Here is a 68,886-nt window from a genome sequence, read left to right as displayed (position 1 = left end):
CGTTTGGTGGCAGCAGTGCTGCAAGTGAGATTGTGGTGGAGCTCTAGGTGCAGTGGTGCTGGTGGAGCTCTGGGTGAAATTCTGGTGGAGCTGCAGGTGCAGTGGTGCTGGTGGAGCTCTGGGTGCAATGCTGCTGCTGCAGATAAAATGCTGGAGCTGCAGGTGCAGTGGTGCTGATGGAGCTCCAGGCACAGTGGTGGTGGAGCTCTGGGTGAAATTCTGGTGGAGCTCCAGGTGCAGTTGTGCTTATGGAGCTGCAGGTACAATGGTGTTGCTGCAGCTGAAATGCAGCTCCAGGTGCAGTGGTGGTGCAGCTGCAGTGCTGGAGCTGCAGATGCTATGTTGCTACTGCAGCTAAAATGCTGCTTCAGGTGCAGTGCTGGTGCAGCTCCAGGTGCTATGTTGCTGCTGCAGCTAAAATGCAGCTCCAGGTGCAGTGCTCCAGGTGCAGTGGTGGTGCAGCTGCAGGTGCAGTGCTGGAGCTGCAGGTGGTGCCTGGCAGCTCCGTGTGGCCCCCAGGTGACCCTGGCAGGTGACAGCAGTTGTGTTGCAGCATCGAGCGCATCATCACGCCCCGCCTGGCGCTGACCACGGCCGAGTTCCTGGCCTACCAGTGTGAGAAGCACGTGCTGGTCATCCTGACAGACATGAGCTCCTACGCCGAGGCTCTCAGAGAGGTGGGTGGGCCTTGAGGTGTTAATTAAATTAGTGTGTGTGTGTTGGCAGAAAGGGGTGCTGTCAAGTGAGGAGCCAAGCTGCTGCTCGAGCTGTTGGAGTTAATACTCGTTGGGATGGTTGGGAGCAGCCAGGGAGGATTTTAGCTGATCCTTGGTTGGCTGGGGTTTATTTCACTGGTGGAAATTCCACCCCTGGAAGTGTCCAAGGCCAGTTTGGACAGAGCTTGGAACAACCTGGGGCAGTGGGAGGTGTTCCTGCCATGGCAGGGGTGGGTCTGGATGATATTTAAGTTTCTTTCCACCCCATAACTCCATGAATCAGCAGTTTGATACCCTGATTCTGGAATTGCCTTGCTCTGTCACACAAGGCTGTGCTGCCAAACACCTGAGGGGGTTTGTGTGGCTGCACATGCCCTAAGCCCGGGCAGACAGCAGCTCCCTGGGCTGGGTGTGGCTCCTTGAGGACGTTTTGTGGCTGCCCCAGGTGTCAGCAGCTCGGGAGGAGGTGCCTGGGCGCCGTGGCTTCCCTGGCTACATGTACACTGACCTGGCCACCATCTACGAGCGCGCGGGGCGCGTGGAGGGCAGGAACGGCTCCATCACCCAGATCCCCATCCTCACCATGCCCAACGACGGTGAGTCACAGCCAGGGCCTGCCAGGGGCTGCCCTGGGGGCACCCAGCAGCACAGGAGTGCTCTGGCCTTTAGGTTTCCTTCTTATTGGCTGCTTTCTGATAAAAATGCTTTGCCCTTTGAGGGCTCAGCCTTCAAGAGCACTTGGGATTTGTGGAGGGAATAATTGCTGAAGTCACCTGGCAACAAAAAGCTGCAGCTCAGTGCTAAAATTGATATAAAAGGGCAGAAAAATTTCAAAACTTTTTTTTTTTCACAGATATTACTCATCCCATCCCTGACTTGACTGGATACATCACTGAGGGACAGATCTACGTGGACAGGCAGCTGCACAACAGGCAGGTGTGTGCCTCAGCTCTCACGAGGTGCTTAGGGTTGTTCTGATTTTTAAGGATTCCTGTTAATTCTGGGTGTTTCCCCCCAGATTTACCCCCCCATCAACGTCCTGCCCTCCCTGTCCCGGCTGATGAAGTCGGCCATCGGCGAGGGGATGACCAGGAAGGACCACGCAGATGTGTCCAACCAGCTGGTGGGTACAAAACCCCTCTGGGAACAGGGGCTGCCCAGCCTGGATCAGCCAGGATCCAGAACATTCCTGAGCCTGTTTTAATGCCTTGAGTGTTCAGTGGGAGGTTTTGAGTTGGACGAGGATTGTGGATGATTAGAGAGGAGGGAGCAGCTGAGCTGTGGGTGTTCACCTGGAGAGACCTCAGGGCCACTTCCAGGGCCTGAAGGGAGTCCAGGAGAGCTGAAAAAGGATTTGGGAAGAGGGGTGGAGGGACAGAACACAGGGAATGGCTTTCCACAGCCAGAGGACAGGGACGGATGGGCTATTGGGAAGGAATTCCCAGAGGAGCTGTGGCCGCCCCTGGATCCCTGCAGTGCCCAAGGCCAGGTTGGGCTAAGCTGGGACAGTGAGAGGTGTCCCTGCCGTGGCAGGGGTGATGTTTGAGGCCCTGTCAGCCCTGCCAGGACCCCTGAGCCCTGTTCCCCTCCCAGTATGCCTGCTATGCCATCGGCAAGGACGTGCAGGCCATGAAGGCCGTGGTGGGGGAGGAAGCCCTGACCTCGGACGATCTCCTGTACCTGGAGTTCCTGCAGAAGTTTGAGAAGAACTTCATTGCTCAGGGTAAGGCTGGCAGCAGCTCCCAGCGGGGCAGGGCTCGTGCCAGGGCGTTCCCTGTGGCACTCCCTGCCCCACGTGCCCCCGGGCTGTCCCTGCAGGGCCCTACGAGAACCGCACGGTGTTCGAGACCCTGGACATCGGCTGGCAGCTGCTCAGGATCTTCCCCAAGGAGATGCTCAAGAGGATCCCCCAGAGCACGCTGGCCGAGTTCTACCCTCGGGATGCCAAGCACTAGCCTGGCTCCCCGTGCCCCTGCTCCGTGGTTTGGTTTCCTTTTCCATGTGTTGGTGTTTCCCTGTCGCCCTCCCAGCTCCACCCAGCAGCAGGTGAAACTTGTGGCAGTGTTCCCACTGAGAGCAGTTTGGAAAATATCCCTTCTCCCACAGCCTGCATCTCCAGGAGGATGCTCTGAAAACGTGCAATAGCCACCACGAGGTTTGGGCTTTGAAATGAGCCTTTTGTGGGGTTCTCAAGGCTGAGCATGGCCAGAAATTGCAAACCTTCACTTTGAAACCATGGGGTAGAAAACATGAGAGAGGAAATGTGACTTGCAGGACAACAGTCCTTGGTGAAAAATGCAGGTTTTTAACCAGGGCTGCACATTTTGAAAGGTTTGTGTGAACTGAGGATGTGGAGGTGACACTGGGGACTTCCCCACCTGCAAAGGTGGAAAAGTCCTTGTCCTTTCAGAGGACAAAGGCCAGTGAGGTGCTGCCTGAAAGCAGCAGGATGAAGTTCAATTATTGAGTTGCAGGTTTTAAATTGAAGTTTGCAGGGTAACTTTCCTCCTTCCCCTTTTTCTGGTTGGATTCTGGAGATGCCAGACAGAACCAGCAGCTCAGTCTGGGCTCAGGAGTGTCACCACAGCTGTTGGTGGTTCAAGGCTTTGTGCTGCTGCTGAGGGGATCCTGAGAGGTGAAAACCAACCTAAAACCTGGCCTAGGTCTGCTGCTGTGAGCTCAGCTTTTAAACCATGGCCTGTACACACAAAGCAACAGGAGTTAATAATAAAAAGGCAGCTTTTAGTGTGAGAGGATATTTCCAACCTGCTCCAGGTGTGCTGGGCCCATGCCCTGGCTGGAGCTGTTGTGGTTTGCACTCCAGGCACAGATTTGCCTCAGCCCTGAGCTCAGCATTCCCAAACTCTGCAATCCTGGCTGGGCAATTCCGTGTTGTTCCTTTTCCAGCGGGTTCAGCTGAGGCTCTGGGCCCACTGCTGCTGCTGCTGGCACAATTCCATGCTTTTTCCAGGCTTTCCTGTAGTCTGAGCTCTGGGCTGGCTCAGCAGGGCATGTTGCACCTCCCTGCACGTCTGGGAAGGTGCTAACATGACTGGAATGTGCTAATTCCAGCTTTCCCTGACGTGTCCATGTGCAGTTCTCTGGTTTGTTCCGTGTTCTCTGTGGCTGCAGCAGCGATTTTCTTCCAGTGCATTCCACCCAAAGCTGTGTCCAGTCTCTTTTTCCCGAGGTCAGGATGGGAGGGCAGAAGCGTTGGCATGAAAACACTTCAATGTAGAAAAATCTCTAAATAAATTAAATATGGAAGGTGTTGAAAAACAGGAGCTTTTCTGGGGGTGGAAATTCACTCGGGCTGTTCAGCAGGGTGTTCCTGTCCCTGGGCATGGAGCAGCTTCAGTGTGGATTAAGGGTCACTGGAGCCTCCCCCACATTGTCCTTGGAGCCTGAGGAGGAGGAGGGTCTGACCTTCAGCCTCAGTCACGGGGAAAGGCTTTGCAGGAATGTGCAGGGAATGTGATCCCTGTGTCCTCACCTCCCTCCCTCTGTTCCTGGGGGAGGCTTGGAAACCTTAAACTGCTGGAAAAGGAGCTTCAGGCCCCCCTCTGGCTGGGATTTTGGGAGTGATCAGCAGTGGGGTGGGGGTCAGTCAGTGACCCCAGCCCCGAGGCTCTGGGCCCACTGCTGCTGCTGGCACAATTCCATGCTTTTTCCAGGCTTTCCTGTAGTCTGAGCTCTGGGCTGGCTCAGCAGGGCATGTTGCACCTCCCTGCACGTCTGGGAAGGTGCTAACATGACTGGAATGTGCTAATTCCAGCTTTCCCTGACGTGTCCATGTGCAGTTCTCTGGTTTGTTCCGTGTTCTCTGTGGCTGCAGCAGCGATTTTCTTCCAGTGCATTCCACCCAAAGCTGTGTCCAGTCTCTTTTTCCCGAGGTCAGGATGGGAGGGCAGAAGCGTTGGCATGAAAACACTTCAATGTAGAAAAATCTCTAAATAAATTAAATATGGAAGGTGTTGAAAAACAGGAGCTTTTCTGGGGGTGGAAATTCACTCGGGCTGTTCAGCAGGGTGTTCCTGTCCCTGGGAATGGAGCAGCTTCAGTGTGGATTAAGGGTCACTGGAGCCTCCCCCACATTGTCCTTGGAGCCTGAGGAGGAGGAGGGTCTGACCTTCAGCCTCAGTCACGGGGAAAGGCTTTGCAGGAATGTGCAGGGAATGTGATCCCTGTGTCCTCACCTCCCTCCCTCTGTTCCTGGGGGAGGCTTGGAAACCTTAAACTGCTGGAAAAGGAGCTTCAGGCCCCACTCTGGCTGGGATTTTGGGTGTGATCAGCAGTGGGGTGGGGGTCAGTCAGTGACCCCAGCCCCTTCATCACCCCTGGGCAGCTTCCAGGCTGAGGTGAGGATGGACCCTGGCCCAGCTGGGGACAGCCTGAGCCTGCACAGGGCCCTGGAGAACCTGCAGTGGGCAAACCAAAGCCAGGAATGCCCAAGTCAAACCTGGAAATGAACAAACCAAACCTAGGCATGGCCTAAGCAAAAGCAGGAATGAGTAAACCAGGAATGACCAAACCAAACTCAGGAATGGCAAATGTGGGAATGGGCAAACCCAGGAATGACCAAATCAAACCCAGGAATGACCAAACTAAACCCAGGAATAGCAAGCCCAGGAATGACTAAGTCAAACCTGGGAATGCCCAAATCAGGAATGAACAAATCAAACCCAGGAATGACCAAACCAAACTCAGGAATGGCAAATGTGGGAATGAGCAAAGCTGGGAATGGGCAAACCGAGGAATGACCAAACTAAGCCCAGGAATGACTAAGTCAAACCTGGGAATGCCCAAATCAGGAATGAACAAATCAAACCCAGGAATGGAAAACGTGGAAATGAACAAACCCAGGAATGGGCAAACCCGGGAATGATCAAACCAAACCTGGGAATGATCAAGCCAAGCCTGGGAATGCCCAAACCAAACCGGGGAATGCCCAAACCAAGCCCGGGAATGATCAAACCAAACCCAGAAATGGAAACCCGGGAACCGGGGACTGCCCAAACCAAGCCCGGGAATGGTCAAGCCAAGCCTGGGCATGATCAAACCAAACCTGGGAATGATCAAACCAATCCCGGGAATGATCAAACCAAACCCAGGAATGCCCAAACCAAGCCCGGGAATGATCAAACCAAGCCTGGGAATGATCAAGCCAAGCCCGGGAATGCCCAAACCAAACCCGGGACTGCCCAAACCAAGCCCGGGAATGATCAAACCAAGCCTGGGAATGATCAAGCCAAGCCCGGGAATGCCCAAACCAAACCCGGGACTGCCCAAACCAAGCCCGGGAATGATCAAACCAAACCCAGAAATGGAAACCCGGGAACCAACACCCCAAACCCCGCTTTGGTTCCTCTCCCCGCAGCCCCTGGGGCTCAGCACGGCGATTCCCCCGCGCTGCTCGGTGCTGCGGGCTGAACAAAGGCTCTGTGGCTGTCCGTCTGTCCCTGGCAGTGCCGTGACAGCTCCTGGCACGGCTGTGTCGCGGCTGGGGCCGGGGGACAGCAGGTACCGGCTCAAAGGGCCGTGCTGCTCTCGCAGCTGCCGCGCCTTTCCAGGCCGGCTGCTTTTTTAAATTCAGATTTTTGATCCCATAATGAGTAACGAGCAGCGCCCGGGGGCTCAGCCCCTCGCCGAGGGATGGCAGCCGGTCCCTGCCACGGGCACACGCCAGCTGTCCCCTGGCTGGGACGGGAGGGGAGGGGACAGCCCGGGCGGGTCCCGCCTGCCCCGGGGGTGGCAGATGCGAGGCAGGGCCAGCACCGGGCTGGTGGCACAGCGGCCGGGGCTCATTTGCACATCAAAAGCGGCTTTTTGCTCCCCAAAGCCGCCCTGCGAGCGCGAGGTGGCTCCGGACAGTTCCCGGTCCCAGGCAGCGCCGCGGAGGAGGATTCGGGTTCGGTTTTGGGTTTGGGTTCGGTTTTAGTTTGGGTTTGGGGCTGCCTCTGTCCCGCACACAGCCAGACACGCGTGCGGTGCCGCGTTTAAAGGAGATGCAAATCGGCTTTTCTCCGCTCCGGGCTGATTTGCATGCGCTCATTACGCTCATTAGCGCAACGATCGCGCTGCTCCCGCGGCAGCTGGAGCGGAGCAGGGACCCCCGGGCCGGGCCGTGCTCCGGCTGGGCTCTTTCTCCCGTTTGCCCCCCAAAACCAGCCTGGCTGCCTCAGCCTGGTCGTGCTGAGCCTGTCCCCGAGGGTGCTTTGGCTCCAAAAAATGATTTTCTCCTGGGATTATCCGGCCTTGCTGCTCCTTCCTGCTCTGTCTCCTGCAGGAGCAGGGTCCCAGCTGTCCTGGGGATCTCCCAGGACAGGAGCAGCTCACACCCTGGTGCTCTCCAAGGAGCATTTCACATCCTGGGGCCGGGGATCTCCCAGAAGGAGCAGCTCAAATCCAAGGAGCATTTCACATCCTGGGGCTCTCCCAGGACAGGAGCAGCTCACACCCTGGTGCTCTCCAAGGAGCATTTCACATCCTGGGGCTCTCCCAGGACAGGAGCAGCTCACATCCTGGTGCTGTCCCCTGCCAGGTTTGTGCCAAGGCTGGCACAGCTCAGCCACAGCTTCAGGAGGGGTTTGCTGGAAAATGGGCAGGATCATCACCCGCTTTTGGGAGAAGCAGCCCAGAGCCCTCAGGGCTGGGATTTTGTGTCGCCAGTGAAGAGGTTTTGGCACTCCTAAGAATTCCCTGGGCTGTTTGTGCCCTCGGGGGTGCTGCTGTCCCTGCTGGCCCTGGCCTGGCTCCTCCTGGCCCTGCTGAGCTGGGCTGTGACCTCTGAGGGACAGAGATGTCCCCTGGCAGTTCTCCCGGGCAGAGCTGGGGGCTCAGGGCTCTCCTTGCTGCTGCCTTGCCTGGATTCCCGGGAAGGAAGGGCTGGGAAGGGCTGGGCTGGCTGTGACAGGAGGGACCCTCAGGCACAGAGCCCTCATGGGGGGCAATTCCTGTCCCCTCCTCCCCAGCAGTTCCAAAACAAACTAAAAATCAATAAACTCTAAAAATCACTTTCCCTCACTCCTGGGGCAGCAGGAGCACAGCCAAATTTCCCTGGAAAGCAGCAGCAGGTGCCAGGTGCCTTTTTGGGGTGCCCAGATCCACCCCCTGCAGGCAGAATGAGCTGAGTTTCCTGAAATTGGAGAGTTTTCCCCATTTTCTGCTGCCCAAACCTCCCCCTTCACCTCCCCCCACGCTGTTTTTTCGCAGAGTTGATTTGGTTTGGAGCAAAACAGCTGAAACAGTCAAAATACGAGCTCGGGTTTGTTCCAGCAGCCACGCTCCAGCTCCCCCTCGGGAATTGTTTTCCCTGGATCTCCTCGGGGTCGGGCCCTGCCTGCTCAGGGATGCTGGGGTGAAATCCAGGCCCACCTGCAGGGTGGATTATCCCACCCTCCCTGATCCACCCGAGCCCAATCCCTGCTTCTCCCTGCTCGGGTTATCCCAGCTGCAGAGCAGAGATAACTCTGGAAAAAGCAGGGCAGGTGCAAGGATGTCCCCAGAGGGGACCCTGGTGGGCTGTGATAAATTCTGGTGGCTCAGGCACGGAAAATCCTCAAATCGCCACCGAGCACCCGCAGAGAGAGGCTGGGGAAGTTTTAAAAAATTTATTTATAAATAAAACCATAAAATTAACCAGTAGTTTACATCAGTCACCAGAAAGAACATCCAAAAAAAAAAAAATAAACGAAACCAAAAAAAATAAAAAGAAAACCTGCAGAAAAATAATTCTCTGTCCAGGCCGGGGCCTGGAGCGACACACCTGGAATGCGACGGGCACACACAGCGCGGTTGTGCAAAGGCAGCACGGCGAGGCCTCTGGAGATCACATCACAGAGCTGGGGGACCGAGGGACACGCCTGGGGACAGGGACGGGGACAGGGCCGGTGCCACCGGGTCAGGAGTGGGGAATTGCCGCGGTGGGGCGAGGTCGGGTCGGGCTCTGCTCCCTCGGCTCCGGGCGCAGAGCGCCGGGCGGGGCTGTGCCGGCATCGGGGGTGCACGAAATCCCTCCTGGCATCGGGGGGTGCACGAAATCTCTCCCGGCTTTGGGGGGTGCAAGAAATCCCTGCCGGCTTTGGGGGGTGCACGAAATCCCTGCCAGTTTTGGGGGGTGCACGAAATCCCTGCCGGCTTTGGGGGGTGCAAGAAATCCCTCCCGGTTTTGGGGGGGGTGCACAAAATCCCTCCCGGGATCGGGGGGTGCACGAAATCTCTCCTGGCCTCGCCATCCCCAATCCTTCAGCTTTCCGAACATCCTTTGGCAGGGGAGGGCTGGGCTGGGCAGGGCTGGGCTGGGCTGGGCAGGGCAGGGACTGGGACTGGGACTGGCACCGGGGGCATCCGCAGGAGCCTCAGGTTGGCTTTTCCAGCGGGCTGGGGGTGAGCATCGCTTGTGCCGGTGCCAGGAATGGTTGGGCAGTGCCAGCAGTGGCTGGGCAGTGCCAGGACTGGCTGGGCAGTGCCAGGACTGGATGGGCAGTGTCAGAACCAGCTGGGCAGTGCCAGACCTGACTAGGCAGTGCCAGGAGTGGCCAGGCAGTGCCAGTCCCAGCTGGGCAGTACCAGGACTGTCCAGGCACTGCCAGGACTGGATGGGCAGTGCCAGGACCAGCTGGGCAGTGCCAGGAGTGGCCAGGCAGTGCCAGGACTGGCTGGGCAGTGCCAGACCCAGCCAGGAGAGCTGGGGCAGTGGTTTGGGGTGCTCAGGGCCGGGCGCAGAAGGCACAGACTGGTTGGTTCCTGTGTGTCACATTTCCAGGCTGGAGTGGCACGAGGGACTCGGAATTTTGCACAGCTCAGAGCCCATGGCCAAATTGGCAGTGTTGGGACTGTGCAAGAAACCCTCCCAAGAGCCCTGGGATGGGGCAGTGGGTAAATAATTGCAGCAAAAATATCATTGCACTGGCACAGAGGGGTCCCCTGGAGCCCCCACCCCACAAACGGGGTCCTGCTGGTTCCCTCCCCAGCCAGGGGGACACGAGGGTCACCAGCAGCGCCACCTCATTATCTGTGGAGCCACTCGCTGGTGGCAGGAGGAACTTTTAAGAGCTGGGGTAGAAATTAAGGTGGAAGTGGTTGGTTTGGGGTGTTTAACAGCTCCCCTTGGCCGGATCCCTGGGATCAGGGCACAGGAGGAGATAAGGCAGCCAGGGACAGCCCTAGCGAGTGCAGGGGTGAACACAAACCCCCTTCCTTGGTCACACCGTGGCTGGGACATTTGGGAATCCTTGGATGCAGCTGCTGGCTGGCAGCCGGGAGCAGGGACAGAGTCCTTGGGGGAGCTGGGAATGCTGGGCACAGGGAGGGCTGTGGGTGCGGTGCAGGGGGGCTGTGCTCGGGCTGAGGGGGATCTCGGGGTGATTTCGGGGTGATTTCGGGGTGATTTCAGGGTGATGGTGCAGGGGGGCTGTGCTCGGGCTGAACGGGGATCTCAGGGTGATTTCGGGGTGATTTCGGGGTGATTTCAGGGTGATTTCAGGGTGATTTCATGGAGTTGGGCTGTACCAGGGGGGTGTGAGCAGCTGGGGACCTTCCTGAGGCCCTCGGGGCTGGCAGGGGTGGATGTGGCAGTGGCAGGAGGTGGCTCTGTGCTCCCACAGCGCCCTGGGATTGGCATTGACAGAGGGTGAGGAGGAGTGGGAGCTTCCTCCAGGAAATTGGGGCTGATTCCTGCCACCATCAGTGGGCAGGAGTGTGCTGTGCCATCCCTGGAGCTGGGCACACACTGGGGCTGATTCCTGTCACCATCAGCGGGCAGGAATGTGCTGTGCCATCTCTGGAGCTGGGCACACACTGGGGCTGATTCCTGCCATCACCAGCGGGCAGGACTGTGTGCCATCCTTGGAGCTGTGCCATCCTTGGAGCTGTGCCACCCCCGGAGCTGGGCACACACTGGGGCTGATTCCTGTCACCATCAGCGGGCAGGACTGTGCTGTGCCATCCTTGGAGCTGTGCCATCCTCGGATCTGTGCCATCCCTGGAGCTGTGCCACCCCCAGAGCGGGGCCAGGCCGGGTTCCCCAAGCCTGGAGCAGAGCATCCCCTGGGCGCTGGGCACGGATGGCAGAGAATTCCCTGGAGTCCTGATCCCTGCCCGGGGGCAGAGGGGGCAGTGCCGGGGCGGTGCCGGGGCGGGGGAGCTGCGGGCACGTCACCATTGGCACGAGTGGCTTGGTCACCTCTGGAACACGACGGAGGGACGGGGGGGACACGGCTCGGCTCGGCTGCGGGGCGGGGACGGCGGCTCAGATCTCGGTGGCGATGATGTCCTCGTAGGGGACGTCGGCGCCGGGGATCTCCAGCTCGATGGGCTCCTTGCCGTCCTCGCCCGCCGCCAGCTGCTGCAGCATCTTCTCCAGGCTCTGGTTCCTCTTGTACATGTGCAGGTAGCTCTGCTGCAGCTGCTTCTGGTAGTGGATCACCTTCTCCTTCTCCTCCTTCCACGTCTGCCGCTCGTGCTGGAAGCTGCAGCTCATCTGCTCGTTGTTGTCGCGTTCCGCCTTCAGCTCGGCCCGCAGCCTCTCCAGCTGCCCCTGCAGGGCCTGGGCATCGTCCCCGCCCGGCCGGGGCCCCTCGCGGGCCTCGCTGAGCTGCTGGCGGAGCGCGGCCAGCTCGGAGCGCAGCTCCAGGATCTCCTGCTCCAGCAGGTTCACCTTCTCCCGCAGCAGCTCCGACTCGTTCTTCTTGCGCTGCAGCTCGTTCTCGCACACCTCCAGCTCCATGGCCTTGGTGCGCAGCGACGCCTCCAGCTCCTGGCTCTTCATCTCCAGCCCCTCCATCTTCAGCCTCACCTCCTTCAGCTGCGCCTTCAGGCTCAGGATCTCCGTGGTCTTGGTGGTGAGCTCGGTCTGCGACTCCTTCAGCTGCTGCTTCAGCAGCGAGATCTCCCCGGATTTCTGGCACACCTGGGGGGGAGAACACCTGAGTGAGGGCTGGACCGTGGGGAAGGGCAGGGTACCCCCGTGAGCCGGGCACAGCTGGGTGCAGCACGTGGAGACCCCGAATTTACCTTCCTTACCATTATTTTTTTAAATTATGGACCCTGAATTTCACTTCCTTACCATTATTTCTTAAAATTATGTACCCTGAATTTAACTTTCTTACCCTTAATTTTTAAAATTATGGACCTGAATTTCACTTCCTTTACCATTATTTTTTTAATTATGGACCCTGAATTTAATTTCCTTACCATTATTTTTTAAAATTATGGACCCCGAATTTAACTTTCTTACCACTAATTTTTAGAATTATGGACCCTGAATTTAACTTTTTAACCACTACTTTTTAGAATTATAATTTAATTACAAGTATTATTTATAATTAATATTACATTAAATAACATTACATATTATATTTTTTTTATTATTACTATTAATTTGTAATTAATATTCCTCTTCCTAAACGTTGGAATTTCCAGCAGATTAACAGTGTTTGCTCAGCAGTACCAAGGAGTGAGTAAATTAACATTAAGCAGAGAGTGGAAGGTTTTACTGCTCCCTAACAAATGGCCGTGGCAAGCCCAAGGAATTCCCATTTCCTTAAGGGAAGGCAGCTTTGCAGCTCCTGTGGGGCAGGAAAACCCGAGCTGGAGGCCAGGAATGCTGAGTTATTTTAACGCCTGAGGGGTTTGTGCTGTGCTTGTTCCCCTGGGTGAGGGGAGGGGTTCAGGGGGGCAGTGAGAGCCTCAATCCCACTCCCCTGGGGCTCTGCTGGGATTTCACATCCATTTCCTACAGCCTGGGATGGGATGGGATGGGATGGGATGGGATGGGATGGGATGGGATGGGAAGGGCTGGGGGGTTTGAGCTCTCCCCCTCCACGCCCCCCTTGCTCCTTGCTCCCCCTTTTGCCTCTCACCTCCCACTGCGTCTCCTCCAGCGCCGGGGCAAAGCTGGTCTTCTCCTTCTCGTAGGACCTCAGCTTGGTCTCCAGCAGGTTCTGCTCCTTCATGAGTTTCTCCAGCTCCTCCCGCAGCTGCTGCTTCTCCTGCTGCAGCTGGAACACCTGCAGGTGCAGCACCTGCTGCGTCCGCTGCGTCTTCTGCGAGGTTTGCTTGAGTTTGCTGTTGCACTTCTGCTTCAGCCCCTCCAGCTCCTCCTTGCAGCGCCGCTGCTTCTCCTCGTAGGCCTGGCAGGAGCTGATTTCCTTCTCCTCGAAGCTCGACTGCAGCTCCTGCAGCTCGCCCTCCCTCTCCAGCAGCTTCTGCTCCAGCTCCTGGATGGTGGATTCATCCGTGGCGATGGGCGAGCGCACGCAGACGCTCTTCTCGGCGGCGGCGCGGTGCTGGGGGGCCTTGCCGGGGTTCAGGATCTTGTTGCCGCCGTCGGAGAAGGACATGGCCTTGAGGCTCATCATGTTGCTGTCCTGGATGATGGCGCACTGCAGGATGTTGTGGGCAGAGCCCCCGAAGCGGCTGATGGGGCCCATGGGGGTGACCAGGGGCTCCAGCTGGTAGCTGCTGCTGGTGCTGTGCGTGGGCAGGCTGGACATGGAGTTGCGGCCGGAGTCGGACAGGCCCCCCGAGCACGGCAGCGGCCGCAGCTCCTGCTCCTTGCCCTTCTCCGGGGGGTGCAGCTGCTGGCCCAGGGGCCCCCCGCTCTCGGGGGATGAGTGCAGGATGGCCCCCGAGCGCGGCAGCACCGGCTTGAAGGCCGTGGGGCGAGGCAGCGGCTTGTCCCCACCCTGCTGGGGAGAGCAGAGCCCGTCAGCACCGAGCGAGCTCTGAGTGTCCTCCCGCCCCTTCTGCCCCCCGGGATGGCACCCCTGCAGTGGGACAGTCCCCTCGGGGCTCGGGGGAAGCTGCAGGCTAAAACTGGGTTTGGAAATTAAAGGATCCAAACCGGCTCCTGTTGCCGATCCAAACTCCCGACAGCAGAGGTGGCAGAGTGCCCCCAGCTGCCCCTGCTCTCCCCGAGCTTCCTCAGGCACCACAACCAACACAACAACCCCGTGGTGGCACCTGCAGACACTTTGGGGACAGCGGCACATCCCCCCCGCTTCCAGGGCCGCTTTTCCACACTCACCACTTCCAGCTGGCCGGGGAAGGGCATCAGCTTCTGCGGCGTGGGCGTCCCGAAGTCCAGCCCGCTGGTCCCGGCGGGCACACCCAGCTCCCGCTGCGAGCCGTGCGCCTTCTGGCTGACCTTGATGTAAAAGAAATCCTCATTCTTGCTGCTCTTGGAGCCGGACTTGTGGCCGGAGTCCTGCGAGAAGCCGAAGCGGAGCAGCCCGTCCGAGTAGCGGTTGAGCTTCTTCAGGTGCGAGGACTTGCGCAGCTTGTACTGCGAGGCGCGGCAGTGCTTGCTGTGGAAGCTGTGGCCGGAGATGAGGCTGCTGACGCTGCCCATGCTGCTCCCGGCGCCGCCAGATCATAGCAGAGCCCTCCGTGCGGCCGGGAGCGGCGAGCCTGGGGACACGGGGACACGGCGTGAGCGGGAGAGGCCACCCGAGGGTGGCAGAGAAGCCGGGCCGGGGGTGTGACCGGGCTCTGTGTGACAGGGACAGTGGCACGGTGATGTCTTTATGAAAAATCCCTTCGCCAGGATTTTAATCCTGAGGAGCCTCAGAAAAGAGATGTTAGCAATGGACATTTTTTTTTTTCATGGGTTTTTTGCATTTTCTTATATTGTAAGCTTTGTTTTAGGGATATGGTAGGGTTTGATGCTCTACAGGTGAAGAATCTCCTTGATCATTCCACATCAGCACTTGACTGAGGTTTTGATTGGCAACAGATAAACCTCTTGAGATGTTTGCTCTCTCTTCTGCAAGGGCCAAGCAGAAGGGTTACAAACACAATTAAAAAAAAATTTTAATTGTATGAAAAGGCTGAACTGTCACTGTGATATTTTTATGAAAAATCCCTTTGCCAGGATTTTTCTCCTGAGAAGATGAGAAGCCTCAGAAAATAAAAGTAAATAACAACTCTCTGCTGCTGTGGAATGGGGTCTGGAGGTTGTTTACCAACAGGTGCACCTTTGATCGCTCTCATGTGAATTGTTTTTGCTTAATGACCAATCACAGCTGTGTCAGACTCGCTGAGTCTGTCACGGGTTTTTATTTTCACTCCTTTCCCAGTCCTCTGATGTATTCCTTTCTCCCTATAGTTCAGCATAGCACTTTTAAAATATAACATAATAAATATAATATAATAAATATAATATAATAAATATAATATAATATAATATAATATAATATAATATAATATAATATAATATAATATAATATAATATCTATTATATATTCTATATTATAGAATATAGGGTATATAATTATATCTATACTATAACAAATAACATTTATAAACAGAAAAATAAATAATAAATAAATGAAATAATATGGCACTTCTGGCCATATGCTGTTAAAGCCTATCCCATTCCAGCCCCCTGCCATGGCAGGGACACCTCCCACTCTCCCAGGTTGCTCCAAGCCCCATCCAGTATGGAGTCAGATTCATCTCTTCCCTCATCCTGGGACCCTCAAACACATGGACAGGACAGCACCCAGAGCGCTGTGCCAGGAAGGCACATCCCATTCCCACATTCCCCATTGCCACATTCCCCATTCCCACATTCCCCATTCCCACATTCCCCATTCCCACATTCCCACACATCCAGCTGGGCATCAGGGAAAGGCTCTTCTTTCCCCAGAGGGTGGTCGGGCACTGGCTGTGCTTGGGACCACCTGGGATAAAGCCAGGAAATGGCTTGAAATGGCTTTAATGTATTATTAATTTACATGGCTTTTATGGAATATTTCATTAATCTCAGTGGATTTTTATCCATCCTGGATAAAGCCAGGAAAGTTCTCTAAAAACGCCCGGAGGAGGAAAAGGGATCTGTGGCGATTTTTAGGTGTGATCCCAACAGGAGCCCGCATCTCCCGCTTTTTCCTGGACAGATCCCGGCTCCACAGCCTCTCCCGCATCCCTCCCCACTTCCCAGCGCTCCTCTTAACTGCCTGAGAAGGGGCTCCGCGAGGCTTAATTAGCGCTAATGGGGGACGAGAGGCCCTGCGAGCGCTGAGTGCTGCCATCAGAGGTACGCGGGGCTCCCCCGCTTTGTTGTGAGGGGAAAATATAAATAAAATAAAGCCCCAGCTCCTGGTGGCCTCCGCCACGCTCGGCTCTAATGGGGACCAGATCCATCTCGGTAATTAGCGATGAGGAGGAGGAAGGCACGGAAATAAAATGAGCTGGGTCCTGTTTGCGCTGGAGGAGGAGGAGGAGGGAGGGAAGGTTTCTGCTCCGTGCTGTGCTTGGAGCAGCTCAGAGCTCCCACTGGGTGCTCCAGAGCTCCCCAGGCCCAGTTCCGGTGGTCCAAGCGGGAATTTGGGGGTTAAACTGGGGATGGGAGAGGGCTGGATGGTGGAGGGGTGCAGGAACGCTGTGCAGCACTCCCTCACTGCCCTGTCCTCAGTCACAGAGGCAGGCCTCTCTTTTCCCACCCCTCTCTTCCCACTCCTCTCTTTCCCATTCCTCTCTTTGCCCACTCCTCTCTTTTCCCACTCGTCTTTTCCTATCCTCATTTTCCAATCCTCTTTGCCCCCTTCTCTCTTTTCCCCATTTCTCTTTTCCCATTCCTCTCTTTTCCCACTCGTTTTTCCCACTCCTCTTTTCTCACTCCTCTTTCCCCACTCCCCTCTTTCCCCATTTTCTTTTCCCATTCCTCTCTTTTCCCACTCCTCTTTTCTCACTCCTCTTTCCCCACTCCTCTTTTCTCACTCCTCTCTTTCCCGCCTCCTTTCTTTCCCATTCCTCTCTTTTCCCACTCCCCTTCCCCATTCCTGGCTGCTCCCAGCCCCACCTGCTCTCATCCCTCCCTTTATTTGTTTTCCTCTCCCCGTGCCCGAGGAGCGCGATGGATGAAGGGCGGGGGGAGGACAGATCGCCAGCCTAATCCCCAAATCCCCAAATCCATTTTTGGGAGATTAAGAGAAGCGAGAAAGGCCAGAGACGGCACAAGGAGGAGAGGGATGGCTGCGGGCGATACGACAATTGTCCCCGGAATTGTCCCGAAAATGGCGGCTGCCGGGAAGCTGCTGATACCGCACAAGGAGGAGAGGGATGGCTGCGGGCGATACGACAATTGTCCCCGGAATTGTCCCGAAAATGGTCCCGAGAATTGTCCCCGCAATGGTCCTGTCCGGAGAATTGTCCCCACCATTGTCCCCACAACTGTCCCCACAATCGTTCCCAGAATTGTCCCCACAATTTTCCCCACAATTATCCCCACCATTGTCCCCACAATTATCCCCACAATTATCCCCACCATTGTCCCCACAGTTGTACGACAATTGTCCCCGGAATTGTCCCGAAAATGGTCCCGAGAATTGTCCCCGCAATGGTCCTGTCCGGAGAATTGTCCCCACCATTATCCCCACCATTGTCCCCACAATTGTTCCCAGAATTGACCCCACAATTATCCCCACAATTATCCCCATCACTGTTCCCACAATTATCCCCAACATTGTCCCCACAACTGTCCTCACAATCATTCCCAGAATTGTCCCCACAATTTTCCCCACAATTATCCCCACCATTGTCCCCACAATTATCCCCACAATTATCCCCACCATTGTCCCCACATTGTCCCCACCATTATCCCCACCGTTGTCCCCAGTATTGTCCCCACAACTGTCCCCACAATTTCCCCCACAATTATCCCCACCATTGTCCCCACATTGTTCTCACCACTGTCCCCACCGTTGTCCCCAGTATTGTCCCCACAACTGTCCCCACAATTTCCCCCACAATTATCCCCACCATTGTCCCCACAGTTGTCTCACCACTGTCCCCACAATTGTCTCCATGATTGTCCCACGACTGTCCCCACCATTATCCCCACCGTTGTCCCCACCATTATCGCCACAACTGTCCCCACCATTGTCCTCACAATTGTCCCCAGAACTGTCCCCGCACAGCCCGTGCCGGCGCCTGCGGGGGTGGAAGGCGCTGTGACAACGACACAGGTGACAATGACACAGGTGACAATGACACAGGTGCCACCTGTGGTCACAGCATCCCCGGCAGCGCTCTACGCTCAGCCCATCCCATCCCCGGGCTGTGACACTTCCTGATACATTTATTTTCCCCCAGTGGGGTTTACACGCACCCACAGCCATCCCTGTACATTTATTTTCCCCCAGTGGGGTTTACACGCACCCAGGGGGGTTTGAGCCCCTGAAGAGGTCGGAGCTACTCGCTGCCCCTCGGGCAGACGTGCCCGTGGATTTTTGGGTGCCCGTGGGAGATGGAGGAGCGGGGAGGCAGCGCTGGGACTTTCCAGCCTCTTGGCAGGAGGCGTTTCCATCAACCCCAGCCCTCCCACGCACGCCCGAGAGGGTTGGGCACGTTTTTCTTCTCCTTCCCTCTTAAAATGAACACTTGGAAAGCAGTGGGGGAGTTGGAATTCACGGGCAACGGCGGCAAAAAGAGGAGCCAGCCGAGCTGGGAGGGCACAGGACCCCGAGAGGGGTCGGAGCTGTCCCCTTTGCTGTTCAACACCTTCCCTGGGTGCCACGCGGGGATGCTGAGGCGTTTGCTGGGCCACCAAACCCTGTCACTGTGGACATCCACACACGAGAGCCGCGTGGATATATCGGGGCTGGGTGTTTCAGGGGAGTTTGGCTGGGTCAGAGCAGGCGTCTTGTGAAGGCAAAAAATAAATGTGAATGATACTGAGAGCGCAGGGAGGGAAAGTGGGGGTGTCCCGTGGGCAGCTGTGGGTGCACAGCTGGAGAGCACTGCTCAGAGGTCACAAAAGTACAGGAAAAAAAAAAAAGACCTTTGAGATCGAGTCCAACCTGTGAGCTGACAGTGAGAGGGGTGACTGGACCTGCGGGTGGGGTCACGGTGTCCTCGGTGTGGCCTGGCTGTCCCCAGAGCCCCTGGAGGTGATTACCCCGATCAATTAGCGAGCACAGAGAGCCACAGAAGACAGAGGTGTCCCTGTCGCTCTGTGCCTGCAGCAAACCAGCCTTCCAAGGGTCTTTTGTGGGCATGAGCCCTGTGTCCCCTCCCCGAGTGGATCTGTGACCCTTCCAGGGGCTTCCAGCTCCCCCTGGATCAGGGAATCCCGGAATGGCCACAGTGGCATCACCCAGAGCAGCGCCTGGCAGCGCGGGGGGTCCTGGGGGGCAGATCCCGACAAACAGCACGGGCTGAACCCCGGGATGGGGGAGAACACGTGGATTCACCCACTCGGGCTTGTGCAGGGAGAGGGGGGAAAAAAATGAATGGCATCTCGTCAGCGCAGTCATGCCTACCCCGCACGTGGGAGCGCCGCTCTCCCCTGCCTCCTTCCCCCCGGAATTCACTCTTATCTCCCTCAGTCTTATCTCCCCCAGCCTTTGAAGCGTTCCCCCTCGCCCGCTGCAGCAGCAGCAGCGTTCCCTGCGCCTCCCCGAGCAGGTTGCCCTGGCAGGAGCCGCGGTTTCCTCGCGGTGCCGCTCCGCTCCCTGCCGATCCTGTTCTTCCCCCCCTTCTCTGGAATGCCAGCGCTTCCTTCTTCCCCGCGAGCTCTCGCCCCCGCCTTTTCCCTCCTGGATTATTATTCATCCTCGCCGTGCAGATGCTCCCACACATTTGGGTGTTTGTTGGGAGATGCTGGGAGCAGCTGCCAGGAGCCCGGCTCGGGGCTCAGCCTCAGCCTTCCCCTTCCCCTGGAGCGCTGTGTCCCTGTCCCACCCGGCCATCGGGCCTTGGGGACACCGGGGATGTGGCCCTGGGGGGGAAAAGTGGGGATTTCCATGGTGGAAAGTGCGACCTGGAGCATGTGAGCTGGGCTTAGTGAAGGGAACGGCTCAGTGCAGAGCTTGGGAGCTGCACTAAACCCAGACTGAGCGTCCAGGACCCCCAAACGCCGCTGAACCCCCCGGGCTGAGGTGACAAAGCCACCCTGGGGTGTGTGAGAGCATCTGCCCGGCTCTGCTCCAGCTCCTGCTTCTCTCCCTGTCCCCAGCTGGGCCCGGGCTCCCCGAACCCTGATCTTTTAGCTTTCCAAACCCTGTTCTTTTTACTCTCCAGACCCTCCTCTTTTTGCTCCCCAAGCCCTGCTGGTTTTACTCTCCAAACCGTGCTCTTTTCACTCTCCAAACCTCCAAACCCTGCTGGTTTTACACTCCAAACCTCCAAACCCTGCTCTTTTTGCCCTCCAAACTCTGCTCTTTTTTCTCTCTAAACCCTGCTCTTTTTACCCTCTAAACGCTGCTTGTTTTCACTCTCCAAACCCTGTCCTTTTTACTCTCCAAACCCTGCTGGTTTTACTCCCCAAACCCTTCTCTTTTTACTTTCCAAACCCTGATTTTCACTCACCAAACCCTGCTCTTTTTGCCCTCCAAACCCTGCTCTTTTTTCTCTCCAAACCCCACTATTTTCACTCCCCAAACGCTGCTCCTTTTTCTCTCCAAACCCTGCCCTTTTTTCTCCCCAAACCCTGTTCTTTTTACTTTCCAAACCCTGATTTTCACTCACCAAACCCTGCTCTTTTTGCCCTCCAAACCCTGCTCTTTTTTCTCCCCAAACCCTGCTCTTTTCACTCTCCAAACGCTGCTCTTTTTGCTCCCCAAACCCTGCTCTTTTTTCTCTCCAAACCATGCTCCTTTTTCTCTCCAAACCCCGCTATTTTCACTCCCCAAACCCCTCTCTTTTCGCTCCCCAAACCAGCAGCATCCCGCAGCGCCTGGCGAGCCCCGTGCCCAGCCGAGCTCGCCCCCAGCCCGTGCCCGAGCCCCTCCCGGCGCTGCCCGGGCAGGCTTTGTGCCTCGGGGCCCCACAGCACGCCTTTCATTCACTGCCACCATTGTCCCCGCTCATTCAGCGACATCCACCGGGCCGGGTTTGATCGCGGCCCGGCACAAAGCGCTCTCCATGTGTTCCGCCCCGATTTGCCATTAGCGAAGGGGGGGACACTCGTGGAGAAGAATAAGCCGCCTCGGTGACACGTTCCAGGCACTCGAGTGGCCCCGGAGTCCATCACACTTCGTGTTCGGTCAATGAGCAGCGGGAGAATTCGCAGCTCGTTAAGGGGAGACTCTGCCAGGGGCTGGGTGGGCTCCGTGCCAGAGTGGCTGTGCCACCGTGCCCTGGCAGCTGGGCACCACGCTGCAGGCCGGCGGGTGAAGGGGCGATTGCTCAATAGCAAAAAAACACAAAACCTAAAAACCCCCCCCAAAAAACTAAAAAAAACCTAAAAAAAAACCCTAAAAAAAAAAAAAAAGGAAAAAAAGAAAAAAGAAAAAAAAGACGGCCCTGCCCGGGACGATTGCTCAACCCGCAGGAAATCGGTGTCAGCAGCGAGCCGTGATCCCCGCGGAGAGTTTGCTCCCTGCAGCCTCAGCCCAGAGAATCCCCGGCCTAGGGAGGGGATCTGTCCCTCTCCTCTCTGCCCCGCAGCCCCCGGGGACGTGGGGGTGACACAAACCCTGAGAGGCCCCAGCCAGAACCAGAATCCCCTGGGATGGAAGCCCTGGGATGGATCCCCTGGGATGGAATCCCCTGGGATGGATCCCCTGGGATGGATCCCTGGGATGGATCTCCTGGGATGGATCCCTGGGATGGATCCCCTGGGATGGAATCTCCTGGGATGGAAACCCCTGGGATGGATCTCCTGGGATGGATCTCCTGGGATGGATCTCCTGGGATGGACCCCTGGGATGGAAACCCCTGGGATGGACCCCTGGGATGGATCCCTGGGATGGATCCCTGGGATGGACCCCTGGGATGGATCCCCTGGGATGGATCCCTGGGATGGAAACCCCTAGGATGGAGCCCCTGGGATGGAGCCCCTGGGATGGATCCCCTGGGATGGAGCCCCTGGGATCCTGCAGGGTCACAGCCCCTGGGAAAGCCAGGCTGAGGTGAGGGCAGGGCTGGAAAAGGGTGGTGGGCACTGCCCAGGGAATGGGCACGGCCCCGGAGCTCCTGGGATGGGATTGCTGGGGGTCTGTGCAGGGCCAGGGCTGGAACTCTGATCCCTGCGTGCCCCTCCCAGCTCAGCACATCCTGTGATCCCAGAATCAACTGGGATGCCACCAGATGGTGATGATGAGGGACTGATCATCTTCGCCTCCTCCCTGCCAGCCCTGTCGTCCCCAAAAGTCACTTTGGGAATCTGCTGCTCCCAGGCCAGCCCTGGGGCTGCCCTGTGTGCAATTCCCTGAGCGAGGAGGGATTCCTGGAGGCCAAACCCCTCAGCTCTCCCCACACAGCTGCAGTTTGAGAGCTGCAGAGCCCAGAAAATCGGGCTGGACACATCCCCGGCCCCTCCTGCCGCCCCTGTCCCCGCCTGAGCCCGGCCAGGGGCTGCTCCCAGCCGGCCCCACGGATGGGTGCTCCCTCCCAGACCCAGGGCAGCCTGGGAACATCCCAGGAGCTTGGGGATCCCTGCTCCACCCTCCTCGGCTCGGCCCCCAGCTCTCCCTGAGTCCAGCTGGGGCCAGGCTCCCCAAACCCTGCCCTTTTTGCTCCCCAAACCCTGCCCTTTTTGCCCTCCAAACCCTGCAATTTTTTCTCCCCAAACCCTGCCCTTTTAGCTCCCCAAACCCTGCAATGTTTTCTCCCCAAACCCCGCTCTTTTTGCCCTCCAAACCCTGCTCCTTTTGCCCTCCAAATTCTGCTTTTGGGTCTCCAAACCCTGCTGGTTTTTCCCTCCAAACCCTGTTCTTTTCTTTTCTTTTGCCCTCCAAACCCTGTCCTTTCCATCCTCCCAACACCAACATCTGCGTGAACAACCCCCAGCCCTTCCCGCGAGAGCAGAACCCGAATTTTTCCTCCCTCTTTTTTTGGGTTAAATCCACTCCAGCTCCCCCCAGCTGGCACCACGTGCCAGAGCCTCCCAGTGCCACCCGGAGCCCCCCGGCTCTGTCCCCGCTGCTGTCGCCGGGCCTGGGGAGCTCGGTGATTCACGGAGCACCCACACGAGCCACATCAGTCATGCTCGGCTACAGAGGGAACGCGTGTGAGACACCGTTAAATATTCCTGGGGCGGAGAGAAAGATCCTTTCAGCTCCTCTTAATTCCTCCCAGCATCTGGCTTTTCGCGCTAATGAGCGACTGAGACGGCAATTAGAGCCCTGCTAATTGGCAAGGCAGGAACGCCGCTCGCTGCTTTGGTTTGGGGACACCTGAAGGGTGGCAGTGGCACCAGCCTGGGGGGTTCACCCCCCTCCATCAGTGGGGAGCAGCCACAGAGCCAAATCTGGGGACAATTTGGCCTCCTGGGGATGCTGTGGGGGACACCTCGCTGGAGGTGAGGAGCGGCCCCTCCTGCCCGGCCCCGCCGCACTTTTATTTGGGATATTTTGGAATATTTTGGGATATTTTGGGAGCCGTCTGGGGCTGGCAGGTGGTGCCGGGGTGGTGGCAGCTGAGCCCGGCTTTCACTCGGGAGCCGCCAGGCCCCTGCTCACACTTCCCTTCCCGACCCTGCCCCGCACAATCTGCCGCGCTGCCGGCTCCAATTCCCGGCTCCGGGGGCTGCTTTGCCCCGGGCACCTCCGGGAGGGTTCGGGGATGGATCCCCAAATTCCTGCCTGGGCAAAAACGACCCCGGCGGGGCTGGGGGTCCCGCAGCCTCCCACGCGCTGGCCCCGGGCTCTGCCTGGTGGGAAAGCTTTGTCTGTCCTGCTAAAAATAGCAGGAACTCGCTGTAACTCGGCATGAGCCCGAAATACTTCTCCTCCCAGCTTGCGCTGCTCACGTGGCTTCGGCCCTGAATTATGGATGAAACCGGGATGGGGACAGCAAACCCCTTCGCTGGTGGCACCCAGGGCTCCTTCCACGAGGCAGCCAGCTGCCCAAAAGCCGCAGGAAATACCTGGGCCAGGATCTCGGTGCTGCACAACTCCCCCGGGCACAGGAGGGGAGCAGCATCCTCTCCACGTACAGGCAAAATTTAGCAGCGGTGCTCAGGCTGCCATGGAGACCGGGCTGTGTTTGCAATCCCCGCGCCTTTTATTGTCTCTCCCCACTCTCCCGAGCGGCTGAAAAGCAGCCGGGAGCAGCGGGGCTGGCATTGCCCGGCTGGCATTGCCCCCCTGGCACTGCCCCCTCTGCTCCTGGTGGCCACAGCAGCCAGCCCACCCCCCCTGGGTGCCCTCTCTGCTCCTTCACCCCCTCTCAGGGCCACTTTGGGCACCATAAAGCAAATTTGGGCTTGCTGGGCTCGGGTGGGCACTGTGAGGGGCGCGGGGCCACCCTCTGCTGTCCCCTGCTAGCTGCGCCCTGGGGACGGCCAGGAAGGGGACAAGGGCTGGAATTGGGCTGGGTTGGGGCTTTTTCCTCCAGCCAAGAGCTGGACACTGCCTGAGGAACAGGAGGGGCAGTCAGTGGCCCTGGCAGCAGCTGGAAGCCCCAAATCTCTGTCCCAGCCTGAGGAAACTGAGAGAGCCAGAGAGAAACCTCGGCCAGGCAGGGCCTAAAGATCCTCCTCAAACCAAACCCAGTGCCAGCTCCAGGCTGGGCTTTGCTGTGATTCCTCCCTTCCCTGTCTGTGGTACCAGTTACACCCAGCTTGCCTAAATTTGGGGATTTTTGTCCCTGCCTGGCAGCTCCTGCTCGTGGTGAGGAGCCAAGCTGGGTCCTCGCTGTGAGGAGCATCTGCTGCCGCTGTCTCCTCATCCCCAGCTCCTCTCCTGCTTCCCAGAGTGTCACATCCCATCCCAACCTTCCAATGCAGCGGCAGAAGGGGGAAAAAAAAAGGCAAATTCAGTTCTCGCTTCCTATTTTCCTCTTCCTCGCTTTCCCAGACTTGGCCCGTGGTGAAATCCACCCCTTTAATGCCTGGCTGCCAAATGGAGCAGCTCTCCCAACAGGGAAATGTGCATCAAAGTTGCAGGGAATATTTAATTAACCTTTAACGGAGCTCTTCCCTAAGTGGCTCACGGAGATGTCACTGGATTGCTCCGAAAATTGGGAGGAGCAGGAGGAGATGGAAAAAGAGGGATTTAAAGATCCAAATGTTCCCAGATCCTGAGCTGGAACCTCTGATCTTGGCTTGGGCAAGGGCCCAAACTCACAGCCCTGCCCCCAGGAGAGCTGGGAGAGCTCAGAGGGGACATCCTGGGATGGCAGCAGGGATTTTTGGGAGCTTTTCCTTTCCCAGGATCTCCCAGCTGCATCCTCTCCCTCTCCCAGGCCTCAGAGGATCCTCCCAGAGCCAGAGCTCGGGGACCAGGCTCTCCCAGAAATGATAAGAACTCCCTTCAGGCAGGAGCTGCCTTCGCTGCTGCTGCCACGAGGGGAAAATGGGAATATTTCAGCCCAGGGGGAGAAGTCCTGGCTGTGAGGAAGAGGAAGAGGAGGAAGGTCTGGCTGGGAATGCTGCGGGGGCGCTGCCGCAGGAACCCCAGCGCTGCCGGGGCAGGATCTGGCTCCCCAAATCCAGGGAATGGCCACGCCTGGGAGCACTCAGGGCTTCCCACAAAAAAACCCAGGAATTCCTTGGCCCTTGCTGCTCACAGGGGCTTCTCCCAGCCAGGGGAGCAGCACAAAACGCCGGCAGCAGGGAAGGCCTTGGTGAGCCACGTGCGGAATCTTTGTGCATTCCCGGCTATTTTTAACTAATCCCGAATGGAAACCCTGCCCGGGGCTCCTGCTCCCGGCCCCGCTCCTTCCCTGCAGCTCCTGGAAAAATCCCCCCAAGGGCAGCTGGTGAGCGAGGAACACGGAATAAATCAGGCAGGGGGTGGATTTGGGGCCTCCCAGGAGAGAGGAGATTTATAAACACGCCAGGCAGCTCTGAGGGCACAGCAAAAACCCCTCCAAATTTCCTGTGGGGGCTGAGCTTTCCCTGCTGGAAAGGATGGGGGTCCCACGGCTCTGCCACGGAGCCACAGCCGTGTCTGTGCCAGGCTGGGCTGCTCCAGGAGCAGCTTTAGGAGCAGTTTTAGCAGCAGGTTCTGCAGCAGGTTTAGCAGCAGCTCCCGGAATAGCTGCAGTGCTACTACGGATTCACACTTGGCCACGCAGCGCGGGCACCGAGCTCTGCCGGTGGCCCCGGCTGACTCGGTGTCCCGGGAAGGGCCCCTGGTGTCCCGGGAAGGGCCCCTGGAGCTCGGCTCCGGCTCTCAGGGGTTCCCGGGATGGTCCCAAGGATCAGATTCCTGCCCCTGCTGCTCTGTGCTGCCCATCTCTGCGTGCCGTGGATGCCTCAGCTGAGCCTCACCTGAGCATGACCGGACCTGCCCGCTGCACACAGAGCCTTCCCCAGAGAGGGAAAAGAGGCATTTGGGGCCGAGAACGGAGCGAGGGGCGCAGGAGGAGCGGCAGCTCCCTGGCACAGATCCCTGTCCCCTCCACAGCCGAGCATCGCCCGCTGCCCCTCCTGCCCTGCACACCCGGGCACGGCAGCGCTGCCCTGGCAGCCCCCGCGGCCGGGGGGCTCTGCCGGGGCTCTGCCGGGGCTCTGCAGCCCTTTTGGGCTGCTCTGGAGCTCTCATGCTGCTGCCTGAGCCTTCGCCTCCCCCCTCGGCAGCGCTGCCTGCCAGGAGCGGTGACGAACGGGTGGGAGGGACGGAGCGGCTCCGGCCCCATCCAGCGGCCCCGCCGTGCCAGGCAGGGCTCGCCCGGGCACACAGGGCTCGCCCTTTGGGGGCTCCTGTGGCCGGGCACGGCTGGGGGCTCCGGGGAGTCCGGGGAGCATCCCCGGAGCCGCGATTGTGCGGCTGAGTGCGCTTTTGCAGCTGCCATTAATAGCCCCCAACGCCGATTGCGAGCATTTCGCACTTTCAGCTCTTTTGTGCCGCTCATTAATGGCACTGGTAATTAATGACCCGGGCGGAGCGGCTTGGCAGCCCCGGGAAAACCTGGCTGGGGGCTCGGGGGTGAGATGGACACACGGGAGGGACAGAGTGTGACACTGGAGGAGCCTGGCTGGGGACAAAGGTGAGCCGGACGCACGCAGGGGACAGAGTGTGACACTGGCATGGGAGGCTGGGCTGCCCAGGAACCCCTGGCAGAGCTTCCCAGGGAAGGTAAATCAGTGTCTGGTTGATGGTGGGGGAGTTTTTTTCCCTGCTCCTTTTCCGCTCGCCGCAGCCTCGGGTGCGGAAGAGGAGCTCTGGGGGGGTTTGGGGGCTCCTGTGGAAACACACCGGCCTGCTCCCAAAAAATGGGGCCGGCGCTACTCCTTCCTGGCTGCCCGAGGCCCACGGGGGAGGAGAAGGTCGCAGGATCCACTGTGAGCACGGGACACGGAGAGGAACCCCCCGGGCCCAGGGGGTGCCCAGGGCTGGGCACTGCCGGACAGTGCAGCCACGGAGCGGGGGTGGCAGAAGGGGACAGCAGGACACCAAGCCCAGCTCCCCGGGATGCAGCTGTGCCACCCCTGCAGCCGGGACCGAAGGAAGGGGACACATCCCTGGTGGGGGCGTGGATCAGCACTTGGGGGTCCCACACGACCCCCGGGCCCTCTGGTGGGTGTGGGACCCTCCTGCCACACCCGGGGGTCCTGTCCTGCGGGAGGGACCCCTGGAGCAGGAGGGAGAGCCCAGGGCTCTCCGGAGATGTCACAGAGCACACACGGCTCAGCAGCGCCGGGAATGTCGCCTGCCAGGACCTGCCAGGACCTGTCCCCGCGCGGGTCTGTCCCCGAGCTCCGCGTGTCCCCGGCTGAGCGGTGACAGCCCCGCGCCGCTGTTCCAGGCCAGATTCATCCCCGGCTTTCCAGGAGCTGCGCGGCCTCGGGGCGGCTCTGACCGCCCTCCCACGCCCTCCCCGGGCTGCAGAGCCCGGCCCGGAGCGGGGGCAGCCCCGGGCAGGGCCGAGCCCCGGGCAGAGGCGGCGGGACGGCGCTGCCGCATCCCCCCAGGTGCGGTTGGCATTTCCCGCAGGGGTCCCCCGCGCTCCTTCCTCCCCTCCCACGCAGCCGGCCCTGCCCGCGCAGCTCCAGCGGCGCAGAATTCCTGCAGGAGCAGGCAGCCCCTCGCCGGGATGGCTCCGAGCTGATGACAACAAACCAAAGGCATCCGCTCCTTGCCTTCCTTCCCCTCCTTCCCGGCAGGCCGGGGCTCTGTAACCTGAGGCAGCCCGCACCGAGGTGCTGAACAGGCAGAATTTTCTCGCTGCCGTGTGAAAAGAAGTTTTCCAGACTTCAGAGGGAAGCGAAAAGCCAGAGCTGAGCCCCGGGGGAGCCGCGGGCGGCTCCGAGCGGCCAAAGGGATGGGAGCCGGCAGCGGGGGCGAGCCCAGCCGCCCTCCCGGGGCGATCCCGACTCTTTGTCACCGAGCCCCAGCCCTGTCCCCGAGCCCCGAGCGCTGTCCCCACGGAGCCGGGCCGGTGCCGGCACCCCCGGGGCCGCCGTGCCCAGCGTGGGGGGGGTCACCCCAAAGCCATCACACTGTGGGGAGCCCCGACCGCGCAGCTCAGCCCGTCCGGGTCCCCTCGCTGTCCCGTCAGTGTCCCCGCACCTCCCCTGGCAGCGTCCCCCGGTGCCACCGATGTGTCCCCTCCGTGGCCCTGCCCGGACCCCCCCGGTCGCGGCCCCCCGGTGTCCCCCCGTGCCCACCTCGGGTGGCCGCTGGCTCCTCGGCGCGGCGCGGGGCTCCGCGGGGCTCCCGGAGCCGGCCCGGCCAAAGCATCCCCGGCGCGGCGGCGGAGGAGGAGCCTGGACCCCGCGGCCGCGCACCGGGCCCGCCCCGGCGCAGCCCCCGGCTTTGTGCGCCGGCCCCCGGCCCCTCCTCTGCGCCCCCGGCCCCTCCTCTGGCCCGGCGGGGGCAGGAGCAGCAGCGGGGTGCTCTCTCGGATGCTGAGAGCGGCCCGCGGGTGGATCCGGGCTCTGCGGGAACCGAGCCGGGGCAGCAGGGCCGGGAAAGGTCCGGGCTGAAGTTCCTGTTCTGCTGGATTCCGAGCGAGGGCTTTGAGGCTCCAAAATCGCGGCCTGGGCTGTGCCTGGCTCATTCCGCAGGGATCCCCGCGCCTCTGACCCCCGGCAACCCTCTCGGGGGGCTGGAACGCTGGGCCGGGGGGGACCCGACCCTTCCTGGGCTCGCCGGAGTGCTGGGGACGCTCCAAAGGAAAGCCCCGAAGGTCTCTGCTGAATCCATTCAGGTGGGCCCCGATTTCTGTAGCCCAGGCAGGCTGTGCGTGGCCGCAGGTGAGGTCTGTCCTGCTCCCGATTTTCCAGCTCCCTGTGGTTCCCGTTGCTCGCTGGCAGCCTGGAACGGGGCTGGAGGGGCAGCGACATTGCCACGTCCCTTCCGTCCCTGCCCACCGGCCCCTGGGGAGGGGGTTCGCCTCCTGCCCCTCACCTGGGAGCCGCTCCCTGCCCGGAGTTTTCCTGCCTGGAATTTCCCTGCCAGGAGTTTCCCTGCCCGGAGTTTTCCGCCTGCCCCGCGCGGGGTCGGGGCGCTGACGCAGCGCTCAGAAATCCGCCGGGCAGCTGGAGGCACATCTGGGCTTGTCCCGGCCACATCTGGGTTTGTCCCGGCCACATCTGGGCTTGTCCCGGGCACGGAGCAGCGGAGCTGCGGCCCGGTCCGGTATGCGGGGAGGGAGGATCGACCGAGCCAGAACAGGATCCGCGTTCCAGCCCAGGATCCCTAATTTCAGCCCAGGGTCCCCCATTCCAGCCCAGGATCCCCATTCCAGCCCAGGATCCCCGTTCAGTCTCACACCGGGCTGCTGGGTGCCCATGGGATTCGGATGGCATTCTGTGGGATTGGGATCGTGTTCCATGGAATCGGGATCACTGTGTTTTATGGGATTGGGATGGTGTCCCACGGGGTTGGGATAGTTTCCCATGGGATTGGGGATCATCGTGTCCCACGGGGTTGGATGGTGTCCCGTGGGGTTGGGATGGTGTCCTGTGGGACTAGGATAGTTTCCCATGGAATTGGGATCATTGTGTCCCAGGGGGGTGAGATGGTTTCCTGTGGGATTGGGATCATTGTGTTCCGCGGGGTTGGGATGGTGTCCTATGCGATTGGGATAGTTTCCCATGGGATTGGGATCATCATGTCCCACAGGGTTGGATGATGATCCACAGGTTGGGATGGTGTCCCGCGGGGTTGGGATGGTGTCCCCTGGGATTGGGATGGTTTCCCATGGGATTGGGATCATTTTGTCCCGCGGGGTTGGGATGGTGTCCCACGCATGGATCTCCATCCCCTGGCACATCCCGAGGATCTCAGCACTGGGATTGGCTCCGTTCCCCGCTGGGAGCCTCCAGCAGCCCGGTCCCGGTGGGAGGCGTGACCCCAAGCCCGGCCCTCCCCTCCCGGGCCCTGAGCGGAGGGAACGGGCCTGCGGGGGTGGGGCTGGCACGGGGAGCGGCGCTGGGATTTACGGGATTTATGGGGTTTATGGGATTTTTGTGATTTATGGCGCTGCCGCTCGGCAGACGAGATCCACCCCCTGGCTTTTTTTTTTTTCCTGGCAGCTCCCTCGGTGTCTCTGCTGGGCTGAGCGGCTCCCACAGCAGAGCAGGCGGCTGGAGTCGGATATTGTGGAGCTCCGAAGGGAAGGGAGGAAGAGGAAGGAGAAGGAGAAGAGGGAGAGGGAAGGAGGAGGAGGAGGAGGAAGAGAAGGAGGAGGAGGAAAAGAAAGAAGGAGGAGGAGGAAAAGGGAGGGGGGAGGAAGAGAAGGAGGAGGAGGAGAAGGGAGGGAGAAGGGAGGGGGGAGGAAGAGAAGGAGGAGGAGAAGAAAAAAGAAGGGGGAGAAGAAGGAAGGCAGAAGAGAGGGGGGAAGGAGGCGGAGATGGAGGAGAAGGAAGAGAAGGAGAAGGAGAAGAAGGAAGAAGAGATGGAGAGGGAGGAAAAGAAGGAGGAGGACAAGGAGAAGGAGAGGAAGGCGAAAGCGAATTCACGTGAGCACAGAGAGGGTTTAGCAGGATTCCACAGGGAAAAAGGGCCAGGAAAACGGTGATGATTCATTTTCAGCGAGCTTGGTGTTTCTACAGCAAACCACAGACAGGAGGGGTCTGTTCCAGCTGGGCCAGTGGCTGGAGCTCCCAGGAATCCTCTGGGCTGGGAGCTCTGCAGCTCCACCACTGCTGGGGGGGAAAGAGCCCCACAGTGTCCCCTGGCTGTGCCTGGGCTGTCCCCAAGGACGTGCTCGGCTCCTCCTGAGCTGGAGCTCACCCTGCCTGGCTCCTCCCAGGCTGGAACTCATCTTCCCTGGTTGCTCCTGGGCTGGAACTTGCCTTCCCCGGCTCCTCCTGGGATGGATTTTGCCCTGTCCGGCTGCTCCATCCATCCATCCATCCATCCATCCATCCATCCATCCATCCATCCATCCGTCCCCATCCCAGTCGTGTCAGGACTTGCCCCGGGTGCTGCCTCCTCCCCCTCTGCCTCTGAGCCGCGGTGTTGCTTCACCTGCTGAGTCACCTGGACGCCTTCCCAGGGCAAGGGAGCCCCGGGGAGGAGCTGGAAAGGATCCCGGTGGAGGTTTGGGTTCTTGAGGAGCGTGGGGTGAAGGCCAGGTCCTGAAATGCCTCCCTGAATCCACCTGGATTTCCCCACGGTGGGACCTGACCTGTTGTGAAAATCGCTCCGCAAACATTCCACATTTTAAGGTTAAAAATTCCTCCAGCAAAACCCAACCACAAAAATAAAAAAAAAAAAGGAAAATCACAAAAATCCACTTTTTTTCCTTTGGCTGCCAGTGGGGGGTGAGCCACAGGTGATTTGTTTCCCTGCAGGGAATTTGGGCAGGGAAATGTTCCCGGGCCTCGCTCAGTCTGGCAGCTCTGGGAGTGGCTCAGGTGCGGAGCGAGTCCCTCCCTCTTCCCTCCCAGCCCTCTTTCCTCCCTGGAATCACCCTGGACACAGCCCTAAGTGGATTTGCATGCTACATGGAATAAAATCCCTTATATTTTAATATAAAGGAAAAGCAGAAATGACAAAGACATGATTTCCAACCCCCCCCTTTAACCAAAAAAAAAAAAAAAAAAAAAAAAAAAAAAAAAAAAAAAGGAAAATCACAAAAATCCACTTTTGGCTGCCAGTGGGGGGTGAGCCACGGGTGATTTGTTTCCCTGCAGGGAATTTGGGCAGGGAAATGTTCCCGGGCCTCGCTCAGTCTGGCAGCTCTGGGAGTGGCTCAGGTGCGGAGCGAGTCCCTCCCTCTTCCCTCCCAGCCCTCTTTCCTCCCTGGAATCACCCTGGACACAGCCCTAAGTGGATTTGCATGCTACATGGAATAAAATCCCTTATATTTTAATATAAAGGAAAAGCAGAAATGACAAAGACATGATTTCCAACCCCCCCCTTTTTTTTTTTTCTTTTTCTTTTTTTTACTACTCCCAGATTATTTACAAATCCGTTGAAATTGGATAGAACTCGGTTCACAGTCGTTTGCTGCTCGGGGAGGGAATTACAAGATAATCAGATCAGTGATAAAAGCAAGAAGTAGGTGTGTATTTAATGACTTTTTCCCCCACAGAGCCATGAGGGAAGATTGGAGGAGTGAGGCAAAGGCTGGAAAAGGAAACAAAACCTCCAAAGGCTCCGCGGGGCTGGAGGGAAAGAAATTGTACCTTGATTTTTCCACCTGGATTTTCAACAGATCCAGGAACGGGATGTGGGGTGGGAAGGGTTGAGGGATGGAAGGGACATCCCCTGGGGCTGGGCAGGGGCGTCACACGGGGCTGGCACAGCTCTCCTGCCTTGGAGGATGGGTGTGCTTCCCAAAACCACGGGGATGGGAATTTCCCTTCCAAGGGGGGAGGAAGTGGCTGTGGGGCTGCCCAAAGGATGAGCCAAAGGGCGATCCAAAGGGTGATCCCAAAACCTGATCCAAAGGGTGATCCCAAAAGCTGATCCAAAGGGTGATCCCAAAACCTGATCCAAAGGGTGATCCCAAAAGCTGAGCCAAATGGTGATCCAAAGGGTGATCCCAAAGGCTGAGACTAAAGGGTGATCTCAAAACCTGATCCCAAAGGCTAATCCCAAAGGCTGAGCCCAAAGGGTGATCCCAAAGTTTGATCTCACATCCTGATCCCAAAGCCTGAGCTCAACGCCTGATCCCAAAGCCTGAGCCTTCCCAGAGGTGCCAGAGCAGGGATTTGGGACTCCAGGACTGGGATGTGTCTTTGGGATTGCTGAGGGCTCAGCTTCGGGCTCAGCTTTGGGGCTGGGAATGTTCAGGAGCGCATCCCCAGCTGATGTCCCTGGATTTTGTCCCCACTGTGCTGCACAACGGGATTTCCAGCCAGGCCAGCCAGGATAATTCTTGATCTGGTTGGGGTGGAGGGGGGAAACCATTCCAATCCATCCCAACCATCCTAATCCATCTCAATATTCAGGAGCTCATCCCCAGCTGATGTCCCTGGATTTTTGTCCCCACAGTGCTGCACAACGGGATTTCCAGCCAGGCCAGCCAGGATAATTCTTGATCTGGTTGGGGTGGAGGGGGGAAACCATCCCAATCCATCCCAACCATCCCAATCCATCCCAATCCATTCCAATCCATCCCAACCATCCCAATCCACCCCAATCCATCCCAACCCATCCCAATCCATCCCACTCCAATCCATCCCAACCATCCTAATCCATCTCAATCCATTCCAATCCATCCCAACCCATCCCAATCCACCCCAATCCATCCCAACCCATCCCAATCCATCCCACCCTGTCCCAACCACTCCAATCCATCCCAACCATCCCAACCCATCCCAACCATCCCAACCCATCCCAATCCATCCCACCCTGTCCCAACCACTCCAATCCATCCCAACCATCCCAATCCATCCCAACCACCCCAATCCATCCCAATCCATCCCAGTCCATCCCCTCGGAGCAGAGTGTGTCCTTCCCAGCAGGAAAGGGGACTCCCACCAGCTCCTCTGTAATTTGGGGTAAAACCTGACCCAGAACAATCCCAGAATGTCTTGGGCTGGAAGGGACCTTAAATTCCAATTCCATGGGCAGGGACACCTCCCATGATCCCAACCCGTCCAGCCTGGCCTTGGGCACTGCCAGGGGTCCGGGGCAGCCACAGCTTCCCTGGGAAATCCATGCAGCATTCCCAGGGAGTTCCAGCCTACTTAGGCCAGGCTTTGCTCCCGTTCCCATTCCTGGAGGCCTGAGAAGCAGCTCTGCTTCCAATCCCAGCAAAAATAAAAACAAACCAACCCTCAAGAGGTCGTGAGAAAAAACCCAGAGGAAATCCAGTCCCATCCCCTGCTCAGAGGCAGATTGATGTTTCCTCTTCCACTTCTGGGATTCATCCGTGCCTTTGCCATTAGAATTAAACTGAGGGCTGGGCTCAGCTCCGGGGCAGCTCCTCAGCCTCCTCGTGTGCTCGATGCTGACAGAGCCCAGCCCCAAACACGTCCCCAGAGCTCTGGGCTTTGGTAAAGCAGGAAAGGGAGCAGGGAGGAGCTGGGTGCTCCCTGGGAGCCTTGTCTGTCTCATCCAGCTCAGATCCAACAGGAATTCCTGCAGAGCACCATCCCGGGCTCCTCTGGCAGCAATTGCAGGTTCTGGGCCTCAGGGACAGAGGGAGGAGATGGAAAATTCGGCTTCTCCAGGCAATTGGAACAAAAGGCAAACCCAGAGCCTGGGTGTTTTATCTGTGAGAGAAAGGCTCCAAAAAATCGTACCGCAAATCCTGCTCCAAAACCCTGCTCCAAAACCCTGCTTCAAAATCCTGCTCCAAAAAGCCCTGCTCCAAAACCCTGCTTCAAAATCCTGCTCCAAAAAGCCCTGCTCCAAAATCCTACTGCAAATCCTACTCCAGATCCTGCTCCAAAATCCTACTCCAAAATCCTGCTCCAGATCCTGCTCCAAATCCTGTTCCTGGTCTGGGGAGGGAGCTGAGGGGTGGAATCTCAGGGGAGGAAGGTGGGAAGGTGAGGGGGGATCCCAAAATTCAGGAGGGAGCTGGAGTCAGATGTCACATCTGGGGTGAGAAATGGGAATGTCAGTGGGTGAGAAATCCCAAACTCTCATCCCAATCCAGGTGTCACATCTGGGTCAGAAATGGGAATATCGGGGTTGAGATATCCCAAACTTTTCATCCCAGTCCAGGAGTCACATATGGGAATATCAGTGCGTGAGAAATCCCAAACTCTTCATCCTGACCCAGGAGTCACATCTGGGTCAGAAATGGGAATATCGGGGTTGAGATATCCCAAACTTTTCATCCCAGTCCAGGAGTCACATATGGGAATATCAGTGCGTGAGAAATCCCAAACTCTTCATCCTGACCCAGGAGTCACATCTGGGTCAGAAATGGGAATATCAGTGGGTGAGATATCCCAAACTTTTCATCCCAATCCAGGTGTCACATCTGGGTCAGAAATGGGAATATCAAGAGGTGAGATATCCCAAACTTTTCATCCCAATCCAGGTGTCACATCTGGGTCAGAAATGGGAATATCAGTGAGTGAGATATCCAGATCCCTGTGTCATCCCAATCCAGGGGCTCTGGAGCAGAAGTTTTCTCTCCTTTTCAGAAGAAAAGCTTTCTCTCCTTTTCCTTCTCAGCCTTTTCCTCCTCCTGCTCCTCCCCTCCTCTCATTACTCACCACTTACGCAATTCTTATCTCCCTGAGCCTGCCTGGCTCTGCCTGCCCGGATTCACCCCAGGACAGCCCAGGCCTCTCTCCTGCTGCTTTCCAGGGAACAAAACAGTGGGAAAAGGGCCTGGATTCCCCCACGGGTGTTCAGTGCTTCTGCTCCATCGGCCTCCAGATCCAAATCCTCCTCAATAATTCAGCAGAGCTGCTGCACTGCGGGATTGAATAATTCACGCTGGAGCTGGAGGGGGGAGATGTGCTCACATCACCCTGGGACAGCGGGATGTGGCCCTGGGCTGCGGCTGGATGAGTTTTGAGGTCCTTCCCACTCCCTGCCAGGATTCCCAGCTCTCTCCATGCTGGATGAAATCCTTTCTCCACTGGTGGAGAGCTCGGGAAATGAGGATTTACCCCAGTTCCAACACGGGAGGCTGGAATTAGGTTAAAATCATCCACGGGGATGATTTGGGGGCTGGAGCGGGAACATCCCCACTTTGGGGGGGCTGGGACACTTGGGGTTTGTTCATTTCCTTCGCTCAGCTGTGGAAATCCCTTTTGGCTGCTCTGCTGCAAATTCGAAGCCCTTAAAGTGACTTAAATCACTGCTAAAGAGGAGCAGTAATTCCGGGATTTATTGAGCCCGGGGCTGCGTAAACACAGCTTTGAGCCGGTCTCACTAAATCACAGCCGAACCCCGAGCAGATTTTCCTCTCTGCTGATTCTCCAGAGCCCTTTAAGCCGGTTTCAGGTTGATTTAAGCCCAGCCTGGGCCGGGGGAGGCAGGAGGACTGAAATTCCCTTCCCTGGGGAAGCAGGGATGCTCCAGAATTTCCCATCCCAGCACACACCTGAGCCTTTTAGTAAATAAAACCGGACTCGGCTGCAGGGCCCGCCTCGCCCGCCAGAGGCTGCTGGTGCCGTTTGGAACTGAGTTCCAGCCCCATTCTCTCCCGAATTCCAACCCCATTCTCTCCCGAATTCCAGTCCAATCCTCTCCCGAATTCCAGCCTCATCCTCTCCCGAATTCCAACCCCATCCTCTCCCAAATTCCAGCCCCATCCTCTCCCAAATTCCAGGATCTCCCTGATTCCTTTCCAGGACCCTCCCCATCCTTTTCAAGATCCCCTGATCCCTTTCCAGGATCCTGTTGATCCCAGGATCCCCCAATCCCTTTCCAGGATCCTGTCAATCCCAGGATCCTCCAATCCCTTTCCAGGATCCCCCAATCCCTTTCCAGGGCAATTTTGGATCAGTGACCTCCGCAATGTCCCCGCTGTCCCTTCCCAGCCCAGGGTCCCCAGCCCATATCCTGCCCCTGCCCGGGACCCCTCTGCTCCTTCCGTGGGCACTTTGTCCCTCTGTGACCCCCTCACCCATTTTTGGGAGCGAGCCTGGAGGGGCTTGGTGGCCATGGCACAAATTTGGGGTTTTGTGGCTTCCGCCTTCCCAGGAAGATCCCAAACCAGCCCCCAAAGCCCACCTGGGCAGGGCGGGGGGAGCTCTGAGCCCCCCAGGTAAAACCCCCCCGATTCCCCACTCAGGGCTCACCACGGCAACCCATGGGTGGGCACCCTGCAAACGGGAGCCCAGGGAATTCCCAGCCAGATTCCCGGCTGGATCAGGCGGGGCTGGTTGATGCTTTTTCTGCCAGGTAGGGCCCGGGCAGGCCGGGCTGTGTGTTCTGGGCTGTAATTAGCAGGCTGTAATTAGCGGGCTGTGATTGAGGCATTGCCATAGTTACTGTCTGCTCTGCTCCTGGGGAATCGATGGATTCATCCTGGAGGGATTCATCCTGAAAGGATTTATCCTGGAGAGATTCATCCTGCCAGAGAATCATCCAGGGATTTATCCTGGAGAGATTCACCCTTCAGGGATTCATCCTGGGGAGATTCACCCTGGAGGGATTTATCCTGGATGGATTCATTCTGAATGGATTTATCCTGGAGGGATTTATCCTGGAGAGATTCACCCTGCAGGGATTCATCCTGGAGGGATTCATCCTGCCAGAGAATCATCCAGAGATTCCTCCTGGAGGAATTTTTCCTGCCAGGGATTCATCCTGAAGGGATTCATCCTGAAGGGATTTATCCTGAAGGGATTTATCCTGGAGAGATTCATCCTGGAGGGATTTATCCTGGAGGGATTTATCGTGGATGGATTTATCCTGATAGGAATTTATCCTGCTAGGGATTCATCCTGCTAGGGATTCATCCAGGGATCTACCCTGGAGGGATTAATTCACCCAGGAGGGATTCACACTGGAAGGATTTATCCTGCCAGTCCTGCAGGGATTCATCCAGGAGGGATTAATCCAGGGATCCAACCTGGAGGGACTAATCCAGGGATTCATCCAGGAGGGATTCACCCTGAAGAGATTCATCCTGCCAGTCCTGGAGGGATTAATCCAGGGATTCACCCTGGAGGGATTCATCCTGCCAGTCCTTCCAGGGATTCATCCAGTGTCTGGGGTCTCTGAGGATATTTTGGGTTTGAGACTCCCTGAACCTTTGCTCTGTCCCCCTGCATTGGTTAAACCCCCATGTTTTGGGGGGTCCCTGTGAAGGTTTGGGAGTTTCATCTTCCCAAAAATCGTGGAAAAAGTAGGATCAGTGCTGGATGGATTCATTCTGAATGGATTTATCCTGATAGGAATTTATCCTGCTAGGGATTCATCCTGCTAGGGATTAATCCAGGGGTCCACCCTGGAGGGATTAATCCAGGAGGAATTCACCCAGGAGGGATTCACACTGGAAGGATTTATCCTGCCAGTCCTGCAGGGATTCATCCAGGAGGGATTAATCCAGGGATCCAACCTGGAGGGACTAATCCAGGGATTCATCCAGGAGGGATTCACCCTGAAGAGATTCATCCTGCCAGTCCTGGAGGGATTAATCCAGGGATTCACCCTGGAGGGATTCATCCTGCCAGTCCTTCCAGGGATTCATCCAGTGTCTGGGGTCTCTGAGGATATTTTGGGTTTGAGACTCCCTGAACCTTTGTTCTGTCCCCCTGCATTGGTTAAACCCCCATGTTTAGGGGGTCTCTGTGAAGGTTTGGGAGTTTCATCTTCCCAAAAATCATGGAAAAAGTAGGATCAGTGTCCAGCAGAGCTCATGGAAAGGGATTCAACCAAGAGCAACTGTTTTTGAGGGAAAAGGGATGTCTGGAGCAGACAGAGGGACTTCCAGTCCTCTGGAAAAGGAGGAATTGTCCAGGATTCAGGAAAACCCAGCTGCCTCTCCTTCCTTCCTCCCTCTGGAGCAGAAGAAGAGGGAGATGTGGGGCTTGGAGATGGTTTCGAAACAGAATTGTTGGAGCACATCCAGGAGACAAAACGAGGAGGAATTCCTGCAAGAGAAGGGCAGGCAGGCACTGGAAGGGATTCTGGAAGCATCTGAGGAACCTGGAGGTGTCCAAGGAACCCCTGGATGTGACGCTCCCTGCCCCAGGCTGGGGACAAGGCCGGGCTCAAAGGTTCGATTTGATGATTGGGGAATTCTTTCCCATCCTCACGGATTCCATGATCCAGCAGAGCCTCCCTCCTCTCCTGCCCAAGGAGATCATGGAGGAAACTCCCAGATCCCAAAATCTTCCTGAAAATCCCGCGTGGGTTCCCTCAAAACCCAACTCTCCGAATTTCCTCGTGTTTCTCCGGCTGTGCTTTGGGTCTCCCCGGCTCTCCCTCCTCCTCCTCCTCTCTCCCTCAGGATCGGGTTTCCAGCTCCGAGTTTTATCGGCACCGGCAGAGCTTCCACTCCCAATAAACCTTTCACGACCCGGGATTAAACCTCAGTGATGGAAATGTTCCCTGGCCTGCCGAGGGAGGGAGGGGAGGAGAGGGAAAAGCGTCTCCTGGAGGGCTGGAAAAAGGCACTGGGAGGAGGAGTTCAGAGCAGCCCTGAAATCATGGAATGGTTTGGGTGGGAATTCAATCCCATCCCAACCCAATCCCTGCCATGGGACAGCTTCCGCTAGGCTGGGTTTGCCGCTAATTAAAATAATTATCATTAAAACGCTCATTCCTGGCAAGGAATTCCATTTGGTGAAAGACGTTGAAGAGTGAAGGATCCTGAGCAGAATCCTCTCTTTTCCTGCTGGAATTGGGGGGATGTGGAATTTGAATTCCAGGAAAGGAAAAGGAAAAAGGAAAAAGGAAAAAGGAAAGGGGGAAGGAAAAAGGAAAGGAGCCTGGAGGGGATTCCCAAGCCAAGCTGGGCTCAGGAGGAGCCGGGAATGTTCCTGCTGGGAGGTTTACTGGATGTTTAACAGCTCTGCCCATCCCCGGGGGTGTGTATTGGCTTTTCCTTGGATAACTCAAGCTGTTCCAGAGGCTTTCCGTGCCATTAGTGCCCTCGGAGGATTAATTAGGGCTCGAGCCAGGGATTTGTAAACCAGGCGTGAGTTTGTCCTGGGAAAACTTCTCTGAGGGCTCCTCGCCAAAGGAGAGGGGAAAAACGGCATCAAAACGCTGCAGGGGGATGAGGGAGGAATTCCAGGCTGTGGCACCAGCAGGAGTCAGGATGGGTGGAAAAACCATCCCATTGATTTCTCCTTGTGCTGAAATCCGTGGAAAAGTGGAATTGAACACCTGGGCTCGGGTGGGAGCAGCGGATCCTGAAGCGCTGGGTGGGGAGCGCTGGGAATTCGCCTCTTGTCACACTCACATTCTCTGAAAAATCCCTTTGCACAGGATTTTTCTCCTGGAAAGCTGAGAAGCCTCAGAGAAAAAGGAAAACAACTTTATCTCATTTGCTTCTCCTGTGTTTCGCTGCTGTGGAATGTGGCTGGGGATTGTTTATCCACAGGTGATTGTTTCACTGGATTCATGTGAATTGTTTTCACTCTTTGGCCAATAAAGATTAATCTGTGTCAGACTCTGGAGAGAGTCACGAGTTTTCATTATTATCTTTTTAGCCTTCTGTAAGTATCCTTTCTGTATTCTTTAGTTTAGTTTAGTATTCTTTAATATAATATAGATTATAAAATAATAAATCAGCCTTCTGAGAACATGGAGTCAGATTCATCATTCCTTCCTTCATTGGGGCACTCCACAAATCCAACAGGCTCTGGCTGCTCCATAAATCCCAAATAACTCCTCAGGATTGGGGTGGGATCAGCGGCTGCAGGGACAGGGATTTCACGAGGGATTTATGGCTCAGCTCCCACGGGAAGCGATTCCTTAGGGGAACAAAACTCCCTCGCAGGTTTGGTCTCACTGTGATATTTTCACCCCAAATTCCCAACATTGGGATGGTTTATAACAGCAAAGTGACCCCGGGGCCAGACAAGGCGTCAGAGGGGAATGAAACATGGCTGTGGTGGCACTTGGGACACCTGAGGACACACCTGGGCACACCTGGGGCCGTTTGTCACCGCCCCCACTCCTGGCACAGCACAGAGCTGTATCCCCTGCTGGAAACGCGGGAATTTCCCGGCTGGAATTCTGCCCTGCCCTGCAGGAGGATCGGTTCTGCTGGCAGGGAGGAGGGGTCGGTGCTCACCAGTTTTCCCCCGAATTTTCCGCCCTCCCCTCACGTTTTGATCCCACTTTTCCTTGGTGCCTGTTATCTCCAGAAGTTCTCGGGCAGAATCCACAAGCAGTGGGATTATGGATTCCTCCTGCCTGGAAGAAGTTTTTTATGTATTTTTTTTTTAAATTCTTTACGTGGCTTTTATTCCTTTGATAATAAATTAAACTCCTATTTTCACTCCTCGCCCTTGAATTCCCCCCTTTTCACCTGAGTGGAATTTTCGCTGGAGGTGTTTAATGCCCCTCTAATCCCTGCATTCCCAGGGGGGCCCCAAAGCTGCTTTACAAACCCATAAATCCAGCAGGATAAAGTGCATTTTTATTATTCCTGTTGCCATGAAAGTCCGAAAAAAACCGTGGCCTTAATGCGATGCAGTCAATAACAAATTTACCTAATGGTCCCACTTATCCTGGAAAAGCACCTGGAAAGGGATGGGTTGGGATGGGGGGGGGAGAATCCTGAGGGTGGGGGCGTCAGTGGGGGTCAGCCAGCTGGGTTTGGGGTCACCCAGCTGGGTTTGAGGTCACCCAGGTGGGTTTGGGGTCACCCAGGTGGGTTTGGGATCACCCAGGTGGATTTGGGATCACCCAGTGGGGTCTGGGGTCACCCAGATGGATTTGGGGGTCACCCAGTGGAGTATGAAGGGCACCCAATTGGGTTTGGGGTCACCCAGCCAGGTCTGGGGTCACCCACGTGGGTTTGGGGTTCACCCAGATGGGTTTGGGGTCACCCAGCCATGTTTGGGGTCAGCCTACTGGATTTGGGATCCCCCAGTTGGGTTTAGGGTCACCCAGTGGAGTATGAAGGGCACCCAATTGGGTTTGGGGTCACCCAGCCAGGTCTGGGGTCACCCACGTGGGTTTGGGGTTCACCCAGCCATGTTTGGGGTCAACCTATTGGATTTGGGATCCCCCAGTTGGGTTTAGGGGTCACCCCATTGGATTTGGGATCCCCCATTGGATTTGGGATTCCCCCAGCTGGGTTTAGGGGTCATCCTACTGGATTTGGTATCCCCCATTGGAATTGGGATCCCCCGTTGGAATTGGGATCCCCCAGCCGGGTTTGGGGTGACCCAGCCGGGTTTGGGGTGACCCAGCGGGTTTGGGATCCCCCAACAGGGTTTGGGGTCCCCCAGCGGGGTTTGGGGTCCCGTTCCCCCCCAGCCGCTCTCCCCGCGCCCTGCCCGGGCTCCTCCCGAGCCCCTCCCAGCGGAGCCCGCCCGGGACTGCGGGAGCGGCCGGGCTGGGGGCAGCGGGATTGCGGGAATTGCGGGAATAGCGGGATTGCGGGATTGCGGGATTGCGGGAATTGCGGGAATTGCAGGAATTGCAGGAATTGCGGGATTGCGAGAATTGAGGAATTTGTGGGAATTGCGGGATTTGTGGGATTTGCGGGAACTGCTAGAAATTTTGGGATTGCGGGATTGCGGGAATTGCGAGAATTGCTGGAATTGTGGGATTGCAGGAATTGCGGGGTTGCGGGATTTTTAGGATTTACGGGAAATGCTGGAATTGCAGTAATTGCGGGAATTGCGGGAATTGCGGGAATTGCGGGAATTGCAGGAATTGCAGGAATTGCAGGAATTGCAGGAATTGAGGAATTTGTGGGAATTGCGGGATTTGCGGAATTGCGGGGTTTGTGGGATTTGCGGGAACTGCTAGAATTGCAGGATTTGGGGCCGGCAGCAGCGCTAGGTGGCAGGAGTCAGTCGCGCACAGGGAGGGATGCGGGGAGAAATCCGGGGAAGGGATTCAGGAGCTCCTCCGGCCCTGGAATCGCTCCGGGCTGGAATTCTGCCCGCCCGCCCCGGGGATGCGCTCAGGAGGCCACAACCGCTCCTGCAGCCCGACCCCAGACCCGCAAACCGCATTTCCCCCTTCCAGGGAACAGGGAAGGGGATTTGGGACTGTCCTGCTCCAGGATGGGGATTTGGGAACCTCGTGCTCCAGGATGGGGATTTGGGAGGTTTTGCAAGCTGGGTTTGGATCTGTGCTTGGATGTGCTCAGGCTGCAGCTCCGGATGGGGGTTGTAGGGTTCGGGATCTGTGGGGTTCAGGATCTGTGGGGTTTGGGATCTGTGGGTTCAGGATCTGTGGGGTTTGGGATCTGTGGGTTCAGGATCTGTGGGGTTTGGGATCTGTGGGTTCAGGATCTGTGGGGTTTGGGATCTGTGGGTTCAGGATCTGTGGGGTTTGGGATCTGTGGGGTTTGGGATCTGTGGGGTTCGGGATCTGTGAGTTCGGGATCTGTGGGGTTTGGGGTCTGTGGGGTTCGGGATCTGTGAGTTCGGGATCTGTGGGGTTTCACCGGGGAGTGTTTTAGTCGAGATCGTGCTCAGGCTGCAGCTCGGGGTGGGGGTTGTAGGGTTTGGGGTCTGTGGGGTTCAGGATCTGTGGGTTCAGGATCTGTGGGGTTCGGGATCTGTGAGTTCGGGATCTGTGGGGTTTGGGGTCTGTGGGGGTTCGGGATCTGTGAGTTCGGGATCTGTGGGGTTTCACCGGGGAGTGTTTTAGTCGAGATCTGTGGCTGGGAATCCCTGCAGAGCCTCACCCAGGCATTCCTGAGGTCTGGAATAACAGGAATTTTCACACACAACCTCAAAACCTTCTCCGGGGGATGTTTTTGTCCAGAGATGTGGCTGGAGAGCCTCACCTGGGCATTCCTGAGGGCTGGAATTACACAGATTTTCACACACAACCCTAACTTCCATCGAGCCATCACTTTATAACCACCCCATAAATTTGGGGAATCAAGCCTCCCCTCCCAAAGAGGGAGAAAATCCCGGAGCCAGAGGGGCCGAGTGCATCTCCAGCCCTTCCCTTTCCTTCCCAGCCTCAGCCAAGCATCCTTTTTTGAGGCACAGGGAGATTTTTCCATCTCTCCGAGTCTCGCTCGAACTTTTACTGTCTGGGGCTCGGCTTTTAGGGCCGCTGGCAGCAGCTGTCACCCCTCCCGACCCTAAAGGGGCTCCCCCGGAGCCGGAGCCGCCGCTCCGGAGCTCTCCGGGGTGTCTGTGCGATTTTATCGGGCCCCAGAGCCGGGGGAGAGGCAGCCGATGCAAAATCAATCCCCGCAACACCTGAAGGACGCAGAAGATCGGTGCCAAACGTTGTAGCGACAAGAGACGGAACGATTCTCGCTCCGGTTCCTCGCCTTGGGAATCTCTGCTGGGATGGAGACGAGGAGGGGCAATGGGAGGGAAGGAGGGAGAGGGGTGGGAGCGGGATGTGGGGCAGAGCAAACCCCACGGAGCTGCTCCGGGAGCCGAGAGCCCACGGGGATGGAGCAGGGGAGGCGGCAGGCGGTGATTGCTCCTTTCAGCCGCTGATTGCTCCTTTCATCGCGGCACAATGGCCTGGGATGGGATCCGGCCTCTCCTGCCAGCCGGGATTGAGGGGAGACATCCCAGTGCCCCCAGTCGGGATCTGATCCAGGCTCTGCTCCCAGCCCTGGGAATCAGGGAAATATCCCAGTGCCCCCAGTCGGGACCTGATCCAGGCTCTGCTCCCAGCCCTGGGAATCAGGGAAATATCCCAGTGCTCCCAATAACCCAGGATCTGATCCACACTCTGCTCCCAGCCCGGGAATGGGGGGAGACATCCCAGTGCTCCCAGTTGGGATCTGATCCATCCTTTCCTCCCAGCCCCGGGATTGAAGGGAAATATCCCAGTGCTCCCAATAGCCAGGATCTGATCCATCCTCTCTTGCCAGCCCGGGAATGGGGGGAGATATCCCAGTGCTCCCAATAGCCAGGATCTGATCCATCCTCTCTTGCCAGCCCGGGAATGGGGGGAGATATCCCAGTGCCCCCAGTCGGGATCTGATCCAGGCTCTGCTCCCAGCCTGGGAATCAGGGAGATATCCCAGTGCTCCCAGTCGGGATCTGATCCATCTCCTCCTCCCAGCCGGAAATGAGGGGACCTATCCCAGTGCTCCAAGCTCACGGGATCAGGAAATATTCTGGGAGCTGAATTTTTATCCATTCCCAGGCTGGGTTAAAGGCGAAAAATAGATTTTTTTGGGATGCAAAACAGCCGGGCTGGGCAGGGTCCCGGCAGCCCGGTTTGGAAGGGCTGGAGAGGGCTCCACAAGGCGTGGAAGCGTCTCCGTCTGGCACATCCCGGAGCAGGGAAAAGCCGGGTTGATCAGCGGGGCCGGGCGCTGTGGGAACCTCGTTGGGGCTCTCCGGGAGCAGCGCGGTTCCTCAGCTCGCGGAGCAGAGCAGCCCCGGAGCGGCTGCGGGAGCAGAGCTCCCTTGTGAAGGGAAACCAGAGCCAGAGGGCTCCGCCGAGGGCTCGAGGTGTTTTTCGGGCTTTATTTTAAAATAAAGATGGTGTTTGCTGCTCCCGTCCTTCCCCCACACCCGGGAGCGGGATGGGGATTGGGATCCTGGGGTGAGGGGGGATTGGGGCGGGGCAGGGGCGGCTGCGCCCCCAAAAATGGGAGGGGAGCAGGGATGGGGGACGGGGAGTGAGGGAGGGGGTCTGTGGGGTTGGCAGGAGGGAAAGGGAATCATGGAACGGTTTGGGTTGGGAGAGGCCTCAAGGATAATCCCATCCCAAACCAGGCCACCATCCCGGGCTGATCCCAGCTGGCAGCTCACCCAATCTGGCGGCCCCAGATTGGGTGAGGCTGAGGTTCCTCAGTCGGGTGATGAGCTGGGATGGCAGGGATGAACTCCTGGAGAAGGTGGGAATGTGGGAATATCAGGGATGTGGGATGAACTGGGTAATGTGGGACTATCAGGGATGTGGGAATATTGGGGATGTGGGAATATTTGGGATGTGGGAATATGGGGGATGAACTGGATAATTTGGGCATATCGGGGATGTGGGAATATTGGGGATATTTGGGATGAACTGGATAATGTGGGAATATCAGGGACGTGGGATGAACGCCTGAAGAAGATGAGAATGTTGGGGATGTGGGAATACCAGGGATGAACTGGATAATTTGGGAATATCGGGGATGTGGGATGAAGCCCTGGATAATGTGGGAATATTGGAGCTATCAGGGATGAACCCCTGGATAATTTGGGAATATCAGGGATGTGGGCAGCCCCTCCCACCTGGATCTGCTGCTCTGCCTCACCTGAGGAGCTGCGAGGCCCTGAGGGAGTAAAAGGGGAATTTGGGAGCTGAGGAAGGGAGGAAAAGCCACGAGGGGTGGGGATAAAAGGGAGGCTGCATCCTCCAAAAATGTGAGAGACCCCAGGGGAATGCCCCATGGCCTCTCCCTTTACTGGAATGAAGTTACAGGACTCCTCTGTCTCCTTTTGGACATAAACCTCTGATGTTCGTGGATGAATTTTCCTGACACCCCTTGGCCCGGGGAGCAGCCCGCGGTGCTGGCTGGGGACAGGGGGAGGTGACCAAACCCAGCAGTGTCCCCACGCCAGCTCCTCGGGGTCACCCTCACTCCTCAGCAGACCCCTCCCCGAATTTCCCTGCAGTCTCACCCCGCTCCCAGGCCCCCCGGGGTCCCCTGCTGCTGGGGTCCAGCCTGGCTGTCCCCGCTGTCCCCGTGCCACCCCCCAGCCGTGCCGGGGGGGTGTTTGCTTTGAGCCCGTGTTTGCTTTGAGCCCGTGTTTGCTTTGAGCCCGTGTTTGCTCTGAGCCCAGCTCAGCGCAGCCCGGCACAAGCCGCCGTGATTGACTCGCGGATCAATTAAAGCAGCGCGCGGACAGATGGAGGGCTCGGATCCGGAGTTTCCCCCCCGATCTCCTCCTCTCTCGCTCTCCAGGGGCCTCTCAGGTTAATTGCCCTGATCTCTCTCTGCCTTTTTGCGCCGCAGCCTGGCTGTCCCCGCTGTCCCCGTGCCACCCCCCAGCCGTGCCGGGGGGGTGTTTGCTTTGAGCCCGTGTTTGCTTTGAGCCCGTGTTTGCTTTGAGCCCAGCTCAGCGCAGCCCGGCAGAAGCCGCCGTGATTGACTCGCGGATCAATTAAAGCAGCGCGCGGACAGATGGAGGGCTCGGATCCGGAGTTTCCCCCCCGATCTCCTCCTCTCTCGCTCTCCAGGGGCCTCTCAGGTTAATTGCCCTGATCTCTCTCTGCCTTTTTGCGCCGGCCCTCAAGGACTGCCTGGCAAATCCTGCCCTCCCGAATCCGGGCCGCGAGCAGGAGCAGGAGGAGGAGGAGGAGGAGGAGGGAGAATTGATTTGCTCCATCAGGCAGCAGCAGCAGTTGCTGCCACTGTTTAATTCTCAGTTCAAGCCCCGTGGAGAATGCAAACGGCTCCGCTGCTCGGCCAATTTACAGCTCTGACAAGCTGCTAAACAACGTCTTTGTCAGCGCCCGGCGGCCCCGGGCTCGCCGCGGGTGGCGGGGGAGGCGCAGGTGAGGAGGAGGAGGGGGAGGAAGAACAGGAGAAGGAGAAGGAGAAGGAGAAGGAGAAGGAGAAGGAGAAGGAGAAGGAGAAGGAGAAGGAGAAGGAGAAGGAGAAGGAGAAGGAGAAGGAGAAGGAGAAGGAGAAGGAGAAGGAGAAGGAGAAGGAGAAGGAGAAGGAGAAGGAGAAGGAGAAGGAGAAGGAGAAGGAAGAGGAGGAGGGGAAGGAGGAGAAGGGGAACAAGAAGGAAAAGGAGGAAGAGGAGGAGGAGGAGGGGAAGAAGGAAAAGAGAGGGACGGAGAAGGAGGAAGAGGAGGAGGAGAAAGAGAGGGATAGGGAGAGGGAGAAGGAGGAGGGAGAGGAGGAGAAGGAGGGGGAGAAGGGGATGGAGAAGGAGAAGAAAGAGGGAGAGGAGGAGGAGGAGGATGAGGAGGAGGAGGAGGAGGAGGAAGAGGAGGAGGTTGTTTCTTCTGAGCATCCCTCTCTGCCCGCACTGCCTCTCCCAAGCAGCCCCTCCTGCCCCTTCCAGGGATTTGGGAGAGGCTGAGGGATGGAAATGGGCCTGGGCTGGAGCTGGGGGCTGTGGTAAATGGGAGGGGGCTGCAGGCACCGCACAGTTCTGTGACTGAGCTGAAAAACTACGAGAATCCAGCAAAACTCCCCAAAACCCAATTCGGGGTTGCTCCTTCTGGTTTGGGTGCTCAGGTCAAGGAGGAATCCTCCCAGGATTCACCCAGGGAGGAGCTGGGGAACCATCCCACACTCTGGGAAGACTTTAAAGATAATTTTTACGATAATTTTTTACACAAAACTCTTTTGCTCCAAGTCTCCAGCTCCTGGCCTGGGAACACCCCGGCCTGGCAGAGCCCCTGCTGGTCTGACCAGGCTGCACTAATCCCAGGCTGGAACCCGGGCCTGATACCAACTTTAGGTAAATTATCTCCCTAATAATGACAAATCAATTATCGGTGCTGCCCGCGAGGAGGGTGCACCTGTTCCAAAAATCACCTGGGGCAATGCACCCAAAAACCTCGGGAATAATCCCAGCCAGAGACGGAGAACTAATGAATCCTCATCCTGCTGCTGGTGCAGCACAAAAGGGAAACAAACCCAGAATCCTTCTTGGGGTTTATTAAGAGATTTGATGAAGAGATTTTGCTTTTCTTCAGATCTTTTTCTGCCCCCTTTTTTTTTTTTTATTTTTGCCATGAGCCTGGCTGGGAAGTCAGATTTGGGCTGGGATCTGTTCCCAGCACACAGAGCTCAGCCCAGAGCTGGGGTTTGGTTTTGGGGAGCTGGGGAGGGGCTGGGAGGCTGCTGTGACATTTGTGACATTCGTGTGACATTTGTCACCCTGGTGGGACACCCTGTCCTGTGGCTGTGCTGAAACAGATCCCGAGGGACCTGGGAGGCTCTGGAATTGCTGCCAAGGGCAGGGATGGCACCACTGCCACCAGCCCAGCCCTTTTCCAGCCCTGGGGGTCACCTCGTGCCCCCCTCCCTCCCCCTTGCCCCTTTGTGGGCTCTAATTCCCGCTGTGCCTTTTGGGTGCCAGGTGGGCATCCCTTCTTTGGGGACATTATTCGTGCTGACAGCACTGATGGGACTTTTCATCAAGCAATTAAATTGAAAAAAAAAAACCCGAAAAAAAACCCAACAAGAAAGGGCCCAGCTTGTTCTGAAACACAAAGGCAGCAGCAGCCGGCATAAATTACCGAGTGGAGTTGTGTTTACTCCAGCGCATTCCCGGGGGGGATAATTAGGGAAGAGGCTGGTGCTGTGTTCCACGAGGCACCAGGGGATGCTGCCACGTCCCTGGGCTTGGCCGGACCCCGGATCTGAGAGGGGATCAGCGAGGGGAGAGCAGGGAGTGATTTCTGCTCTGCTCTGAGTTCGGGATCTGTGATTTCCTGGGGGGGTTGATCCTCGTTAGCTCAGATCCCAATTAGCTGCCTGTGATCGGGGCTGGAGCATCTGGCTCTGAGCAGGAATTGGGATCAGGGGTGGCAGGAATTGGGATCAAAATCGGGGTTTTTTAAAGAATCGTTTGTTCTGAGCGGGAATTGGGATCAGAGGTGGCAGAAATTGGGATCAAGGCCGGAATCATTTGATCTGAGCAGGAATTGGGATCAGGGCTGGAGCAGTTTGTCCAGAGCAGGAATTGGGATCAGGGGTGGCAGGAATTGGGATCAAGGCTGGAATCATTTGATCCAAGCAGGACTGGGATCAGGGCGGGAGCACTCTGCTCTGAGCAGGAACTGGGATCAGGCAGGGAGCAGTTTGTCCAGAGCAGGAATTGGGATCAGGGGTGGCAGGAATTGGGATCAGGGCTGGAGCAGTTTGTTCACAGCAGGAATTGGGATCAGGGGTGCCAGGAATTGGGATCAGGGGTGCCAGGAATTAGGATCAGGGCTGGAGCAGTTTGCTCTGAGCAGGAATTGGGGCTGGGAATAGATGCCAATGTTCCCACAAATCAGAGGGGCTTTAATGAGTGCTTTGGGGTCCTCTCGCTGTGAGCTGGGCCTGCCTCTGCACCCTCATCCCTCCTGCAGCACCACCAGACCCCCAAAATCTGCGTGCTTTGATCTCCTGGTGGAATTCCTGCAGGGAATTGCCCCAAACAGGAGTTCTCTGCATCCTTATCTTGGTCCCAGAGGAGGAGGAGAGGCAATGCTGGGAGGGATCACACCCCCATGGCCGTGGGGTGACCTGGAGAGTGGGAATTCTGCTGGAAATGGGCTCAGTCCATGCCCCGTTCCCTTGATCCTGGAATGGTTTGGGTTGGGAGGGACCTCAAAGTCACCCCCAAGGACACCTCCCACCACCCCAGGCTGCTCCAACCTGGGACATTCCAGGGACAGAGCCACCCCAGCTCCCATGGAAAACCATTCCCAGAGAGATCCCTCACAGGGTTAAACCTTGAGGCAGGAGGGATCCGAATGCAAAAAGCCAAGTGGTTCTCAGGATTTGGGGTTTTTTTGATTTTTTTTTTTTTTAATTACCGTCCTCTGGCGAATTTTAATTTGAGGCATCAAAGGCAGGAGACAAAGCCGTGCGAATCTGGTGCCGTACCTGCGGTGGCCGGGCGTGTGGCTGTCATCTGCAGCCTTTGCTGGGGACAAACAAACCCTCTCCTCTTTGTTCTCTCTGCTGTTTTGTTCCATGCATTAATTTCTCCTCTAAAGTTAAAAAAAAAATTAATAAAAAAAAAATCCGCGAGATTTGGCGCTTTGCAGGAAAAATAAAGGTGGCGTTTAGGGGATTAAAAAGAAAATACCTCCTTTCTTTCAACTAAATTACAAAGTGCTTGTGCTGCTTTGTACCTGAGAGCCAGAGGAGAGGAGCAGGTGGGGTTTGGTGGCAGATGGGAGGCGGGGATTGAGGCTGAGCCGCGCTCCGGAGCCAAGGAGGGGACGCTGGAAATGTCCCTGCCGGGGTGGCCGTGGCTGAACTGGGGCTGGTTCTGCTCCTGGTCCTGCACGGCTCCGGGAGAGCAGGATTGTGGAATTACGGAAGGGAATCATGGAACCCCTGAGGTTGTGGAATTACGGAAGGGAATCATGGAACCCTTGGAAAACTCTCCAAGGTCACCGAGTCCGACCTTGTCCCCAGCCCAGAGCTCTGGGTTCCTGGGACCCTCCAGGGATGGGGACTCCAAACTCCCCCAGTGCTTAGCATTTCTCCTTTTCCATGGAGAAATCCCTCTGGATGTCCCACCTGGCTGTGGAATCATGGAAGGGAATCATGGAACCCCTGAGGCTGTGGAATCACGGAAGGGAATCATGGAACCCCTGAGGTTGGAAAACTCTCCAAGGTCACCGAGTCTGACCTTGTCCCCAGCCCAGAACTCTGGGTTCCTGGGACACCTCCAGGGATGCCACTCCCGGGCAGTGCTTAGCATTTCTCCTTTTCCATGGAGAAATCCCTCTGGATGTCCCACCTGGCACAGCTGAGGCCGTTCCCTCTCATCCTGGGAGAAATCAGCAGATCCAGCCCCAAACGGAGGTGCTGAGCTGCACCTCCCCCCTGCACCTCCTGCCAGTCCCTGTGACCTCCCCCTGAGCTTTCCTGAGCTTTTCCAGAGGCTGGGATCTGTAGTTTTCTGTCGTTTTCCCCTGGAACGAGCTCAGGGCGGTGTTTGTTCCCCACCCTGAGCAGCTCCTGGCTCGAGTTTGTCAGTGCAGAGGCGCTGCTGCTTCCCAGAACATCCATCCCATGGAATGGCTCCAAGGGGAGCAAAATCCAGAACTTCCATCGTATGGAATGGCTCTAACGGGGGCAGAATCCAGAACTTCCATCCCATGATTCCATGCTCCAATGGGAGCAGAATCCATGCTGCTTCCCAGAACTTCCATCCCATGGAAGGGTCTAATGGAATCAGAATCCTTACTGCTCTCCAGAACTTCCATCCCATAAAATGGCTCCAAGGAGAGCAAAATCCAGAACTTCCATCGTATGGAATGGCTCTAACGGGAGCAGAATCCAGAATTTCCATCCCATGGAAGGGTCTAATGGAAGCAGAATCCACACTGCTCTCCAGAACTTCCATCCCATGTCTAATGGAAGCAGAATCCACACTGCTCTCCAGAACTTCCATCCCATAAAATGGCTCTAACAGAAGCAGGATCCGGAACTTCCATCTCATGGAATGGCTCCAACGGGAGCAGAATCCAGAATTTCCATCCCATGGAAGGGTCTAATGGAAGCAGAATCTACACTGTTCTCCAGAACTTCCATCCCACAAAATGGCTCCAATGGGAGCAGAATCCAGAACTTCCATCCCATGGAAGGGCTCAAATGGAAGCAGAATCCATGCTGCTTCCCAGAACTTCCATCCCATGGAATGGCTCTAACGGGAGCAGAATCCAGAACTTCCATCCCATGGAATGGCTCTAACGGGAGCAGAATCCAGAACTTCCATCCCATTGAAGGGTCTAATGGAAGCAGAATCCAGAACTTCCATCCCATGGAACGGCTTTACCAGGAGCAGAATCCAGAACCTCCATCCCATGGAACGGCTTTACCAGGAGCAGAATCCAGGCTCACAATTCCCACCGTGCTCCCCAGATCCCTCCGAGCCTTTCCCACGGCGCAGCACGAGCCGCCGGAATTCTGCCAGCACGGGGATGGATCACCCCCTTGATTGCTGTCAGGGTGCTCCTAAGTGCCTCCATCCATCATTCCCAGCGTTTTCCGAGCGGGAATGAGCGCCCAGGTGCCAATCTCGGCTCCCGGAGCCTCTCCACGTGTCCCTTCCTTGGCTTCCCTTCTGTTTTAGTGCCACTCTAACGAGCTCTCGCTGCACAGGGCACAATGAAGCCACGGCCAATTAAGCACAATTAAGGAAATTAAGGAAAGGCCCCTGTCAGGTGTCCTCATCAGAGCCTCCATGGCAATTCCAGCAATAAACGGGATTCCAGCTCCGTAAAACTCCCCCACAGCCAAGAGGCGTTTGGGATCTCGGAGGTGCAAGCAAGGAAGGATTTGAACTTAAAATTTCAGGTTTTATGGGTTTGAGCTGAAATACGGGAGATTTTGCTGGGATATTGGGGTGGAATTCCTGTCTGGGATGGAATTCCCAGGGGAGCTGTGGCTGCCCCATCCTGGAAGCGTCCCTGGGATGGTGGAAGGTGTGGCTGCCCTCGGCAGGGGTGGAACGAGGGGATTTTAAGGTCCCTTCCCACCCAAACCAGTGTGGAATTCTGTAATGAAATATTCCTGCTGTTCCTTCTTTCCCTTAAGCTGCTTTTCTGTCCCAGCAGAGCTCCTGGTGGGAAAAAACTTCCGTGGGTGTCCTCGGTGTGTTCAAGGAAACCATCCAAGCAGCAAAGGAGGGAATGGACATTTTTTAGTTGGTAAAAATGTTTAAAAGTCTCTTCCTGTGATTTAAACCACTGGAGAAGAGTTTGACTGCTGGGAAAATAAAATTTACATGGAATATTGGGCTTTTCCCGTCATGGAATTCCCGCCCAAAAGAGGCCAATCCCTGCTGAGTCTCACCCCGGCTTCGCCCGGGATCTGGCAAATCCCAAATTCCAGCCCCTCCCAACCCTTTTTCTAAATCTGGAAATGAAAATAGAGGTAATTTTAGCAAAAAGGAAATACAAAACGTGCATCTTCGTTTGAAGGTCTTCAGGGGCAGTTACGGAAAGGTAAATTCCACGCACACAAGGTCGATACCGTTATTTATTTAGTAAATTAGCATAATTGATAAAAAAAAATTAGAAGGACAAGAGTGCTTAAATCATTCCCCAGGTCAAGTCCTTTTTTTGGAAGTCTGGAATTTGTTGCGAGGAAAATTTGTGTGTGGAAAATTTGCGTGTGGAAAATTGGGGTGTGGAAAATCCCAGGAAAATGAGTTATTGATAGAACGGGTTACAGAATTGCAAATATCTGAGAAAAGAGAAAAGAAAAAGGGCAAAAATCAGAATGGCATCACGGGGGTCCCGTTGAGGGTCACCGCAGTTCTGGGAGGGATTTTGGGTTTGCTTTGGGACCCATTTTGGGTTTGTGTTGGGACCCATTTTGGGTTTGCTTTGGGATGGATTTTGGGATTGCTTTGGGATGGATTTTGGGATTGCTTTGGGATGGATTTTGGGTTTGCTTAGGGACCCATTTTGGGATTGCTTTGGGCGGGGTTTTGGGTTTGCTTTGGGACCCATTTTGGGATTGCTTTGGGAGTGCTTTGGGATGGATTTTGCGATTGCTTTGGGATGGATTTTGGGATTGCTTTGGGATGGATTTAGGGTTTGCTTTGGAATGGATTTTGCAATTGCTTTGGGATGGATTTAATGGATTCCAGGATTACTTTGGGAGGGATTTTGGGTTTGCTTTGGGAGGGGTTTTGGGATTGCTTTGGGATGGATTTAGGGTTTGCTTTGGAATGGATTTTGCAATTGCTTTGGGATGGATTTTGGGATTGTTTTGGGATGGATTTTGGGATTGCTTTGGGATGGATTTTGGGTTTGCATTGGGATGGATTTTGGGATTGCTTTGGGAGGGGTTTTGGGATTGCTTTGGGATGGATTTTGGGATTGCTTTGGGACCCATTTTGGAATTGCTTTGGGATGGATTTTGGGATTGCTTTGGGACCCATTTTGGGATTGTTTTGGGATGGATTTTGGGTTTGCTTTGGGATGGATTTTGGGATTGCTTTGGGATGGATTTTGCGATTGCTTTGGGATAGATTTTTGGTTTGCTTAGGGACCCATTTTGGGTTTACTTTGGGATGGATTTCAGGATTGCTTTGGGATGGATTTTGGGTTTGCTTTGGGATGGATTTCAGGATTGCTTTGGGATGGATTTCAGGATTGCTTTGGGAGGGATTTTGGTTTGGCTTTGGGACCCATTTTGGAATTGCTTTGGGAGGGGTTTTGGGATTGCTTTGGGATGGATTTTGGGATTGCTTTGGGACCCATTTTGGGATTGTTTTGGGATGGATTTTGGGTTTGCTTTGGGAGGGATTCTGGGCACTCTGCGATGGGAAAAGCGGTGGCGCTGGGGTTGATTACCGATGCTAAACGCGGAGCATCCCCTGACAGCCGAGCCCTCAGATCTCCGAGCCATCAAATCCCCGCCTGAGCTTCCCCGCTCGGCGAGAAACGATGGAGAGGACGGGAAAAAAAGGGATGAAAGTGAGGAAATCGCTCCTGGAGCTGCTCACCTCTGCCTCAACCCCGCCGCTTTCATGTCGCGCGGATTTGTTTTGATCGCTCTGAGCCGGGCTTGGTTTGAGTCCCGTTCCTGGGATTCATGGAAATGAGGAGCCGCTAATGAGCGCGGCTGCGGGAACGGGAGCGGCGGATCCGGGGTGCGGGATTTGGGGTGCGGGATTTGGAATTTGGGGTGCAGGTTGAGCGATTTGGGATGTGAGATGTAGGATTTGGGATTTGGGGTGAAGGATTTGGGATTTGGGGTGCAGGATGAGTGATTTGGGATGAGTGATTTGGGATTTGAGATGTGGGATTTGGGGTGAAGGATTTGGGATTTAGGGTGCAGGATGAGTGATTTGGGATGTGAGATGGGGAATGTGGGATTTGGGGTGAAGGATTTGGGATTTGGGGTGCCGGTGAGTGATTTGAGATGTAAGATGTGGGATTTGGGATTTGGGGTGCAGGATTTGGGGTGATGGATTTGGGATTTGGGGTGCGGGATTGAGGATGCAGGATTTGGAGTGAGGGATTTGGGGCGTGGGATGAGGATGTGGGATTTGGGGTGAGGGATTTGGGATTTGGGGTGCGGGATTGAGGATGCAGGATTTGGAGTGAGGGATTTGGGACGTGGGATGAGGATGTGGGATTTGGGATCAGGGACTTGGGGTGAGGGATTTGGGATTTGGGGTGCAGGATGAGTAATTTGGGATGTAAGATGTGGGATTTGGGATTTGGGGTGCAAGATTTAGGATTAGGGGTGTGAGATTTGGGATTTGGGGTGGGGATGAGGGTATTGGGATGCAGGATTTGGGGTGAGGGATGCAGAGTGTGGGATGTGGGATTTGGGGTGTGTGATTTGGGATTTGGGATGTAGGATTTGGGATGTGGGATTTGGGGTGTGGGATGCAGGATATTGGATGTGGGATTTAGGATGTGAGATATGGGATGTAGGGTTTGGGATGAGGGATGCAGGATTTGGGATACATGATTTTGGGTGTGGGATTTGGGATCTGGGATGCTGTGCTCAACCCCAAAATGCCACAACCCCAAAGCTGTGCCAACAGGACCCTCAGAAACCATGGCAGACACCAGAACTGCAGGAAATCCCATGGGAACCCCATCAAAACGGCATTTTTATCAAGGTATTTCACATTTTGATGTAAATTTGAGACTTTTTTCTTTAATATCCTGATTCTAATCATAAAATGGTGAAAATCCCATTCCTATGACTCAAGTTTTATGGAAAAAAAAAGAGAAAAACTCAAGTTTTATAGAAAAAAGAGGAAAACTCAAGTTTTATGGGGAAAAAAATGCACCTAATTTGGAGTTTGTTGGAATTATTTTCCCCAAGGACGCTGTCCCACATTAAATAGGAATTAAATTCAGTTTTTGCTTGGTGTGTTATTTCTAACAGAAATGCATTTTTACCATTTTTAGGTGTTTTTTTTCCCTTTTCCTATTCTAAATAATTCCCCGGCTCCTTGACTGTCAATGCACCCAAATGGAAAGAAAAGCTGATTTCCATCCACTTAAATCCACCTAAAATGAGCCCATTAGGAGCCACCTTCATCCGGTGTTTATTTTGAGGAGAAAAAACCCAATTTGGGGCATCTCCCACTGCTGAAAATTCACATTTTGGGCTTGCCCAGCTCTGCTGTCCTTTTGTCCCAAAGCTGGTTTTTTTTTCACTGCAGATGTTTTCATTTTCTCCCCAATTTGTTGGAATTGTCATTCCTGCCAAAAAAGAGGTCGGGAAAACTCCATTTTCCCCGGGAAAATTAATAAAATCTGTTCTCATGCAACCTGTTCATTAAGCTGCAAAATGAGAGGTAATTAAAAATCAAATTAAAATCTGGGGGCTTCTCCCAGATTTCACCTTTCCAAATTGTGGATGCAGGAATTTTTTTTGCGGCCAAAAAGCAAAAAGTCCAATCTGGCAGCTGGGAGCATTTCCAGCTTCCAAGAAATACCTGGAAGAGGAGCTGGTGCTTTGTCTGGCACGGACAGGAGAAATCCGGCTGTAAAAATTGAATTTTTTTCCTGGAATATCATCAGTTTTGGTTCCTTTCTCACAGGATTTGTCTAGCACGGACAGGAGAAATCAGGCAGTGAAAAATAATTTTTTTCCCTGGAATGGCGTCATTTTGTCGTCAATTTTGTCGTCATTTTGTTGTCATTTTTGTCGTCATTTTGTCGTCATTTTTGTCGTCATTTTTGCCGCCATATTTGGCTCCTCTTTCCTGGGATTTTAGGACGAAGCTGCGATGGGAATTCGGGGTTTTTATTTGGGTTTTGGGTGAGGAATTGGGGCTGGGGAGGAGGGGACATCCCGGGGACTTTGCAGCTCGAGGGCGTCACCTGAGGAATGACCTGAGGACTTTGGGAATTTGTTTTCCCGTGAGGAAGTGGCAAATGGAAAAGGCGGATTTGGGCAATAACCTCGGTGTCTGGTTTGGTTTTTATTTCCTTTTGGTTAAAGCTGTTGAGAGGCATCCAAAGCAGGGAAAAGAAAAAAAAAAGTTAATTTATTTAATTAATAGAATGTATTTAATATAATAATTACATATAATATTAATATTAATATTAATATTAATTAATTTCAATAGAAAATTAATTTAAAACAAAATTATTTCAATCTAAAATTTTTTAAAAATTAAAAATTAAAGGAATTTTTAAATTAAAAAATTAAAAATTAGATGAAATCAATTAATATCAATAAATAATGAAATATAGTGTATTTAGATATAAACACTTTATTTAATTATTATATTAATTTATTCTTTTAATATTTATATTAATTTATGTTCTTATAATACAATATTATTATTTGTTATACAGTTATTATATAAATGCATATAATGTATGATATATTAAAAATGAATTATTACTTATAAATAACTTATTAATTTATTGATTTTATATTGACATTGCTATTATTTTATATTAATTATTTCTAAATAAAACAGCCAGAAATTTGGGCTTTGGGTGCCACGGAACATTCCCATCTCCACATTCCCTCTGGGACGGGGATGCTGCACAGGCCAGGGGTGGGGCTGAGCCCCAGCTGCTCCTTCCCATCGAGGCCTTGAAACACTCAATTAATTCCAATTTTAGCAGCAGCTCTTTGTTTGTTCAATTAAAACCAGCTGCTTATTGAAAGAAACATATTTATTGGGAATTAGCAGCCGTGTGCCGGGTGGATATTTCCCATCTCCTTGTCAGGCCTCAGACACAAAGCTGTGTTTAATAATAATTTTTTATTTTCCCGTTTCCAATTATCGCAAAGGGGGTGAAAAAAAATCATCCCATTAATTCCAAATTAAATGAACATTTGGAAACGAACATTTGGAAATGAACCTTTTGGAAAATCTCAATTCCCGGCGCTGGTGGTGTGGTGTTCCAGCTGGCTCTGGGGAAGATCCGCCGGGATTTTCCGCTGGAATTTTCTCCTGGATGATCCAGGCAGGGCTGAGACCTCCAGAGCTTCAGCTCTGCCCTCTCCAAACCCTCACTGGGGACGCTGCGAACACCTCCCCTCTTTCCCAACAAAAAAACTCCTGGAAATTCAATGTTTAGCAGAAAATGGGGATAATTGGGTCTTCCTGGAGCAGGCAGGGAGGGCCATGAATGATTTAGAGGGAGCTGGATCACAGATTTCTCCTGTGCTGCTGAAACATTTATTGCGCCTTCCTCCAGCGCCTGGCGCCGGGCCGGGCTTTGTTTGCGTGGATCTCTGAGGAAAAAGTGTTTATCCCCCCAAAACATGGGCTGGGGCAAGGAAAAACTTCCCAGGGGCACCCGGATCTGGGATTTGGGGTGGTTGTGTCTCAGACTTGCAGCTCGTGGGGGGGTTTTGATGATTTTGGGTTACAGGGGAAGACGTGGCCTTGTCACTTGTGCCCTTGGATGGGTTATTACCATTTTTTGTTCCCTTGGATGGGTTATTATATTTTTTTTTGAGCCCTTGGATGGGTTATTCCCATTTTGTTGTGCCCTTGGACCAGTTATTCCGTATTTTTTTGTGCCCCTGGATGACGTATTCCCCAATTTTTTGTGCCCCTGGGTGGGTTATTCCCTTTCATTTGAGCCCTTGGGTATGTTATTCCCCATTTTTTGAGCCCTTAGACAGGATATTCCCATTTTTAAACCCTTGGATACATTATTCCCCTTTTTTTTATGCCCTTGGACAGGTTATTCCCCTTTTTTCATGCCTTTGGATGGGTTATTCCCATTTTGTTGTCCCCTTGGACAGGTTATCCCTTTTTTCTGTGCTCCTGAAGGGGTTATTCCCTTTTTTTGAGCCCTTGGATGGGTTATTCCCATTTTTTGTGCCCTTGGACAGGTTATTCCCATTTTTTGTGCCCTTGGGTGCGTTATTCCCTTTTTTCCGAGCCTCATCTCCAGGATCCCGCCCCGCTGCAGGAGCCCTTTGCTCCCCGAGCCCAGGGAGCCTTTGACAGGCGGCCCCGGTGCCCCGGGGAGGGCAGTTTGTGTCTCTCCATGCCCAGTTTCACTCAGTGGTGCCTTTTTTCCCCGAAATCCGAAGGTGTCTGCGCGCTCTGCCCGGCCCCAGCGCCCGGGGCCCAGCCTGACCTTTGCTGCTCCCTCTCCGCTCGGGGAAAAAAGGAGACTTTTGAGAGAAAAACAACTTGTGAGGAGCGATGGAAAGAACAAAAAAACCCTCTGAGGGCGGGGAGGGAGCAGCGGCATTCCCGGATCTGTCCCTGCTCCAGCGGGAGCCGTGCCAGGGTGGTGGCACCGTGGTGGCACTGTGGTGGCACTGTGGTGGCAGGGACAGGGAGGCCGGGCAGAGGGCACCCCACTAGGTGGCAATGCCCATCCACGTCTCAGCCCCGGATTTTGGGGATGTGCAGAAGCCTGGGATTCCTGGAATTCCGTGCCCTGGCCCTGGCAGGAGGTGGCACCACGGCAGGGTGGTGGTGGGTGAAGGGACACCGGGGCGGGCTCGGAGCTCTCCCTGTGCACGGCTCCTGCCCCTGCTGGGGGAACAAGGCCCTCCCTGCATCCAGACATTCCCAGGATCCAGGAAAGGCATCTCCAGGCCCAGGATGGCACCTGGGTGTGCCCAGGCTCCGGAGAACCTGTGCCCAGTGCAAGCTCTGCCCTCCCACGGCTCCCCCGTGACAGGCACTGCCCTGTGACACTGACAGCTCCGGGGACAGCCACAGGCCTGGCAGGATCATTCCTGAGCTGATCCCAATCCATGTTCTCCTGCAAGATCCTCCCGGGCTGATCCCACTCCATGTTCTCCTGCAGGATCCTTCCCGAGCTGATCCCACTCCATGTTCTCCTGCAGGATCCTTCCCGACCTGATCCCAATCCATATCCTCCCAAGGATCTTCCTATGCTGATCCCAATCCATGTTCTGCAGGATCCTTCCCAACCTGATCCCAATCCATGTTCTCCTGCAGGATCATTCCCAAGCTGATCTCACTCCATGTTTTGCTGCAGGATCATTCCCGACCTGATCCCAATCCATGTTCTCCTGCAGGATCATTCCCAAGCTGATCCCAATCCATGTTCTCCTGCAGGATCCTCCTGGGCTGATCCCAATCCATGTTCTCCTGCAGGATCATTCCCAAGCTGATCCCAATCCATGTTCTCCTGCAGGATCATTCCCAAGCTGATCCCACTCCATGTTCTCCTGCAGGATCATTCCCAAGCTGATCCCAATCCATGTTCTCCTGCAGGATCGTTCCCGAGCTGATCCCACTCCCTGTTCTCCCTCCAGGCCTTTCCTGCCCCTCCCGCCTGCCCCAGCCCCTCCTGGGGACACGGATGAGAGGTGGCCTTGGCCGGGTTCCTGGTTGGACTCGATGATCTCAAAGATCTTTTTCCACCTAAAAATCTCCGTGATTTCCTCAGGGAATGGCGTTCCTGTGGCATTGACACCCATGGTGTGGTTTCCTTCCACCAAACTCCTTAATCCAAGATCCTCGGGCACCTAAATCCCAAATCAGGGCAAGAAATCAGATTTGGAAGCAACAAACAGAGATCCATAACCCACGTGGACGCACAAACGACCTGAGGTGTTTGCTGGAGCCATTTCTGCTCCTCAGCCCCACCACTCCCAGCAGCCACGGGGCAGAGCAGGAAAGCAGCCCCTGGCTCGGGATCAAGGCCCAGGCTGCTGCTTTTCCCAAATTCCCAAATCCCAGCCCTGCCATTCCCCCCTTCACCCTCCCTGTGTTATTTCAGCCCGATTTCCAAAGGGGAACATTTCCAAAGGGCAGATTTTAGGAGAATGGAGAGGAGAGAGGGAGGGAAGGAGAGGAGAGGAGAGAGGGAAGGCAGGAGGGAGGGAGGGAAGGAATGAGGGAGGGAAAGAGGGAGAGAAGGTGGGGGGAGTCAGGGAGGGATGGAGGGAGAGAAAGAGGGAGGGAAGGCAGGAGGGAGAAGGCAGAAGGGAGGGAGGGAGTCAGGGAGGGAAGGCAGGAGTCAGGGAGGGAGGGAGGGAGTCAGGGAGGGAGGGAAGGCAGGAGGGAGGGAAGGCAGGAGGGAGGGAGGGAATCAGAGAGGGAGGGAGTGAGGGAGGGAGGGAAGGCAGGAGGGAGGGAGGGAGGTGCCTCCCAGCCCGCTCCCTGCCCTTATCTCAGTTTTTTACGGCACAATCTGCAGCGCTGCCTTTAGATAAGGGGGGCGATAGCGAGGGCGTGCAAAGTTTAGAGCCTCATTTTTCTCCTTTCAGGCAAAGGCAAAGGATATAAAACCAAGAGCGAGGCACCAATAAAAGGAGAAAGTTGTATTTCTTTAAATAAAAACCCCAACCGCGGCTGCTTCCCGCGGCCTCAGCGCCGGGATGAGAAGCTGTAAACCCCATTTTGGCAGCTCCGAAATCCTGGGATGCTGCTGCCATTCCCGGGCTCTCCCCAGCTCGGGAATCACTCCAGGTGCGGCAGGTTCCTGCCGTAAATCCGGGATAAGGGCTCTGCCGTGCCGTGGTGGGATCCCAGGAAATCAGGGATGCTCCAGGGGCTGTCCCAGTGCCACCATTCCCCGCCCGGCTGGGGACACTCCTGGCTGAAGGAACAAAACAATCCGTCCCTGCTCGGCTGTTGAAGCCACGGGCAGGTCTGGGGTGAGGCAGCTCCAGGAGCAGCCCCGTGGATCTTCTCTGCCCCTTTCTCCCTGTTTACCAATAAAACAGACACAGAAATGTTGAAAAAACCAGATTTTTTTTGGTAATTCCAGCCCTCGCCGTGGCTCAGACTGATTTAACAGTCGCGGGGACATTCCTTTGTTTACAAATCAATATTTCGCTGAGGAACAGCAGGACCTGCCATAAATATCCTCATAAATATCCTCATAAACATCCTCATAAATATCTCCATAAACACCTTCCCAGCCACCTGAACCCCATCCACAGGTTCCCCTGGCATGGATCCCATAAGGAGCCCCCCACTGGCTGGGCCTGGGGGGATTTTTGGGATCTGCTGGGATCCAGGTGGATTTTAATGTTAAAATTAAAAAAAAAGGCCCAGGGAAAGCAGAGCCTTGCAGATAATTCCTGATTCCGAGCTTGGGAATTGCCCCTGCTCATTATTGAATCGAGTGGGTTTGGGAAATTCAGGGAATTTATTTGCTCTCGCAATGGATAATCCAATACAGATAAATTTACAATAAATAGGAACGCTCTGGGGCTCTCGAGCAGGAAAGGGAAAAAGTGGAGGGAAAAGTGGAGAAACAAGGGAGTAGGGGCTGCCAGCCTGGGAGCTCTGTGGGTCTTCCAGGAATCCCCTTGGATTTGGGAATGTGCTGACTCAGCACTTCCAGGAATCCCATTGGATTTGGGAAGGTGCTGGGAGCTCCCTGCTCCTGCTGGGAATTCCTTTGGATTTTGGATGGTTTTAACCCCTGGAAGTGTCCGAGGCCAGAGGGTTTGAGGCACTCTGGGATCGTGGGGGATGCCCATGGATGGGATTTGTGGTCCCTTCCCACGTTTTCCATCATGGGATAATTCTGGTTTTGGGGTTAAACGGCTCCAGACTGATCCCAAATCTCTATCCCAGCCCTGCCTGGGCTGTGGGAGCTTTCCTGAGGATGGGGAGGTCCCAAATGTCCCCCCTGAGGTGGCAGCAGCCCCTCCTGGTGCTGCCAGGCCCCTCCTGGCACGGGGGAACCCCAAAACCACCGGTGCTGAGCAAACAAAAGAGGAAAGGAGCAGCAAAACACCCCCAGCATGCAATTATCGCTAAACACGGGATTTTATGATCCTCCAGAAATAAAAAAATACCAAAAAAAAAACTCCAAAAAACCCAACAAACCCCCTAGCCGGCAGAGGAAGCGAGGAGGAGGCAAAGTGAGCAATCGGGGAATCATTCTCGTCGCAAATTGCCCTCGGGGAAGGAACGTGTCAGAGCAGATTGAGGGATGGTGTCATCCCAGCGGAGACGAAACAAATCCCGACAGGGAAGCTCTGGAGCTGGGGGAGACCCGCGGGATCCTCCTCTGCTCCCCCCTCCCCTCCGCAGAGCCCCGGCCGCCCTTTAGGAGCAATAAAAGCCCAAAGAGCACGAGGAGGGTGGAGAAATGACAAAGAGGAGGTTAATGAGGGGAGGATTAATTGCCGGAGAACCCCACGGCGCCATAAAGTGCTGCTGGGCTGTCCCCAGGGCTGGGCTTTGATTTGTCACCGCTCGCTGAGGTGTGACAGCCCCTGTGCCCCGGCCCTGTGCCCCCAGCCTGACCCCAGTGCCCTCCAGGTGCCCAGGAAGGGCAGATATTCCCTATAAATCATCGAGGCATGAGCCAGCCCTGAAAGCAGCACCTGCCCTTCCCAAGAGCTGCTTTTCCCCTTTCCCAGTGCCTGTGGAGGGGAGGATTTGGGATGTGGAGGGGATGATTTGGGATGTGTCAGACACATCCCACGTGGAGGGGATGATTTGGGATGTGTCAGACACATCGCACGTGGAGGGGATGATTTGGGATGTGTTGGACATGCCCCAGGTGGAAGGGAGGATTTGGGATGTGTCGGACATATTCCACATGGAGGAGAGGATTTGGGATGTGTCAGACACACCCCATGTGGAAAGGAGCATTTGGGATGTGGAGGGGTGGATTTGGGATGTGTCAGACATATTACACATGGAGGGGAGGATTTGGGATGTGGAGGGGATGATTTGGGATGTGTCAGACACATCCCATGTGGAAAGGAGGATTTGGGATGTGGAGGGGATGATTTGGGATGTGTCGAACACATCCCACGTGGAAGGGATTATTTGGGAAGTGTTGGACATGTCCCAGGTGGAAGGGAAGATTTGGGATATGGAGGGGATGATTTAGGAGGTGGAGGGGATTATTTGGGATGAGCTGGACATGTCCCACGTGGAGGGGAGGATTTGGGGTGTGGAGGGGAGGATTTAGGATGCGAGAGCTCCAGGAGAGCCAAAGCTGCTGGATTTCATGGGTTTTGGGTCAGGATCTGAGGTGGGATCCATCATGTCCCTGATTTGCACCAGCACAGCTTTGGGACCTTTATCCAGGTCAGGTTTCCAAGAGGAGCAGGACAATTCCATGGGGGGGTTTCGCCAGAGGTGGGATGAGGAGTGGGGTGAGCTCTGCTGGACCTGTGGGGTGGGCTCTGCTGGACCTGTGGGGTGAGCTCTGCTGGATCTGTGGGGTGAGCTCTGCTGGATCTGTGGGGTGGGCTCTGCTGGACCTGTGGGGTGGGCTCTGCTGGATCTGTGGGGTGGGCTCTGCTGGACCTGTGGGGTGGGCTCTGCTGGACCTGTGGGGTGAGAAGTGGGATGAGCTGGATTTGAGGGATGAGCTGTGGGATGAGCTCTGCCCAAGCTGCAGGGGTTGGTGGCCTCCGTTCCTTGGAAAAGCAGAATGGAGCTGGAACCCCTGGAGCGGGGAATGAGGGTCAGAGCCCCTCAAGATCCACACCTGAGTTGCAGGAGCCCCATTTTCCTGGAAAAGTGGGATGGAGCTGGAACCCCTGGAGCAGGGAATGAGGGTCAGAACTCTCCAGGCTCCATCCCAGCTCTGCCCCATCTCTCCAAGAGGAGCTGGAGCAGAGCCCGGGCTCTGACAACGGATATTTAATGATTTCCCCCAGGGCAGTGCTCAGGCAAACAGGTTTGTCATTTATTTCCACAGATTTCCTGGAGTATTATTAATTTCCCAGGATAAACTCCATTAGGAGAAGGCATTAATTTCTGGGATATAACTTATTCACAGCTCTGCAGACAGGGATTCCACCGGTTAAGAATTACTCAAATATTGATCTGGACATTTCTAATTAACTTTGCCCATGTGTTAATATGCATACGCCCCCAAATTGATTTTGGACGGCCCAATAATGAGATTTAATACCTGAGGTAACGTATATTTATGTGTTTAATTATTAGATTCATTAGCAATTTTAATAAATGCTCTCGGCTCGGGAGTGAAGCACCGCTCTTGACACTTGTTGACTTTCCCTGTCGCTGTCTCAGCAGAGGAAGGAGAGACAAAAGCCCTGCCTGGGAAGCAATTAACACCTTGTGTAATTATTAATACATTCCCTGTGCCTGCAGCGTGGTTGGGTTTGAAACCGAGGCCATCTGTGAGAAGCACAAAAATATCTGACGGGTTCCTGGCGCCGGGGGGGAGCAGGGAGTGTGAAATCCGTGTGGGAAGCAGCAGCAGGATGGCACCGAGAGAGACCGGGAGTGACAGAGCTCCAGGGGGAAATTCCAATCCCAAATTCCCGCTGCATTTCCAAGGCAGAGAAAGGATGGGATGACCCCGACGTGGGGATGGTGGTCCAGGAGCTGCTGCTGGGGTGGGGATGTTCTGCTTCAAATATTTCCTTCCCAAATATCCAGGTATTCCTGCAGCATCCCCCATGGATTGCCCCTATCCATATCCAGATCCAATCCCAAATATCCAGGTTTTCCTGCAGCATCCACCTCGGAGTGCCCCTATCCACACCCAGATCCAATCCCAAATATCCAGGTTTTCCTGCAGCATCCACCTCGGAGTGCCCCTTTCCACACCCAGATCCAATCCTGGAGTGGTTTGGTTTGAGAGACCTGAAATCCCACCTCAGGATGGGATCCATTCCATTCCAGCCATCCTATCTCAGGGTGGGATTTCCCATGGCCAGGGACACCTTCCACCATCCCAGGCTGCTCCCAGCCCCTTCCAGCCTGGATTTGAACACTCCCAGAGATGTGTTATCCCCCAAAATTGGGCATTTTGGAGCCATGAAAAGCCCCCCTGGATCCCCCTCTTGGAGTATCCCAGGGCCCATCCCTTCCAAGCTGGAATTGCTTCCCAAGCGCCTGAACTACGGCGACCTCTCAGTCTGAACCATTGCCCTGATTTATTTTGGGATCCATTTCTATTTTGCCACCCCAGAGCCACAAATATCCTGCAAAACCAACTCCTTTCCCAGAGATTTACGGCATTGTATCCCAAATCCATCACAGGAATGGCCTCATCCTCCCCCCACAATGACTCCAGGCCCGAGATGTGACCGGTAATAACCTAAAAACCCATTTTTGAAGGGTTTGTGTCCAGCTGCTGCCACCTCATCCCAACATTCCCCCCTCCCTCGCGTGCCCACGGACGCCTGGGCAGCCTCGCAGCGTTTCCGAGCACTCAGTTATAATTTGGTGCTGGGACCATTGGGAAATTGCCGACAATTTGGATGAAAATGGTTGGAAAATTGCAGTGTTTAGGCCCATTTTGCCGGGCTGTGTGTGCAGAAATTGCAGAGGAAACACTGGAAGAGGCCAGCTTGGAAACAGGCACGGGAATCCTGCGGGTGCTGGGGTGCCCCCAGGGCGTTCTGGATTTGTAAATAAATGTGTAAATGCAGGCAAAGAAATTGTCCCTGAGGGAAGCAGAGGACAGGGAAAAAATGGGAAGAGGGGATGGGAGGGGAAGCCCTGGGAGGCTGTGGCTGATCCCACAACATTCCCAGATAAAGCTCAGCTTGGGAAGGGCTGTGGTTGTCCCCAGTGCTTGGAGTTGATCCGGCATCTTTTTGGGAATAAAACACCCCAGGGGTTGTTTACGTGTTTGCCCACTGACAGTTTGTACATTTCTCCCAGGAATTTATCCCAAATTTTGCCTGCTGGGATTGTTGATGCACCTCAGGGAGAACAAGAAAATCTTGAGGTCTTTTCCCCACCCATTTTTCATGATTCCACAATGAAAGGTCTATTCCAACCCAAACAATTCCATGATTCTATGAAACATCTTTTCCTACCCAAATATTTCCATGATTCTCTGAGAAGACTTTTCCAACCCAAACATTTCCATGACTTTATGGAAGGTCTTTTATCCCAACAATTCCATGATTCTATGAAAGGTTTTTTATCCCAAAGATTCCATGGTTCTCTGAAGGGTTCTTTTACCCCCAAACAACTCCATAATTCAGTGACATCATCACTGCATGAACAAACTGGAAGGGAAATCCAGATTTATGCAAAGCTGCCGCTCACCTCTTCCCAAATCCCACTTTTCCCACATTTCCCAGATCCCTCTTTCCCTGTTCCCAAGCCCAGGAGCCCCACAATGTCCATGGCAGTTTTGGTTCCACCCCAAAACCTTGGCAGAGCCCCAAGAAGTGGGACAGGACTGCAGGGAAGAGATCCAGCCGCTGATGGAACCGGAGGAATTCTCCCAGCCTGGCTTCCCTGGCCGGAATTTGCTGCTAATTAACGAGCAGACAAACAGCAGCCCGGCTCTCATTTGCATAAATCTGCATTGTCAGCCTGGGAGGTAAACAATGGCAGCAGGAGGTGGATTCGCTCCTCATTCAGTGGGAATTGCAGCCTCGGAAATTGGAGTTTGGATTTTTTCCCGAATTTCTCTTTCTGACCCCGAGCCTGTCCATGATTGGCTGCGAGGCCTCGGCACAAGCCATGGCACAAAGGAGCCTTTTCCTGCTGTTTTCCTCACCAAGCAGCACGTGGAGATGGAAATAATCAAAATTTGGGATTGTAAAGGCTGGTGTAAACACGGGGATTCATTATAATCCTTAATTACAGCTAATTGGGAATGAGTGTTGTGAATGCTGGGAGATGGAGCTGGTGATGTCCATTGGATGTTCCAAGGGTAATTAAACACTCCACGGTTAATTAATCACTCGGACCTTCCTTCCCTGCTGATAATGGGAATGACCCCAGTGGGAAGGAACCAGGACCCTCCTGGGGAGGGGGAATTTGGGTGCTGGGACTGCCCAGGGACGTTTGGAATTCCCATCCCTGGGGGCATCCAAGGAATTCCTGGAGGTGCCACTCAGAGCTCTGGGCTGGGGACAAGGTGGGTGTTGCAGCAGGGTAGAAAAATCAAAAAGAAAGACTTTGAAAAATCATAAAGAAAGGCTTCATAAAACCAGAATCAGTGGCTGGCCTTGCCAAGCTAGGCCTTCACAAGTTCCCACATCCTGGTGTGAGCAGCTCGTTAACATAACAATCTATTCCTGGGTGAAAAACAACCAGCACCTGTATAAACTGTTTTTAGACAGAAAAACAAAAATTATCTCTCACAAACAACTTTTCCTGCACGTACACACCGGGGGTTTGAGTGATCAATCAATACAAAATAACTTGTTATTTACCAATGAAGTAATTGGCAAGAAACTGCTGACCAATTGGAGGTCTGTAAAGCTGTATAAAAATGAGTTACGGCAACAAAAAATGAACTTTTTCCACCATGAAGAAAATGGAGTCTCGTGTGGTTTATTCCCACAGGTGGGGGTGGAGATTTGGTGACCTTGGAGGGTTTTTCCATCCTCAGGAATTCTGGGATCTCTCCCACCCCTGGTTGCATTTTGTCTCAGCCGTGCCCTGCAGAGGAACATCCCAGTGTGGAGCTTTCCATGGGGGAATGGTGTCCATCGTCCACTTGTGGTCAGCAGGATCCAGGAGGGCAGTGGGACAATGATGGATCAGTGCCAGCATTCCCACAAATGTTTTATGGGATTGATTCCCAAGCCCGAGCAGAGCTGAGCTCAGGGTTTGCATTTTCAGGAGCCACAGGGAGCCATAAATCAGCCCCAAATCCTCACATCCAGCCACCCGCTGACCTTTCCCTGTCCCCAGTGAAGGTTTGGAGCACAAAGTGTAAAATTGAAAAATCAGAAGGTTTTCTGCTGGATTGGAAGGAGAAGCCTGGAGGGTTTCCAGATGTGTGGAATGCTGCACTCCCATCCTCAGAAAACTCTTTGATCCTGGGTTGGT

General features: G+C 55.4%; 2 protein-coding genes and 1 long non-coding RNA gene across 4 annotated transcripts in view; 2 read left to right on the top strand and 1 right to left on the bottom strand.

The window, feature by feature from the left end:
- ATP6V1B2 (ATPase H+ transporting V1 subunit B2) overlaps positions 1–3,995 on the top strand; it is a 9,796-nt gene extending 5,801 nt beyond the window's left edge. Inside the window, exons 9-14 of the mRNA XM_039716324.1 lie at positions 554–677; positions 1,162–1,312; positions 1,570–1,652; positions 1,735–1,839; positions 2,310–2,439; positions 2,535–3,995. Of these exons, the coding sequence (XP_039572258.1) occupies positions 554–677; positions 1,162–1,312; positions 1,570–1,652; positions 1,735–1,839; positions 2,310–2,439; positions 2,535–2,671 (730 nt within the window). The 3' untranslated portion in view covers positions 2,672–3,995. The remainder of the gene's footprint in view (positions 1–553; positions 678–1,161; positions 1,313–1,569; positions 1,653–1,734; positions 1,840–2,309; positions 2,440–2,534) is intronic.
- Positions 3,996–10,122: 6,127 nt separating this feature from the next.
- On the bottom strand, positions 10,123–28,349 carry LZTS1 (leucine zipper tumor suppressor 1). 2 transcript variants are annotated; one of them, XM_039716593.1, is made up of 4 exons: positions 28,222–28,349; positions 13,744–14,126; positions 12,578–13,405; positions 10,123–11,625 (listed from the first exon to the last, which is right to left on the bottom strand). In XM_039716593.1, the coding sequence occupies exons 2-4, from the start codon at positions 14,065–14,067 to the stop codon at positions 10,966–10,968; spliced, it is 1,812 nt and encodes a 603-aa protein (XP_039572527.1). In that variant the 5' UTR covers positions 14,068–14,126; positions 28,222–28,349; the 3' UTR covers positions 10,123–10,965. The 2 variants fall into 2 exon arrangements, with proteins under 2 accessions (XP_039572527.1, XP_039572536.1); XM_039716602.1 differs by having other exon boundaries at positions 12,578–13,402.
- Positions 28,350–46,892: 18,543 nt separating this feature from the next.
- LOC120505919 lies at positions 46,893–54,832 on the top strand. Its single transcript, XR_005628374.1, has 3 exons — positions 46,893–47,044; positions 52,796–52,888; positions 54,575–54,832. It is a non-coding gene; the product is annotated as an uncharacterized LOC120505919 (long non-coding RNA).
- The last annotated feature ends 14,054 nt before the right edge of the window (positions 54,833–68,886 follow it).

The sequence above is a fragment of the Passer montanus genome, unplaced genomic scaffold (genome assembly GCF_014805655.1).
Source record: "Passer montanus isolate IOZ18808 unplaced genomic scaffold, ASM1480565v1 scaffold101, whole genome shotgun sequence".
NCBI lineage: Eukaryota > Metazoa > Chordata > Aves > Passeriformes > Passeridae > Passer > Passer montanus.
The sequence above is the reverse complement of the archived record's forward strand: the minus strand, read 5'-3'. Positions and strand labels throughout refer to the sequence as shown.

Bases quoted from the DNA above. Each gene is read 5' to 3' on its own strand.
- LZTS1 (XM_039716593.1), bottom strand. From the start codon at position 14,067: ATGGGCAGCGTCAGCAGCCTCATCTCCGGCCACAGCTTCCACAGCAAG. The intron at 13,406-13,743 runs GTGAGTGTGGAA...TGCTCTCCCCAG, and splicing joins TCCCCGGCCAGCTGGAAGTG to CAGGGTGGGGACAAGCCGCT. The intron at 11,626-12,577 runs GTGAGAGGCAAA...TCTCCCCCCCAG, and splicing joins TGGAGGAGACGCAGTGGGAG to GTGTGCCAGAAATCCGGGGA.